The sequence below is a fragment of the Chiroxiphia lanceolata genome, chromosome 1, assembly GCF_009829145.1.
Source record: "Chiroxiphia lanceolata isolate bChiLan1 chromosome 1, bChiLan1.pri, whole genome shotgun sequence".
In the NCBI taxonomy this organism is placed as follows: domain Eukaryota; kingdom Metazoa; phylum Chordata; class Aves; order Passeriformes; family Pipridae; genus Chiroxiphia; species Chiroxiphia lanceolata.
In genome coordinates, this window is record NC_045637.1 from 130,124,825 (window position 1) to 130,196,913 (window position 72,089).

Here is a 72,089-nt window from a genome sequence, read left to right on the forward strand (position 1 = left end):
TCCTTGCGCGGTATTTTCGCTGCGGCGAGGAGACGCGCAGCGCATTTTTCCCCACTGAACGCAGCACCAGCAGCAGCTCCCGTAATGGCTTTCAAATATATGCAAATGGCTACGTGCGGTTGGCGGTTTTGGCAAAAAGCTTGATTAGGATATAAACGACCCAAGGAAAAAAAAAAAAAGTGCCTGCGCCCTAAATTTGTCTTTAGATTACAATTCCAGTTGATTTTATTTTATTGTCAACATTGTTAATGATAAAAATAGAGTCGTTTTACAGTTATTTTTACTTTCTGGAAGGAGGCAATTAGACTTCTAATCAGGAATACACAAAAATCTCCCATGATTAACTGCAGTACTTTGTTCAAATTGCTGCTATAAAATTCAGAACAATTTGCCTGTAATGATTATGGACTGGGTTTATTTTGGGAGGTGGAATAAAAGTGGATATAGCATAAATTATCCTCTAATTATACACCAGTGTCGCCTCAATTATCCTCTTATCAAAATGGTTGTCTAACTGCCGCATTTAGTTTCAATTCTCTCCTTTTTTCTATAAAAAGAACTTCATACCTTGTTATTATTAATCCATTTATTATTTGCAAGGGGATTTATATCTGAACATCCAGGTGGTATCACCACTTCTCTTTCAAAGATGGACTAGGGAAAGACATTAAGTTTGATCCAGCTCGGCGAAGGATCTCTCTCTCTCCTCTCTTCTCTCTCCCCCCTCTCTCTCTCTCAACCCCTCTCTTTTTTACCCCTTTGCCTCGCTTAAATCTCCTTGCGTCCAGCTAAGCATGAACTCCAGAGACAGACCCCACCGGAGAGGACTGAGGTAGGAAGGACCCTGCGGAACTCGCTAGGCATAGAGAAATCCGAAAGTTGCTCTAGATGGGGAAAGAGGCTGGAGGTTTCGGGCTTTAAAAACCAACACCGGCACCAGCAGCCGCCGCTTCCAAAACCACGCACAGCCCAGAGACTTCCCCAGACCGATCCCAGGTCCTGACACTGCCTCTCACTGGGACATTCCCCGAGGACTGGTTTTCAGATCTTGCATATATATATATATTAACGCGTCGCTTGTGGAAATATTTAGAGCGTTTTAATTTTTCTTTCTGGGATTTTTTTTCTCTTTTCCATTCCTTCATTTATTTTGAAGTTTTGTTTCTCCACAGCCTGGTCATTAGCTCTGGGAAGCCGAAGGTTGGGAGTACCCTGCTCGGTGGGGGGAAGTGTGGAGGGGGAAGGGGGATGCGAAGCGATGCTCGATCTTTGGCAGGGCATAACCCATAGTCTCTCAGCGCTTGTTGTTCATATGGCTTGTTTCAGGGGTGTATGGGGGAGGGATGTCTTTTTTTTTTCTGTGTGGCTGGGATGTTCTGAGCCCCCTTACCCACCCTCTCATCGTTGTTTCGCTTCTTGAGCCCTTGGAGTCGGTTCAGTAACTCTGAATGCAGTTTTAAGTGTCTTGCCTTGTTCTCCGGCTTTTAACAAGAGTTCCACTTTAACACGCGAAAGGGTAACCCGATCCAGGCGTTTACAAAACTACAATGAATAAAAATATAGAGAAAGGGGAAGAGAAGGGAAAGAATTCCTACTGAGACTCTTTATTCATAGGTGTAGGTAATGTACTCAATAGGAACAGGTACATTTGGCAGTTTTATTGCTTTATACCCTCCAGCTTGCTGTTAACATCATGAAGGCGGTTTTTTTTCGCAGGTGCACATACTAGCATTTTCTCCAGCAGCAAGAGCACGCATAACAAAAGATGTCAGAAAATAGGCTGGGGAGTGTTTGCAACACGTTGCTTTCTTGTTTCGAAATAATTCCTGCCACATAATGGATGCTAACCCCGGAATGGGAAAAAGTTGAGCAGGAGAGGGGACCACTTTGAAATAATACCTATGTACCTCCTTGAGTCAGACGAAAAGAAGAAGAAAAAGCAGGGAGAGTCTGCAGGAACTGCTTCCTGCGATAGGCGGCAAATGGAGTTACATGTGCATCACTCGCTCAGCGTAGTTGACAGAAGAGCTGCGGTGGGGCGAGCAGGACAAGCAGGGATTTCGGATGCGGGACGGGGGGAATGGCGGTGCGTGGAGGTGCGGAGCCCCCGCCGAGTCATCGGTGGGCGCCAGTCGGAGGGAAGAGCCGGAAACCTGGCGCTCTTTCTCCGCGGTGCTCAGACATCCTTGTCTGTCGTCAAGACAGTTGACTCCGTCCAGCCTGACACCGATAATTTGCCCCAATTTAATTAAACCCACCGGCAGTCGCGGGGTGGGGGGCAATAAGCGCCCGAGCCGCGTCCTTGTAGAGGCGGCAGCTGCAGGGATATTCTCCGAGGGTAGGACAGGCTCTGGGCCCGCGCTCTGGCGGGGGATGCCGGGTCGCCCGGGAGGTCCCCGCCCGCCGGAAAACCGCGCTGCCGGGCACCGGTCCTCCCTGGCTCTGACTTGCGTGCAGACGAGCTCCGTCACCGGCCTCTTTCTGAAGAAATTAGACCTGAATAATTAGCTCTGGACGCACTGGAGCAGTGGGGTGCTCATTTCCCAGGGTGGGTAACTCGTGAAAAAGGGGTGAGGACGGGCACCCCACACCTTCTAGTCCCCGCGCCTTGAAGTGCCTTCGAAAGCGAGCAGGCAGCAGCCACGAGTGAGGGGGGCTCCCCACGAGAGGAGCCACCTTGCCTCAACGAGCTTCCCGAGAGTTGCGCGGGACCGGGAGGGTCAGGAGTCCCGCAGGATGGGGCAAGGTGCGAATTAGGGGGCGGCTGAGGACTGCCCCGAGGCGGGAGCCCCTGCACCGCCTCTTGTGAGCACCCGTTCCTCCCTGGGAAAAGACAGCAGGAATTCACCGCATGTGACCCCCTTCCTGGCTTCTCCGCTCTTTCCGCGGCCAAGCCCGAGCTCCCGGAGGACTAGGCTGCAGCCCTGGCCGATGGCGATGGGGACGTGCCCTGTGCGTGGCTCCGTGCCCTGTCCGCTCTGGTCCGTGGGTACCATCGCACTCTGCCTGCACATCCCTGGCCGGGCTTCCCTCCTCGGTTTAAATATTAATATTTCCTGAGAATATTAAACTCCTCGATTTAACATTCCCAGGAAATGCACTCCGCAAGTCACCCTCGCTCGCCTGGAGAGCAACGAGGCCTTTGCATCCCTAGCGGGCTTGGGGCCAGTCCCTCTCCGCGCCCGGGCTGGCTGAGAGCCGCGGGGGCAACGCTGCTTCCCCTCCCCGCCTCCCCCGCGATCCTCCCCTGCTCCCCTGACTGCCGAAGAGCGTGGCACCGCGCATCGGGCTCCTTGTGCCCCAGGACTGGGTGACTTCGTGAGATCGGTCTTCAGTGTCATCCTAAACCGCGCCGCTTTAATTATGTTTGCGGGTAACACTTTCAAAGGGCCAAAGCGTGTATGTGTGGTTTGAAGGCACAGCTGTGAGTCGAAAGATGTCACACAACAGACACAACAGTTAGAAGGAGCTGATGAACAACAGGAAACGGGGTTCTATTTTTAGGGTGTAATAGGAAGTTAATGTAAGCGGTCAGAGGCTTCCTATATGCCTCCGAGCACCTTCTGTTCCATTCATTCATTCATTCATTCATGCGTTCAACAATAACAACAGGGGAAAACAAACATTCTCGTTCTGTTTCTCATCCCCTCCCTTCCCGGGAAGTCCTGCTGTGGTGTTTGCAAGGGTGGGCTCTGCAAGTGCAGTCCCTCTCTCGGGTTGTTTAGCGTGTTTTTTGGTTTGTGGGGAGGGGTGCGATAGCTGACGCTGTTCCTCAGGCGAGGCTCCTCCAAGATGCTCTCGCAGAAGGAGCTGAAGGCTGCGCTCTGGGATTATGTATCCCCTCTCCCCATTTCGCACCAGAGCCCGGGAGAGTGCTTTCTGTCTCACACTGGACAGAGTAGCTGTGAAGATCCGAGAGAAACTTATTTCAGGAATTATGTTTTTGTGTGTTTTCCCTCGAGAAGCCCATGCATGTGCATGAAGCGGATCTTGAAACACGATTTTTTTTGGTGTGTCAGAGAAATGTGGGGGGCGGAAGGCAAAGATAAGTGCGGGATCTCCTGAGTTTTTTAGCAACAGTGTAGAATCCACAAAGCAATCGAAAGGTGCTCGGGAGAGAACGGGATTCTCCGGCAGAGGTGTGTGCGGAAAGTCTTGAGAGAAGCGGAAAGCCAGAAAATATTCCTGCTGGCGGCGATCCGCTCCAGACGCGTTTTTGCGGAGACGCTCGCTTCGCAGACACACGGCACTTTCCCCGCTGGACCTCGGTTGTGGCGGCTGACAAAGCTGCACCCCCGCCCCGCGCGTCGTCGCTCCGCGGGTGTCCGCGGCCGCACCACGCGGGTGTGCGGGGCAGTGCCCGGCACGGCTCGGCTCGGCAACCGCCGTCCTCCCCTAGCAGCCCGCTCTATGTACAGCTCCCAGAAGCTATAGCAAAATATCCCTCCTTGCATCTGCCGATGACATTTTTTTCACCGGTCTCTCAAGCCTATTTACCCCAAAACACGTCCTCCTCTCCTTCTGCCAGCATGTCCTAATGCCATCTTCTAAATGGCAGCAAAATGGCGAGGAAAGGCACCCGCTAAAGGAGGTCACCTCCTCAAACTGGATGCGAGCCATTTTGAGGAGAGACTGCGGAATTTGAGCGCTGCCAATGCGAGAGCAAGAGCGGAGCGGAGGCTTCTCTGGATTTCAACCCACTAACATTGTAACAGACAGGCAGGCGTCAATGGCTCTCCATATCGCGAGTGTGAAGGAAGTGGCAGGGAAGCGGGCGGGGGGGGGGAGGGTAAACCCCAGCCCAGCCTTGCAGATGGATCACACACGCCGCTCTCTATATTGTAGCCTGGGTCAAAATAATAGGAGTCAGAAGGGAAAAGATCCAGAGGGAACCAGCCACTGTCTCTTGTACAGATTTGTAGCGAAGCCTTTGGCTGTAATTAAAACCTTACAGGCAGATTCATTCAATGTGTGGCTCTGCAGAGGGTCGGACATTGGGGTTTTTTTGTTTGGTTAATGTTTTGTCGTGATGTTGTCGTTAGTTGTTTTCCCTGTTGGGGGATATGTGGGGGGAGGATGGATACCTGCTTTAAAATGCAATCAGGTTTCAGGCGAGTGGCTGCCCGGCTGGAAGACGGAACTCCCTCGGAGGCCCTGGCCACCCGCCTCTCCTCGCACCTGGTCAGGTGTGCACCCACACCGCCTTAACTGAACCACCGGGGACAGGTCTCTCCCGCTCTGCCCGTAAGGCGAACGTGATCCCCGTAAAGAGTCTGAGCGAGAGTCTTTGCCTCCTTCGCCTCTCCGCTGGGAGCCTTACGTGGCAGCGGTGTGGGGAGACCTTCCCCTCTGAGGTTCAGGGGACCTCCCCGAATGCAGTCGCAGGTTTGCAGACCGCCGCCTGTGAGGCTTTCACTTGGCAGGCGTCCCCGTCTGCCCGAGTGCTGCTGAAGCAGATGTTGGTTTTAGCGGGGACTTATGTTGTTTTGTTTTCTTTTCAAATGAAAGAAAACAACAACAACAATTAAATAAAAACCTTATTCTGGCAGAGGAAGAAGATGCAGCCTAATTTAAAAAAAGAAAAAGAAAAGAAAACAAAAAACCCAACCCACCACCTCTCTTAAGTACCCGTCTTGGAAGGGCTCAGAGGCGAATGGAAACCCGAGGCTCTTTAAGTCAGCAGAGAGGCTGCAATTTGTCCTGCAGTAGTGGCCAGTCTCAGTCCCCAGCCAAGCGCCGCGCCGAGACCTCCCGAGCCCAGCCGCGACTCCCCACGGCCACTCGTGTGCTGTGCCGGTGACACCCGCGGGAAACGTGTCACCCCGGCTGCGGTCGGGAAGTCTCGGAATCCAGAGAGCGAAAGCAGAGGCTTTAATTACGGCAAACAAGCGCGGTGTCCTCTCTCTTCAGTCTCTTTCGCCTTCGTTTATTTTTAGTACACTTCAAATGTCTACACATTTCCCTTGTTGAGATCAGTGCAATTATTTACTCTGCCTTTAGGGATGCATTTACCCAAGCAATGAATGGAAATGTAGTAAACATCGTGGAAAGTCAATGCAGTTATTGAGGTTTATTTATTAGGAAAAGAAATAAATATCTCGGCTTTACTTGTTTCTTCGGGCAGACTCGTTATCTAGAGTAGATTGCAAGGAGAGTTCTTCACTCATTCCGGTGTAATGAGCTTGCTTTATACGTTTATCTCGTATCCGTATCTAGCAAGAGCCTCTTTTGTCAGGGTCTCAACGGACTATAAAAACAAATCTAAAAGTTAATTTAGAAAGATAATCCGAAGGGATGCATTATCTGATCTCTCTATAGAAACTTAACTAGGTGAGGTCCCGTATCTGAAGGCGTAAAGAGATACATACAAACTGGGCATCGCCTCCAGCAACCTGAATTCCTCCCGCATCCAGCATACGGAGTGGTAAAGCTCTTGACACCGAGAGCGGTTTCACTGGCGGAGTGAAACTGCTTTGCCCGACTGACTGGTTCTACTGTGACCACGACGTTATCCTCCATCCCGCCAAGAATTATTTTTATTTTTCGCTATTGGAAATCGTCACCTTTCTCCATCTTTTTGCCCTGACTCCTCTCCTCTGAGCATCCCTCGCACAGAATAAACGCAGGAGGAGGGGATGGTGGGGGACGGGGCCGGTAGAAGCACGTTAGGTATCTGCGGCGTGAGGCGCGGGAGATATTTCGGGGTTCTGACAGCTGGATCTGAAACAAATCAGATCTGAATTAACTTGCCTGTTTTTCGAATTGTCTGCATTTCAGCAAGCAGCCCTCACTCACTCCGCTTCTGGCAGGTTTTGTTACACGTGCCTCCATAAATATATTATCCCAACCTTCTTTCCTCGTTGGAGCTCTTGTTCAACAAAACAGAAAGCAGAACGAGAAGAAGCGATTTTCTTTTTTTAAATGAAGACATTTATAAGTAACCTAATTTCGTATTGTGGAAGTAAATTTCATGCTAGGATATATTTTGCACAACATGTAATCTTTTAGAGCCGGAAGACATTTAATTAAAGCCATATTCGGAGAAGTACGGCTTCAAAGCAGTCATACGACCACATACCTCATTCATATTCAAGATCCGTCCTCGAATTCATATTGTTTTAACGTGGGACGTCGCCTTTACGGCATAACTCTGCAAGGCCTGGGCAGCGTGAGAGATAACACAAAGGAGAGCAGGCACGGAACGGCACGGAGTGTTTTACCAGGCAGAGGTGTCTGTTTAACCCAAAGACTACTGCTTTCTGCTCCCCAGCTACCGGCGTTCGGTCAGAGGGACTTCCAGCAATTCACATGCACTAGTTGGGGGTTGGGGGAAGAGGGAAAAGCCCACCGAGGATGGGCCGGGGTTAAGCATCCCGAGTTGGGTGCTCCCGCTTCATTTCCATACGCTGCTGCCCACTTCACGCCGCACTGTGAAACATGTGCATGGGGGCAAGGTTTGATCACGCCCTTTGCAATCCGCCCAGGATAAGGCCGGGGGTCTCGTGGCAGCCTCATTTCCAAGCACTTTGGGCTGATCGGGGAGCGGTCAGCCAGACTCACACACCCTATGGCTAAAGGGGTATCTCTGGAGAGAGGGAGGATGGCGCCCTGCCGGCACCGTTCATGGGCACCTGTGAACTTTTAATCGCAATCATGCCATTTGAACGGCAAACACACTTTCTGTTCAAGTTTTTGCCCCATCTCCTCCTCGACTGTTGGATTATTCAGATGAAGATCAGGGATACCCGAGGAAATGGGGGTACAGGAAGAGAATAGCCCAGGTCCGAGGTGAGAGCGGGGCTCCCGCCCGGCGCTCAACCCGCCGTCCCACGGTCTGCGGGGCTCAGGTGCCGTCTGCCCCTGTTCCTTCCTTCTCCTCAGAGGGGATGCTCGCTCTTTAGTTGAAATGACTGGTAAAAACTACCATGAATTCGGTGAGAGCCAGATCGGCCCCCTCTCGCACTATTTCTCTATGGTAACTTTTGCCTAAGCGGTGCTTGGTGCCTCCAGCCTTTCCCTTGCCGTCCCCGGGGCCGCCAGTGCGAAAGGCTGGTTCTCTGGGAGCCGGAGGACTTGTGCGCTCTGGGGTCCCGTCAGCAAGCACTTTTGTTTTCTTCTCGAAAGGGATGGTTAAATACTTCAAATGAAGAGGGGAAAAGAGAAGCGAAATAAACCCAAACCAAATCATACCCCCATCCAGCCCGAGGCAAAATAAGCCTGCAGCAAAAAGAGTTCCCCCCCCCCCCCCCGTGGCCTCAGTGCCTGCAGTTGGGGCTGCTTCAAAGGGCATAAAATTCAGCGGCGAAATCAAATCAGAAAGGTTCTGGTTAGTTTCCTTGTAGTGGTAATTAAAAGTATTAATTGGTTGTGTCGACAGCTCAAAAAGACAGGTGTTGCTAAAAAAGCCTCATAAATCTTCCAGTCATTACTAAGTGGAGGTGGGAACCGGGCTGGGAGAAGGAGTCGATTGTTTACAAGGGTGTTTCAAGGTTTAAGAATGGAGATTATAATAATACCACTTCTAATCGGACGACTTTCTCCATTCCTTTGAAAAATGAAAATAAATCAAATGGCCTGCCCGCATTTAGAGCAGGGCAAGAAGTCTTTCATGGACTTCGCTGCATTTAAGACAAACTTTACACGTACCCTTAATTTTCTGTACATATACATATGGTTAAAAGTGAGGAAATTATTCATTCTGTGTGGTTTTGGATTTTTTTTCGTCGGCCTGTGGCCCGTGAATTAAGTAAGTTTCATACAAGTTTTCAGGACACCGATCTAAACTTCAAAAACTCTTGCTAGCTGGGTAGGGGCTGGCTGTGCTACTTCGTCCACCGGGCTAAGCAAGACCCAGTGACGTTGCAGCCTCGGGGTGTGAGAGGAAAGGAGGAAAGGAGGAAAAGGAGGAAAGGAGGAAAAGGAGGAAAGGAGGAAAACCAGGCCCCCGGCGTGAGACTCGACCCCAGCTTTTTAAATGGACGATTTGGGGGTGTTTGTTTGTCGGTTTTTTTGCGGAGGGCTCTTGGCCGCGCCTGGCGAGCAGGCAGCCGCGGGTGGCCGAGCAAAGTTCCCGAGGGAAGCGGAGCTGCGGGTGCGGCGGCGGAGCGGTGCGCCCGTCTCCCGTTGCGCACGTCGAGGGAGCCCAGAGCTCTGAAGGCGATGCCCGGGGCTCCGGCCGGAACACCGTCCCCTGCCGTCCGCCGGCGCCTCGGGGCACGGTCCCCCCTTTGGCTGGGGCGCGGTGGCCGCGCCAGGGTCGGACTCCCGGACGGGCTCCCGGAGGGGCCCCGCGGCCTCCCCGCGCACGTGACGCGGCGCGGAGCATGCGCGGCACCGGCCCCGACGGGCCCGCGCCCGAGGGCGGCTGAGGTGGCACCGGGGCCCGTCCGACCCCGCCGGGCCGCCGGCCCGCAGCCCGCCCGCCCGGCCGGTACGGCCCCACGCTGAGGGAAGCCCCGGGGCGGTGAGGCGGCCTGTGAACCATCCCGCCCGACGGGTTGTTTTTAGCTCTCCCGACGGGACTGTCTCCACCCGCGGCCTCGCTCCTGCCTTCCTCCCCAGCCTGGTGCTGCCTCGTCGCCGGCCGGGCCGGATTCTGTTCCGCTGTCCCCTGCCTGTCCCCGGCCTGGGGCAGCTCACGGTGCGTCGGTGTGTTCCTGCCCTGCCTCCCCTGGGCAGGGCCGGACGGGGATTCTGACCACAGGGTAACCCCCCCCCGCCCCCGAATAATCCCTGAACGCCGAAGTTCCGCTCAAACGAACTATTCCTGCAGCTGTGTTTATTGTCGAGGGTCCTTTCACAGCCAGGGAGCGGCGGCTCCCGGCGCTGGCATCCAGTGGGAACGCGCCAACGCCGGGAGCGCGTTTGCACGGAGTTGCGGGGGGCGAGGAGCGGGGGCTGAGCGGCGGCTCCAGCTCCGGGAGAGCCCCGCTACCCCAGCGAGGCACCCCGCTCCTGAAGCAGCCTTCCTGACGGCTTCGTACGGGTCCCTGGGCTGAACCCCCCCGTGGAACTGCAAAGACAGCACAGCCTCTGCCTCCTTCGTATCAGTAATGACTTCCACCCCCCACCCCCCTCCGTGCTCTAAAACAACAAAACACAGACTTACCTGAAGTGGTTTTTATTTTCACAACAAGGGATATTCCCTGCATTGCACACATACACACAACGCATGCACACGCACACACACACACACACATTAACCAATAGAAAAGCCAGATATGAGAGTTTGATGCTCTGCTGTGACATGAATAATTGTTGCATCGTGTAACTTCCTACATCTTGGTTTTAATTTGCAGCGAACCAAACAAAGATATTTGCAATTTTTAAATAAGCACTCTATGTAATAAATGGGAACATTGTGCATGAATGCTGTTTCTTCCCCTTTTCTTTAGAAGACATTATTAGCTCTGACAGCATGCAGCTCAGGTTTGGAGGAGAGGATTTTGTAAAGGGATGATAGACAGGAAGGGCAGCAATCATGGGCTTCTTGGGCTAAAGCTTTTTTTTCTTTTTTATCAGAATGTTCTGTTCGATGCCATTTATCCTTGATGATAGAAAATTGCTCTGTTGCCAGGACGCTGCTGCTGAAATAGAGGGCAGGAGCCACATTTCCATTTTGCAGCTTGAAAGCTATTCAAATGAATTTGCAGAAAGGGGGGAAAATCTAGAGATAAACAAATGAGAATAAATCGAGTTCCCCTTTCCTCTCCTTTCTTTATCTTTTTCTTCCTTTCTCCTTTTTTCATCCCGAGGTGTGTATGTGTGTACGTGTGAGGGAACTATTCTTTTTCTACATGAGGATTTTAGTTCATCAGTGTTTGCAGCATCTGGGAAGTGCTCTAAATCAGGAAACACTTATTTTGCTGCTGTTCGAGCCACAGAACACGTAAACATATTAGAGAAATTTACGTGTGTGTGCAGATATACAGACATCCATGATTTCCTTACGTGTGTGTTTGTATACAGCCAGACTCTGGAATGCAGCAGTGTGTGTTCCTCTGCGGGGATACCAAGGACATGCACCATCACCTTAGACCAAATGTGATTTCTCCCAACATTTATGTGTTGATTCTAGTGAAATACCTTGTCGTTTTAGAACAATTAAAATCTACGCTTGTCATAGCACTGTCCTTCCATCATAACTAATTGTGTGGGAAATCTTCATTTTCCCTCCCAGTCCATTTAGATATTTCCGGAGTCCCAAGGAGAAGTAATAATACATCTGGCTATAATCCAGCACATAGCCCAAGGGCTAATATTTAATCATTATTTTTAAATTAAGTATTGAATAAAATAAAGCCCAGAAACATTATTTATAAATCGGGATGAATATAATGACAAGTAATTATGCTCTTCCTTCTTTGGTGATTCAAGGCTCAGCTCGGCTTCTCAGTTCAAATCCAAATAAATGAAACGTGTGAAGCCTGTTAAACACTTCCATTTCATTTACTTGTTCCGTCTATAGGCTGCTGCTGTGTCAGGCTGGAAATATTGGACATACCTTGACTGGGGCTGTATAAACTCTCAAAAGTCTGAGACCCTGGTTACCACAAAGTAACTTTAAGCAAATTCTAACTTCTCTGAGTAAAAGCTGGTGCCAGTGAGTCATGGGGGTTGAGAAGATTGTGCAGCATCCTCTTAAACATAGGATTTTTAAGCAACCATAATATGTTTGATGACATACTATATTTGATCAGCTTGGATTTTTTTCACTATGTCATTTCAACAGAATTTCACCTCCTATTAATCTATAATTAGCACATTGGCTTCAAGCATTATGTACTGCAAAGTGACACCTTATTAGATGTGGGTTCCCTTCTGCAAGGAAGAAAATTCTGGAGGTAGAAAAAGAAACAAACAGGACAGAGAAAGAAAAAGGAGGATTGATTTATTGGCCTTGGCCAACAGTTTTTCCATAAGTGTCCGAGCAGTCAGGCATGCGACTTTACTATTGATTTTTAAATCTCCTTTCAGCCGAAAAGATCAGCGCGCAAATAATAATAAACTCTAATCACTGCTGCTATTAGATTAGGCTAAACACGGGGATCCGAGGATCCAGCTGTGTCCAGCTCTTCCACTCGCTCGGGGAAGCGGCCCCACCAGCCGTCCCCGCACCCTCCATGCCCGCGACCTGCCCGCGGGACCCTCGGAGCTGGAGGGACTTCTCGGGCTGGATCCCCCGGTCCGCTCCCTGCCGGAGCCCGCTCCGAAGGGCCAGAGCAGCGCGGGGCCCCGGGGTGCTGCACCCCGGGGAGGGGGCGGCGAACGGCCCTCGGGGGACCCGCGGCCTCCCTTCCCCGCGTCCCCTGCCAGGCTCCGGCCAAGCTGCCGGGGAGCGGGTGGGAGCGGCCGCGGGGCCTCCGGGAGCAGCGCACCTGGGGGGATTCTCGGGCCCCGCGGGGCTGGCGCCGGGCGGGCGGCTGGAACGCGCCACGCCGGGGCAAGAGCCGCCTCCCGCGCCCGCTGCGGGGCCGGACTGCGCCACCCCGGCCCAGCGCGGCACCGGACCGGCCCGGCCTGCAGCGGCTGCCGCCTGTGGCTGGAGCCTCCTCTGGCCTCAGCAGCCCGCCCGGCTACCACGGGCACTTCGAGTCCTGTCATGCTGGGCAATGGCACAAGTCCCGCCGTGATGCCTGACGGGCGACCCCGGTAGAAACCGGGTCGCCCTGCCAGCGAAACGAGTGTCTTGCAGGGGAGCTCCCTCGGAGGAGGCCAGGCTCCCCTTGCCAGGTGTCTCACTGCAGTAAAAAGGGATAAATTATAATTGGAGGGATGAGATTAAAGCCACTGCAGCCCAGTCTCCTGCTATTATGTGGGAGATGGGAGCCTCTGTCTGGGCTTCCACTCCCCTGCGCCCCCCTTCCACCCATCCTTAATGTGGGGACTCGGGCTCAAGGAAGTCATTGCCTCCACATTGAAGTGATTGTGGAAGTCAACCCCAATATCTGTAATACCCGGTGCGGTTCAGAGGGTGCCAGCACATTTTCAGGCAGCAGATGATTAGTTGTAACAATTATTTGGATGTCTTTTGTTTGGGAAAACTTCAGGCCCGAGTAAGTCCACTCTTGCTTTCAAGATAGTGACCACTTTTGGAGGACTAGAAAAACAAATATCATTAGACCTGGGTTTCAAAGCCACAAGGTTGAACAAAGAAATATTTAGAGAAGAGGTGACAAATGCCACAGAACTGCCAGCAAATGCCAGAACCAGCAAAACAAAACCCCAAAAAACCAAAACCAACAAAACCCCAATAAAACCCACTACAACTTTGTCAGTACTTAGTACTTAGTACTGTACTTGTAATGTGAACAAGATTGCCACAGGAAAAAACCCCGGATCATAGGCAAGGGAACAATCTTGGCTGCAGTCTGTCCCTTTTTGTCAGCTGTTTCCTTAGTGCTGTGTAACATGCCACGCTGCTGCAGGCCCAGCCTGCTACCTCCTTTGCCCCATTTCTCCTCACATGTCTGTGCGGAAGGTTACTGGCACGGTGGAGGAATGGAACCATTTGACGTGGCAGCAGGGCATTTCACAGCCTCCACCTTCACCTCTCAGGGCGGAGCTGGGTCTCTCAAGCTGTTTCTTGCCATGCAGACCTGGCAATTCTGTCTTTCGTCACGACTGTCCAACACAGAGCGTAATATTATGCTTTGCTTCTCTAAGCCATCAAGGTCACAGTCTTTGTCTTGTGGAAAAAATGTATGTGGCCATGTGATTAAAGCATGTCTAATCATGAGTTCACATAAGGAACAGAATTTGGGTTGCATATGTAACCTCATGTCTGGCACTTTTGAGTGACTAGCTTCACAACCTTATTGTTCTTTCAGCTTCAAGATATATGCATGTGAAAAAGATCTCTATGAAAACCAAAGCAAAATCATTAAGCCTGATATTTTTATAAAGGTGGGGTTTTTTTGTTTGTTTGTTTGTTTTTTTAATGAAGGTTGTCTGTAGTTCGGTTTTGAGCACCAAGAGCAGACGTGTGCCTTCTATTTGAATTCTGGCAGACACAGGACCTAAAAACCCTCTCCAATTTGGGCTCCAACACAGCCAAAGTCTCATGAGAATGGCTTTAACTCACAGCCCAGTTATCACTTGATCTCTGGCGCCTTTGCTTCCCCACAAGAGAATTAGAATGCCTCTTTTCTGATTAGGCTCATTTAAGAGATTAGGTCTTGGAACATTAAAGAGATAAACATTTGAATATGCATCTGTCTCCTTATTACCACTTTCAAATGGCTACATCTTAATGGTACATTCCATCAGTAAACCGTTGACTTCAGTTTAAAACTGTAAGGTTTTTGCTGTATAAGAATCTTTTTAACAGACTTACGTTGGTCTGTAAGGGCTTAGGAATCCATGAAATCTTTAGTTTACAGATCCACAAACTATGTGCGAGGCTTCTGCCATTGAGAAAACCAAAGACCTGGTTAATTCTCCAAAGTAACACTGGTTTGAGCAAGCTGGGTTTTAATTTCTCAAGAAGTTCTCTTGCATTTTCAAGTCCCAAATAATTCTAGATTCAAGCTGGTCAGATTCAATAGTAGTATACAAATTTATTCCAGCTCTTTTCTGGACCTCTTTGCAGCTTCCCTGAGGCATCTTCTTCAAGAAGCAGAAGTGCTTAGGGGATCACTTAGTATAGAGTAACAGCAGGGCATATGCATGCAGACTTCTGAGATTGAAGAACATTCCAGATCCATCAAATGTATAGTTTTTATTCTCCTTGAAGTAGGATCAGAAGGTCATCTTTGCAGGAGGCCTGTTTTATGGATTTGCTGGTTACACAAATGCTAAATCTTCTAAGCAGTAAATGTATCTGTTCTGAACTGGGTGATTCCAGAGAGCTCTCTCAGGTGCTTTTATGGCCTGCCACCATATAACTTCCCAAACACAGCTCTGTGGTAATCAGCTGCACATAAAGACTGATTTTTTACCATCAAGTCAGGTGTGCCTCAGATGGACCTTAAGCAAGGTCAGACAACAAAGAAAATGGCATAACAGTTTTATTTGAAACCATCCATGGCAGAAAGTAGTCAGATTGGCTGTTTCCAGACAGTTTGAGATCACAGACATGTTTCTTAAGTATTTAAAAACTATGGAGCTAAGGAAAATTAACCTAAAGTTCATAATGAAAACGTTTTTTCTGAGTTAGCCAGTAAACTACATAATTTTTCCTAGGTTAGTAAAGAACTCCCCCCAACTACGATGTGAAAATAAATTGACCAATTCTAATAACATTTCTTAAAAAAAGCCTACAGTTATGTTTTGCAATGGTTGGTTGCAGCACTGAACAGAGTTACGGTGCCTACTACACAAAAGTAAGAGGTCCTCACGAGGTTAAAAACCTGTAGGAAACTCTCTTGTTGTCTGTACAGGTATTTTCACAGTCTTCCAGATAACTGAGCAGTTCCTACCCCACAGCCGAATATTCCCATCCCTTGGGGAAAGCACATTTGCTCACCATCCACAGAGTCCTTTTTGTGTTGCAAATGTGAAGGGAATTGGGAGCTGGCTTTGCTTAAGCCAAGCACTGTTGACTACTGGAGGATAAATTACATCTGTTCATTCTACCGATATTATAAATTAGATACAAATTGTAATAATTATGCTTAATTGCTACTTAATTACTGATTAAAAGAAACGTTTTTATGATTCTTTATTACAATCCCATGCATTTTTTTCAAAGGATGTTTAATCAGGCAGACGTTCTGAAGAACAGCCACAAATCATATTTCAGTAGTAGGATTAGAAAGACAGTATTCCGTACACCATTTTGAATAAGAGCATTTGCATATGACATAAACTTCAATACAGTTGGATCTTTTTTGTCCAGTTGTTGCCAAACTAATTTGCAGCTTTTCAGAACAAAGATATTTCAGATATTCAGAGCATGCTAGAACACTAAATTAGCAATGGATTCCCTCTCCTCTCCCCTGCCCAGTATCATAGCCCTTTGTTAAGCAAACTCACAGGCAGTGATGAGGGAAAAGAAAATAACTTTTTAAATACACCTGGGATTTCTGCTCTTACAAGTAAAGTCCTCAGTTCAGTGAATCAAGAGGAAGAGATGGAGAATTTTTTTCGTGCTTGGTTGTAGAGTATAGAAGATAGATGGAGATTTGTCTGCTTGCATTCAAAGAAGAGCCAGGTGAGTCATTAATCAAGGTCATGTCTAGATAATTGGCTGAAGGGCAACAGCAGGGTTGACCCTATATTTATGGCTTTGAAAGAGCAGCTCATGTATAACAAAATTATTTTGACTGTTCTGCAATTGCTGGTTTGGGCCAGTTCTTCTATGTGTATGAATTGACTACACTTTTTGGAGTCAGTGTAGATATGCTGCTAACAACTGCTGCTATCTGACCCCAGGTATTTACAACCTAAAAAAGTCCTATTTTGTGGAGGCGAAGTCTATTTAAAATAATTTTCCAAGCATTAGAGACCAACTGCTGCTAGTGGTTTAGCGGGTTTGATTAATTATGCCTATTGCACTGCATATATAAAGCACTTATGGCAACTATATGGATTGTTTTACTGGAGAGGGGGAAGGGGACTTGCCATTTGAAAAGGAAAAAATAATCACCTATTTTCTTCTGTCTTTGCTTGTTACAAAGCCCATTGAAGTCAATGGGAGTGTTGCCATTTATTTGTTTGAGCTTTTGTCAGGCCCTGTATATGCTACTGCAAACTGGAGGGGGAAAAGGAGTACAGTTAAAGGGAAGAGAAGCAAGAGGGGAGGAGTTAAACACAGGCAAAGAATAGAGTCTTTGTCTATTAATTAGGGTTTACATGCCTTGTGGAAAGCAGCATTCCTCCGAAACTGGGTCCCTCTGCCCCACTATTTTATTTTACATCTCCCGTGTTAGTTGTTCTTCAGGTCAATATAGTGCTAATAAATTATGCACTGTAACACTCCACCGCTCTGGTGCATAGGAAAGGCATTGAATTAAACAAGCTTCTCTAGGGTCAAAAATGTTTTTTATTTCTGCAGTTATTGCCCACTTTCCCTGAAACATGTTGTCTGGCAGCAACACCTACATGTATTACAAGAACTTTTCTCGGAGTTACTCAACAATATCTTATCATTTGTTGCATATGGAGAAACAGGACCTTGCAAAACCATGGAGTTCTTCTGACGAAGTCTTGCCAATATACCTCAGCCAAAACTGGAAGGGCTCACTGGACAGTCCCAGTTCATTCCCATGTCCATTTTCTCCTGGTTACACCCACCAGAAGACAGTGACAATTAGTTGCAATTAGAGAGGAAAAGTGCCGTTGTATTTGACACTAGGCTGGACTCCGGAGATGTTGTTCTGTCTCTGGGTGTGTCTCAAACTGCTGGGTGACCTCGGGTAAGACATTTGGGACTCAGACTTATGATCAGTTTATGACAATTTAACAAGCTATTGTGTCTCAGTTGAACAGCAGTGACTGTCCTTGTGTGCACTCTTACCCAGGGCAAACAGGCTGATGTGACCCAAAGTGTAGTTATATGAGCAAATTAAGCCAGTGCAACCAGACTGCATCCCTGAGAAGGCAGCTAATCTGGTTTAATATATGTGAGGGTTTTGGTTTGTTTTGCTTTGGTTTTTTTCTGGACTGCTTTTAATCTTCACCAGTTCCCCAGTGCAGGTCATTGCAGGTTTTTTGGTAGCATTGTTGGGCATACAGTGGCGGTGCTGATTTAAACTGTAGTGAAACAGGTCTGGTTACTTTGCCCTTATTCTGAAGTAAGAGGATGTGCATGGAGAGAGTAGAGCAACTGGTGCTTGAAGATATTTTAATGTCATTGTGAGTCTGACCTACTAGATCCAAATCAGCAAAGCACCTAAATGTATCTGTGGATCAGAGTATTTGTTCCCCATGTAAGAAGGGGGAAACCTTTACCTCCCTCTTCTCCTTTCTCTGTCCAGATTGCAAACTGTGTAGTGGAAATGCTCTCACTACATGTTGGTGCGGAGTCCAACATGATGACAGACTGATCTTATTGGAGGTCTGCATACAAGTAAAAATAAATCACAAGAGTAACAGAGGGAGAGGTGTGCTCACCTGTCAGTGGAGAAAAGCAGACAGAACAGCACCAATCAACCTCTGAATTCGTAAGCTTTGTTGTCTGCCAATTAGCTCTAACCTCCAAGAAGTGATAAAGGTGTATCCTGAGCCTTCTTTCACTGGGCAATTTCCCTCAGTAAGTTTTTTATTTATTATCTGAAGTGCTTTATTTATAACCTAATTATTTTGATAGAGAGACATTATCTTAATAGTACAGTAACATGTGAATTACCATTTCACACCACACACACACACTTCCTATTCTTAGAGCAATATTTCAGAGCACTTTTCTATCTCTTTTGGTAATCAGGCAAAATAACACATGTCTTTGTGTGAGTTAAGGATGACATAGGACCTACTTCAGAGCACTGAAGAAGGATGAAGTCAAAAAAGAGCTCATGGGGCAGGACAGGTATCTGCTGTGATAAAGAGGTGCTTACCCCTCAGGGACTACAAGGTTATGTCTCAGAGAATGAGAAACATGAAATCCAGCCCCTGGGTTCTGAAAAGAAACCATTTCTTGCAGAAGAAGCTGTACATAAATTTTACTGTATCAAGTTAATTTCATGTCTGTAAGTCTGTTGAGTTGATATGTATTAGCTCTAAAGAAGTTGTTCTTTGCTTGGCTTGTTTGCACTCAAAGGCAGAGTATTTACAGTTTGTTCTTAGGTGCTGAGTAATGATGATGATGTGTTGCTTCTTATAATTATGCTCACATTTTACCATGACAGTAAATACTGAAGTTAAAAAGAATTTGCAAAGAGAGGGATCTGGGTGGGTTACAGTCAGACTGCCTCCCAATTCCTCTAACAAGGGTTCACACCACCATGTTCCAGGTCTCTGAAATGATTTCTTTCTAATGTAGTAGCTGCTAGCTAGCAATTAAATTTTTGTCTGTAGAAAATGAGTCCAGCTGGCTTTGCTTCCTCTCCCTTGAGAAATTCTTCAAAGTTCTAGGTTCCCACAGCAAGGCTTCCATGGCTTCAAAGGCATAATTTGGCAAATGCCCACTGGGCATGCGTTTGTCAAAGTACACATAGAAAATTTCAGTGTTGAAGATTTGTGCCCCAGGGAAGCTTCCACTCTGAGGTGAAATTACTTCTTTCCAAATGCCATACTTGAACTATGAAAGGATACACCCTTTATCGTAATAATAGTGACTTCCAAATGCAAAGACATAGCCTCTGATTTACAGCAAACATACCCACCGCAGATTACTTCTTAAGATATCTGAAGGCAAAGTATTACAGCAAGAGATATTTATCCTAGATTCTGCCTCATTACAAATCATCCTTGTACATTACGCTGGAGGAACAATAAAACAACTGCCTATTACCACTTACGGAGTGTCCGACAGATCAAAATGCTCTCATTTCTTACTGGTCCTCATTCAGACAACCCTGGCACTCAAATCTAACCTAAACAAGCCACACCTTTTTGAGACAACATAAGTGCTCTTGTTTTTTCCCACCACACAAAACTTTTTGTGAGGGAGGAATACTGAATGACAAGCAGTGCTCCTTCATGGAAATAAGTTATGTGAGGTTTGTTCATCAGGTGAGACACCCATGCAAGCAGCCTGTCTAGTGGCTCTCTTCTCTGAGAGCACTTGTCAGATCTCCTATGCTCATAAACTCACTCCATTTGCCAGTCTTTTTTTTTGTCACACACAACAAAGGTTACATGAGTAACCATAGAGAAAAATTTGGCAGTGTATCATGGCCCAGTACAGAAGAACTAGTGATTGTGTCACTTGTCTGCTACTGTCCCAAAGTAGTGTATCCAGAGCGACTAAGTGTCTAAGCTCCCACTTCAGTCAATAGAGAAAGACAGGCTGAACTATTTTTATAGATATCAAACTTTGATTATTCTGTTAGAGTATGGCGACATGTTTCTGGGAGTGAACATTTGCCTCCATAATTATAAAGGAAGCATAGACAACTGAGTTATTCTAGATGCCAATTTCTTAGACAGCTAAATCTAAGGAGGTGAGTATCATCCAAGTGGACAAAACAATGCCCAGAGAACAGCAACAGAGAAAGTAAAGTTGTGTATAAAAAAACAACTGTGACTGGATGTTTGTTGTCCTACAGACTTTCTTCTGTACATAGGCAGAATGGCCTCCAGTCAGAAAAATTTTGTTTTCAGTTACAGCTATGGAAGTGCAGTATGGTTTTAGCACTAGAGATCCAAGTTACCTGCTCTTCAGGAGGGTGATGTGTACTTCTTGGTGCTACGGGAAGAGTAGAACAGGTACCCTTCAGGTACTGCAGAGTTCCTTTCTGTGCTCATCTCTCCAACTGGTTTTCATCTCATTTGGTGGCTTCAGCAGAAAAGCTTGTGCAAACAAGGCTGAAAACAGTAAAATAGGTAGACCCCTTTCTACCATTTTATGTACCATTTGCTACATAACATCTAGTCTCACCGATTATTTCAGGGGAAGGAGCAAATGGAACCTTAAGCACCTAATTAGGGCTTAGCTGTCTAAGTCAGCTTGGAGAATGAGGCCTAAGCACCTACATAGTGAGCCTGGAGGGACTTTGTTCTCACAGAAGAATATTGCTCTGGAACTCACCTCCTTACACTTTCATCTCATTGAACCTGAACCTCTTGTCCTGCAGAGCAATAGTGTGTTCTCAGGCTAGTTTTTGAGGGCTGGTTTAAGCTTCAGGGGAGTTTCTTTTAGTTAAAAATAGATAGTGTCAGTGTTTCTATCTGCTACAGCATTTTGCATTTGCAATGATTTCTGTATATGTGGCTTTTGAGTCATTACAATGTAATGAATTTAATTCATTACAGGAAGATTTAATTCATTATAACATCCGTAGCTTTCTCAGGACAGGATATATTTGTCTGTAGTCTTCCCTTTAGTCTGCTTTGTTATCTATAATATGCCTTCCTTTGACACAGATGGCCACACATCATAGCTTGTTCTGGTTAGGAAGCTAAACCACTGATGGAGTCAGGCTCTTTCTTGGTTTCAGTTCCACCTATTTGCAAAGAACATGCCAACTCCCTTTTCTCTGCCTGCAGATGCAATCAAACCACAAAGACAGTATCTTTTTTTACAGCATGACTTTTTCTTTTGGTTCAGTACCCCCAGTAAGTTCTCCCTTTAGGCATTTATGCCCAGATTGCTTCCTTTTACTGCTGTGTTTAGAGCTTATTTCTCTTTCTGTTTCAGCTACCTTGTTTTCTTATACACACATACACACAAATACACCCTTACCCAAAGCAATAACCATCAGTACCACTTGCCTACATTATTCAAGATTTAGGGTGTACTTTTGCCTTGTCTCAGAAACCTGTATTACCTCATCAAAGAACTACTTGGCTCTGTTATCTCAGATGAAGGGTGGTGGTTACTTCCACCAGCCTCAATGCTTCTTCTTCCAGTCTTCAAAAATAGTACATCATATTCACCCTGTGTTTGCCCTTACAGGATTTTCTACTTGCTTATCTTTCATTTATCTCTGTATTGCTTCTTTTGGCATTAAAATACAGAATGGAGGTGCTGGATCTGGCTGCCATGGCCCTCTCACTGACACTGTTCTATTATCTTCTATCTTCACAGATAATAGATAGTGGAAATACTTTTGAAGTATATCTATAAATGAAAGATGAAATATAAATTTGCATGAGTTGTTGTCAAGTCCTGCTAGGGTTTTTCTTTGTTTGTTCTGTTTTTTATTTCTCTGATTCCTCAGCTTTTTTTAGTTGACTTTTAAAGAGAGCCTGTAACTTCAAGCACCACTAGGGAGGAAGGCTATCTGAGGACCTCAATGAAATTGCATCTAAATTAAGAGAATAAAGGTTAAAGACAGGTTTTTTCTATCAAACAACCATCTCTGGAATTAGGCAAATAATGCTCTTACAGTTATGAAGCTATTAGCTGCTAAAGCTTTTTGATTTTTCCCTCATCAAACAACTTCTGATGGCCAAAAGCCATATTGATAGGGATTCACTTATGTCATAGACTTTCTTTTGGGAGAAATACAAAGAAATATATGGGTCATTATGACCCACCCCCTCATTACAACTGTGGAAATGCAGGGGGTTTTATAAAAGAATAACATTTCTGTGATACCTTGGTTGTCAAAAACCACAATCATAGTCATTGTTTATGCATTAGGGAAACCTCATCCTAAATCTGGCACCATATGGGGGTGAAAAAAGCAGCTGCTGACATTTCAGGATAAAAATTATGATCTAGCTGCAGATATGACTCAGCATGATGAGCCTGACAACAGGAAAAAAAGCAAAGCAGCATGGGCAGGCTTCAAATGTCCCTTCAAGGCAGCAGCCCAAATGCATTTCCAAGGGGAGAGGCTTTCAACATGCATCAAGTGGGACAGCTCCTTAGGAACTCCCCGTGGAAAGCCTGAACAGGGCTCTAGACCAACATAGCCAAAAGGGTTGTTGATGCTGATGTTTGTTGTAATCCAAGGGAGAAAACTAATCAATAACTGCCCGGAAAGAGTTTTGGAATATTGTTTTTTCTGCTAATTTTTGTGAACAATGAAACCATGCCGAGCAAAACTATGCCAGCAGCCCCACCTCCCTGTTTTCAACCCCTCTCTGAAGCACTAGCTCATCACTTTTCAGTCATTTTGGAGTTCAGTTGATTCCTTTTGATCAGAAAATAACAGAGATACTTGGCTTCTTCCATGCAGCCCCACTGGTATTCAGCATCCCTGAATTCTTTCACCAGGCCACTACCTTCTCCACATTCAATCTACCCATTCTCTTGCTATCATGTCTGCAGAAAATCTTACTGCTGCTGACCTCCTGAATGTTTTACTCTCTGGGTCTTTTTTAGCTCCTCTGTTCTTGGAGTGTTATTTCCTGGGGCAGGGATGCTCTTTTTCTAAATGCATCTGAAATATGGACGTTGTGGATGAACTACTGTGACAGAAAGGCACTACATACAACTTCAGGAAAATGCTAGACTGTTGACATGTATGTCCAAAGCCAAGTTCTACATTATATCTGGCAACGAATACAAGTTTTGTTTACTCCATAAATATGAACTTTGCAATCCTTGTGTCAATCTCAGCCTTTTGGTTTGGGAGAAGCACATGCTTTAACCTCTGACTTGATGAGAGGTATATCCATTTGAAAACTAAAATGCAATTGCTTTCTTCAGAAAATGCTTATTTTGGCAATGGATGGGGAGTTTCAAGTAGTGTCTGTGTCAAGGCTGAAATTCATTCATACTTTTATCACAGGGCTTTTCACATCACCCATTCACTCTGTGGTGGGGACATGCCTGAGTTGGGACAGGTGGAATTCCTAGTGTAGAGGCTACAGGGCCTTGGGCAAAAGCAGTGCTAAGACCAAGATTCTGGCTACCTTTTTGCCAATTTAGCAGCTTGCAATTCATCTTTTCCCTGTGATTGAGGGCCTCAGAGAAGAATAGGACAGCAAAGTGTGGCTATTGGTTGGATAAGATATTCTGGCCTTTGGAAACTGGTCCAGAGGCCATAGGTTGGTCATTTATCCTTTAATCTAGAAAAGCCACAAACACCAACCAACGAATCAAACCACCCAGAAAAAACAAACAAACAAACAAACAAACCCCCAACCAAAAAAACCCCCACAGAAACCCAAAAAGTCATATATAGAATCAATAGAATAATAATTTAATAACTTGAGACTCCAAGTTGATTTGTAGGTAGATGTTAACTTTTTCAAAACACTGCAGGGAATTTGGATTTTTCACAACCTGTCCTGTACTGCTTTGAAAGAAAGTGTTTGCCGTTTTTGGCTATTTCTGTAGATTATTTCACAGCCTAAATATTCTGTTTGGTTCTAGTATTGCATTATTTGTTAGGAACGTATTAGCAGCCTGATTTCCTAAATGTCTGCCACATCAATTTGAAAAGATACTACTTACCAACTAATAAATAGATTTCAATATTTTTTCTGCCTACTTTTGGATGTGTGGGAGAGAAACGAAGCTAAAGAGTCTATGACCTGTGCTCTTATAGTAGACAACTGAATATTTATGTATTTATAATGGATACATGTTCAAGGTTCAGCATTGCTATCTGTACCTATTATTATTGTTGTGTTATCATCATCATTATTTTGCACTGTGGTAGAGATCCCCCTAAAGATCAAAGTCCTTTTGTATTAGGCTCTGCATGAAGAAAATGAGAGGCCCTGCTCCCATGCTAATCACCTCCACTCATGCTTCAGCTGCACAAATGTTGTACTTGTGAAGCAGCTTCTGAATGTATAGTGTAGGGCATCACAGAAAACATGTATCGGATGCATTAGCTCTGTCATACTATTCACCCAGTTCTTCAGAGAATTTGACTACTGCTGCATCTCTACAGATGCATTGCTACATAGGTTTTTGTATAATTTGACTTCTTTACATACTCTATTGATCACTCTGCTACTAGTTCTTTTTACGGCTTGGTCATTTTGTCTGATGTGTTCTTGCATAACATTGAGATCTTGTCTCTGTAAGGTCTAAGTATCACATGACTTATTTTTTTGAGAGTTGTCTGCAGTTCAGGACAAGGAATGTGATTGTCTGATTAGTGTTGAGAGTTTAGAGCTGTATGGATATGGAGAGTTTTCATATGTGTGGTGTGTTTCAACAAGTTGCTGCTTTGCTGTTCTGGGGAACCTGTTCTCCCATGGTGCTAACAGTTTTGGTGCATAAATACAACAAATGTAATTTTTCTTGCAGAGTGCAATATGTCATTCAATTTAACATGGAACATCTAGATAATTCTTCTTATTGTTTGAAATCCAGTATATTTCCTTCAAAGTAAGGTGACATCCATCGTGCAGTCAAATGACTATAGCTCACTGGAAAGGCCATTTAGGGAAAGCTGTGGCATACATTGTGGAACTGTTAACTCAGGACGGAAACATTTATGGCTGAGGTGTCAAGAATAACTGCATTGTCTGTTCATGAGTTTTGTTGCTTCATAGTTTTCTTCATCCCTAATGTGATCTGTTATAAAGAATGGGGAAGTTACAATGATTTAGTTAAAAAACCCACATATTTATAACACAGGTAGGATCTTTCATTGTGGCTGGACACCATGCTTTGTCAGACCAGTGAAACTGATGTGAATAATATGTAAGTTTTTTTGCTCACCTTCAACACCACCATCTAAACCGTTGCAAAATCTTAACTGAGCCTTCGTTCTCAATGAGCTGTTGACTCCATAGCCTACAGCGGGAGAGCTGTGTTTGTGGAAGCCCCAGTTAAAAAAGACAAATGCTTTTCCAGCTGTGATGTTGAAATTCTGATTTAGATGCCAAAGTAGAAAATGTTGTTTTTTTAAAACAACAATGGTAGCAAAAACTGTCCTTCTAACAAATGTATGGTATTATTCCTCAATTCATTTTTAAGACATTATGTTTCACTTCCTACTTAACAGTATACAGAAGGAAACAATAAAACTTGCATCACAGATCTGAAGAGTAGCTTTCAGGCTGTGCCCTCATGTTGGTCTAGAGGAAAATAAGGAGCAGGAGGCTAAGCCGAGAACATGTGTGGAGACTGGCACCACGAAAATACTGCAAATTCCTGCTCCGATCCCCTCTGCTTTTTGTATGCCCATTCTAGGCAATGTGACAATGTGTTTTCTTACTGGGTATATCACCCCTGGAGACAGAATGTCCTCTGGGCCTCCTCCAATAGGAGGATGATTTGTTGGTTTAGCAATCATTGACTCATCCTTATTTTTTTTAACGCAAATTAAAGTTGGCAGCAAAGCAACCTCATGTTGTTCAGTGGCAGCTCCTTGGCATCTCCTTGTTCTCCCTGGTTAGGTCCCCTGTGCCAACCAACACATGGACTTCAGCAGTTGTTTAGAGTGCTTCATCTGGCTTGTAATCTGTCATATGTTTCCAGAGATGTACTGGCAGGTAGCTGAACGATGACTCAGAAAACATCTAGGGTTTTCATTAAAACCACAAATGCATGTATTAGCTAAGTTATTTACAACTGGAAGTAAGCAGCCAGACACCATGTATACAAGTATCTAATCACCTAGTAAAGAAAGAATTTTAGGTTACCAAGCAGTTAGAGCTAGGGTATTTAGGTACAAGCAAATAATTTCAGTTTAGGATGAGGTCAGTTGTCTCCACTGATTTCTCTGGCATTGACTAGAAGGTATCTGTAATGTTCAAAAGGCTGCTGACAACATCAATCAAAACCTATTATGTGACACGTTATTTGCTTGGAGATCTGCTGTATTAAGATGCCATGTGGTTGGAATCAGATAATTTTAATTGTTATCACATGTAATTGTCAGCCACATAATTGTGTCTTACCGATCTTTAACAGTGTTTGTTTTTCAGACTTCTTTCCTGAGGCCCAAGCTCTTTGTAGATTACTTCAGTGGTCTTTTTAATATCAAAAGGAAAACTAAAGTTTTCAGAGACCGGACATCGCAGTGATCCTACATCTAAACAATGGTGTGTCTGATGTTAAACCAACATTGTAATCCAACTTCCCCAGAAGTTTCAGAGCTCGTTGTAAAATGCTATTTAGCTGTAAAAGCAGCAATGGAGCTTTTTGTTCTAACCATGCAAAGACAAACCGTTTCTAGTCACATTGTTTTGAATGGATTTACTCTCTGTTTTTGCTAATGTAACTGGCCTAGCAAGCTTCTGGAAGATATAACATGCTACAAAATGGAAGAGGGGAGGATGCTAACAATTACTAACTGTTATTTGATAGAAGCAGAAAGTATCTGACGATATATTATGGTCCTAATTATTTAAAAAAACCCACTGAGGCACATATGGATTTCCAAGCATATATGGTGGCAGTATTTTCATGATTATTCTATTAATATTTGCTAAACTGAGATAAATTCCATTTCTTCACTCTATTCTACCTTATGTTTATATCTAACAAGTAAGGGCTTCTCTCTGTTTAGCAACTTGCAGTTTTGCAAGATAAGTTGTATTTTAGACACTTTCTAAATGTTTGATAAAATTTTTATTTCATAATATCCCTTAAGGTAAGATTAAACAGTGACGATCCACCTCCTCAGAACACAGTTCTTAACAAGCAATTTTCTTAATGAGACATACCACAGGCAGATGAGAAAATGTTGCCTCTGGTAAATTTGCATACATTCATACTCATAGAATATGATCAATTTGTCTGCTTACATATTTTTACACTGTCTCCAATTATTCTTATATAAAAAAAAAAATCTGGTTTTAGCTAAAGTGTATCTTCCTCTTGGACTTAAGAGATCATAAAATATATCTGGTACATCCCTGGAAAGATTTTTCCAACTCATAAATATGTTTACTGTTAGAAAGACAATTTACTTTCAGTCTGTGTGGCTTAGGTTTCCAGCCCTTGGTTCTCCTGCTAGATGGAAGAGTCCTTTCTTACCTGATATTTCTCTGCTGTGAATCTCTTATGTGTACAGTTCACCTCTTCCCATCTTCCTCCTGACAAAATCAACATGGAACTCTCTATACTTTTGTTGGATTTTCGTTCACTGCAAGGAATTCTTCTTTGAATAACTTTATGGTTCTTTCCTGTACCATTCCTGGTTTCTGTTTGATTGTCCAGTTTTCATCACTGTATGCCATCCTGCCAAACTCATGTCATTCAGAGATTGTATTTAGGGACATGTTTACAAGACCATTGGTGAAGGTGCTAAGGAATATGAAGTCTCGTACGGAAGTCAAGGAAACATTAGGAACATTCATTCAAGTACAAATCCTAGCTGATGCCTATTTTTTTGAGATCTGTCAGCCAGTTTTTAATTGATTTGATATGTGTTTTATTGCTATTACAAAATGCTAAAATCATAATAGTATGTCAGTTCATGTGAATATTAATTTAAGCCTTCCAAGGAATCCTTGTTCCTTCTGTATTACTGTAGTACCAGAGTGCCTTCCACATAGAACAAATACCATTAAAGAAGTCCCATTGCAGGGACTTGATAGTATATGTGGCATTTTCTCTACGTCAGGATTTAACAGCAAATAGTTTATTTGACTATCGTGCACATTATGTTACTGGTTGAATAACTACTCGATTAAGGTCATATCAATAAAGAATCTGCTGGTGTAAATGCTTAACTGCATATATCCATTGTGAGTTACCTTCCAGTCTTCACTTTGATTTGTACTAAATATTATAGTATACATCCAGAAAGCATAAAAAGAAAAGCCATTAATGACACACACACAAAGACAGTATTACATTTGAAATTGGGACTCCAGAATTCAAAGCATGATGAGTTTAGTGTCTCATGCTAAAAGCTGATCCATTGTAAGTGCTAAAAACAGCATATATACTGTTGAAATCAGGAACCTATGTTGTTGGTATTCTCCAAGTTGCATAATTGAATGAGACGTGCGTAACCAATTTAACTATAATGCAATGACAGGGAAATTAGCTTCTACAAGCGTTGACTATTCAGTATGTTTAATGTACCTAAAGCCCTGAAATACATGTATTTATTACCAAATCCTGTGGATAAACAGAAGTAAATAGGCCTTGAGAAAACCTGGTGCTAACAATATTCTGTGGTTGGCATTCAAGTTAAGTTGTTTTCAGTGCAACTACTGTGAAGTATTTATACCTAAAGTCTGAAAGACATTAAATATAAGGCTAAGCAATGTCCTATAGCTAATATATATGAATACTAGCAACATGTATAGCATAAATATGCCTAAGCAATTAGTATAACAGTGTTAGGTAAGTGCAAAAGGAACTGAGAGGAGTTAGATGTTCACAAGGTAAAGGTCTGTGTGTGTCCATGAGCTTGTCGAGGCTGTTGCAAGTTTTCTGTCCTTCAGATTCAGCAGAGGAGGTGAGGAATCATTATGGTATCTCTGAGTGCAAGACTTCTTCATTTGTGTCAGATGTGGTTGTTTTGGTTTGAGTTTTTTTCCACGTCTCTGGCAGCTCCTCTCTAGTTACTCACCCGAAGAAGATGTGACTTCATCAAAAATAACAGGGTAAATTAGGACAAAGTCTATGAAAAATGATGTTTTAGCTTAAAAGGAATTTCGGTTGTGGACTAAAATCTTCATTCTGGTCAAAAAGAAATTATTTTTCACTGCAGCAGCCTTAAAATTGAACATCAGGCAGATCAAATGATCTGGAGAGAATCTCCTGAACTCTGGAGAGAATTAATACTCTTCAGCTTTAAAAATACGTAGAGATTTGTTACAACAACTTGGGATATTGACTACACATCAGAGAATGGCTCTTGATAATTCTCGTCCAGATCACTAGTATGAAAGGGGATTCCTAAAACAGAAATATCTCCAACTCCCACAAGCAGTAATTAAAAATCCCAAATAAGCAGTTGGCTAAATTTAGTGTTCACATACATGTGTCATTTCCCATTTGTAATCAATGAGAAACTTCTGTATACACCCCAGGGCAATGTTTGGCTCATCATATGTAACATTTTAGCAACAATTTAGGATGACTAATGATCAAGTCAGTAGCCGTGTAATATTTGTTAATTCTTTTCTACCACTGCTTAACTTTATATTATTTTTAAATTTACAGCTGCCATGGAAAATGACCAGAAATCTACTATCTGAGAAAACCCATCCATCATCTTCAGGCAATCTTCCAATTTGTTAACTTTAGCTGCTACTAATAAGTGTCTCAGTCCAGGAAAAGCAATTATTACGATGTTTCACAGAATAGCTTCCAGACAGCACATGATGTAAACTGCTCTTGGGCAGCATTTTTTCAAAGGAAACGGGTTTTTTATTTTTTTCTTCAGTAAGCAACTTTACCAATGCAAATGTGACAGAAGCAGAGGTAAAGAGGAAGAGCTGTTGGAAATGGGAGTTGGCCATAGCTACTGTGCCCATTTACACCATCCAAAGACTTGGATCATGGTGCTTTGTAAAGCCTTTGATCAGCTTGCAGACTCAGTAAGGAGTGATTGAGATACAGTCACTAATGTGTTACATATCATAGAGCCAAATCAGGCAACCTGGTTTGACTGCAGGTTCACATCCAGAGAGTGATAATCTCACCTACTATCTAGCATACATAACCAGGAATGAAAAACAAGCCAAGCTCAGTGTGTTAGCATCTCTATTTTGATTCTTGCTATTTTGAGGCCCTTAATGAAAATGCAACATCATTGCAGGCTGCTGCTTGCAGTCAGTACCCTGATCAGTATGCTTGCACGTGGCAGTCATTTGCATTTTTCTCAGTACTGTCTCCAGAGCACAGGGACAAGCTGCCACGCCAGGGGAAGGTGCCACTGGTAAGCATCACTGTGAAGGTGTTCACTGGCCTGGAGAGACGAGGCTTCTCCAAGGTAATCATGGACCATGATTAGGTGGCTTAGGTGGGTATCCTGCCGGAGGATGAACTCAGCTGAACTCCCAGTACGGAGAGCTTCCTATTAGAAAAGGGGAAACCAAAGCAGGAGAGGGTCAAAGGAGCAGCGCATGGTTTATCTATGACTACCTTCACTGTAGCCTGATTTCTGTAACACGGGACCTCTGTCAAGGGATTGGGGAGGGAAATTTGACAACTCCTCTATGATGACAAACATACACTGGCAAAATTCTGCTTTATGATCTTATAGTTAATGCATTTGGGATCAGTCAGATAATCATATGGTGGCATCTCACTAAGCCTCTCTGATTAGTTTGAGGGACTGGTTTGAAAGTTTCTCATGGCTCATTCCTGGCTGTTCTTCACATGACCTTTTAAACAGATGTTAGCTTGTGACTAGTTTTCAGTCTGCCTCTGCTAGTCTCCTGGATCTTGAAGGCTGTTGATAGCTGATGACATTCAGCACTTTTCCAGATACCCATCCACCTCATCAGACTGAATGACTTGTCTTTTCAATTCTACTTCTGTAGTGTATTATAAATTGTTTTGGTGTGTTTGGATTTCTGGTTGAGGACTTGCTTTCTAATCCTTGAAGAATTGGATGCTAAGAGGAAAGCATGATCTAGATTACTTCTGAAAATTTCAGATTAATGCACTAGATCATTCTGCACAATAGCTAATCCAAACCCATTTACTTTGTAAGCAAAAGTTTGGTCTGGAGTACCATCATTACGTTGTTTGCTAGGAGAAACGAGTCCAATGGGACCATGGTACATGTAGAATCTTTGTTTTGCAATTGGTTCTTTTCATGACTAAATTAATCAGACACATATACTAGAAGGTTAGAAACCATAATTTGCCTGGCTTAAAAGGAGCTGTTCAGCACATCAAGATGTTTATTTAATTCATCAAAGCTGTTTTGGCCTGCAGAAATGCATACATACAAACATATATATATTCTTAAAATATGTTTAAGCATTCAGTCATGTATATATATATATGTATGTATGTATGTATATATATACATTTCTCCTGTGTAGTTTTTATTGAATTTGAAAATGAATTTTCCTTATAAATATGTAAAATTCCTTCTTATATATGCAACCACATACATGTGCACGTGCTCATCATCAATATGTTGTCCTGCTTTTAATTGTTGAAGACTGAGAGATGTCAGCAAACAATTTGGTTTCGACATCTAAGGAAAGGGTAAGAGTATATTACTGAAAGATCAGCAGTTGATTGGCCCCTTGGACGTTCTTGGCCCCTTGAACACCCTGCAAATAAATGCCTGAAAGGCTGATTTTGCCATAAGCCGTGGGAGCTGATCAGAGTTCAGTTATAGCAAAGTCTATATTCTTCATACAATTCCTAGGTGGTTTAAAATATTCACCAACTTAGTTAAGTGTCTTTTGTTCTCCTGGGCAGTAGTTCTACTGTGAGATGGAAAGTGTTAAAATTACTTTCCCTGGGATAGGGATAATGAGAGCTTCTGCCTTGTCTTTTTTTTTTTTTTTTTGCTTCATGGGAAATGTTTTTGGGCATTAGTGATGTAACAGGAAATATTTAATGGTACCTTCTTGATTCCTGACAGCATTATGCTATCTGTAATGATGAGAAAGGTGAAAATAAAAATGACATTTCCTATTTGGTAGGTGTTCTGTAGCACTAACAGAAAATCCAACAGTCAGACAATTTCAAGAATAAAAATTATTATAGGCCCAGTGAACTGAAAAAATGCTACTTCTCTCTGTATGTTTTAGCAGAAGATTCTTTTTAATTAAATAGGTAAACTAAGATATCAAATTTAAAGTCATCCTTTGCCATCAATTCGAAACTAGAAATGATCACTTCTTTCCTAGAAACATCCATTTTCACTGAGAGTGACTCTGGCCTTTCTGGTGTCACTCTGGTATGTTATTTCACAGCAATGTGCTCAGCCTCTAAAGCACAAACCATTAATGCGTATATTTCCTTTTCATCCAGATATTCATTTTCTTGTATAAGACAGTCTTGTTCCCTAAATCTTTCCAGACCTATCACTTAGTTTATGTGCACAACAGGTTTTTGACGGTTCTGTGTTTCTTCCTGAAGCAAAAAGTCAGAGGAAATAAAAAGGAATTCTTATGTCTAAGTATTTGAAAATTACTCTGGTCTAGATGCCACTAAAGCACAAATGTAACAGCACATATTTTAAAAAAAAATTGCTAGATTCAGAATATAACATTCCAGACACACCATATTGTATTCAAATCCATACAACCCTTTTGTCTGAGTAATTTACTCTCCTGAGAGGTAAGGGAAAATGGGTGACATTTTTTCAGCTCTGTACTTTGCAACTTATTGAGGTCCTCAAATTCATGTTTCCTTACATTCTTTCTTTGTACTCACTGTGTTTGTCAGAAGAGATGTGTGAATGAGAATATATTTGAAATCTGCATTGCTTTTGGGGCTTGGTTCAAACAGGATTAGCAGCCATAGAAGGATCTCACCAAAGGTTTTCATGACTTCTAGTCACATCATTAATGAAGAAGACCTTTTGAACATTTTGGTCTTCTTCCTTCCATATGAAAAGAAATAGCGATTCTGCCTTTCAAAAACATTTTGAAATTGCCAGAGATGCAGATATTAATCACTGTTATACCTGTTTACAAGCAGTGAGAAAGACTATGTTTAACAGAAAGACCATATTTTATTATATTTACAACAATAGAACTGGAATATAACCTTTTTATTTAAAAATCAAGCCACAGATTAAGTTTTGATTGCAGTATTTTGTACTGAATATAAGAATAATGAAAGCAATTAAGTATTCATAGTCCTGCTCTCACACAAACACCTTCCATGGTGAGCCTGTTTATGCAACCAAGTGTGCCATACAATTGCTTTTATTACCTCCTTATAAAACAGCCTGTATAAAACACTTTTTTTTGATTGTTTCTTTGTGTATTGTTGAGTATGTTTGCATTCTAAAGGGCTTTGCCTCATTAAAGTAATTACCATAAACTTGCTGTAGCTTGTTTTTTTTCCCCTTCTCCCTCTGAGCACTAGAAATATCCATAAAGAGTTCTTGCCTAGCCAGGATGTTCTGTGTCTCCCAAGGCTAGCAGTGGGAAGCTTCATTCTGAGTACAAAAAAAAAATCTGCAGAGATTTTCTTTAGCTGGACCATCAAAAGCAGTGAGCATGAGCAGTGAAGGGGTGAATGTGGTTGAATTCTGCTGGCTCTAGCAGGACTTCTGCTCCCCCTCTTTTTGACACAAGCACAAGAAGAGCGGAGGCTTCCAGATACCAGTTATTCCATGTGAGGGGAAGGATGGAAAAGTCTGTTATGGGAAAAGATTTTGATTGATCCTTTTATGGCTTTTGTGGTTTTCAAGGGGCCAGGGCTATTCTTCACCTCTACCCATGATAGTCTCTGCCCTCCCACAGTTAATCCCACGGAAGGGACCTCCAGTTTCTCCCCATAATACCTTAGGTACACCTGTTCAGCTGGGGAGATGTAACACATGTATAACTTCTGTCAAGGATTTTAGCAATTTGTTTCCTACCAGTGCTGGGGGATGAAGAGAGAGAACTCTCCAGAGTTGCACCTGGGTGAGCACAGCTTCAAGCTGACCAAAAGCATGGTGAAAACAAAGGCAGAGCCTATGCTGTAGGATGGCTGATGAAGTAGTCTCCAATAATTTTCCATGAATGAGCTTAATGAAAACTTCTTAGAAAAATGAAGGCTTGCAGGTAGAGAAGTCTGAAGATCTACAGGTAAAGGGGACAGGGAACATAGATGGCTGGACGTTCTCTGAAATAAAGTCCTCAAATCAGAAAATGCTGATTTGTCAAACTCAGAACTTTCAATGGTAAGATGGTCATGGGTTCAATGAGTTTCTGGTCAGAGACCTTCATTTGCTGCTTTAGGGCAGCCAGAACTCCCTGGGTAGGATATTCAGATCCAAAACAGCAGACAACATGTAGGATTATAATCTCCTTAAACAGACCCAGGAGCATGGAAATCAGCACCCCACAGCTGGGGTGGGTTCTGGGCTTCTGGCTCCTTCAAAATGACAGCTTTTCCTGTTGGAGATACTCCAATTTGCACAGATTCCAAGACAATCATTAGGCAAGAGAATCAAAGAACCTGAGCTGGTAATCCAGGAATTACATCACCATGCTGGGAGGAGCCGATGGAAGCACAGGTCTCTTCCCAGACTGACATGTCATTACCTGTATATAGTGAAACTTCTTCAGCCAGGAAAATGAGCAAAAGCACCCCACTCTCTTCCAGCACACTGAGCTGATCCTGGACTACTATTCTTTTTTTTTTTAGAAATGTTTTTTACACAGTTCTTCAACAGAGCCTGTGAGTACTAAGAGAGGGCCCTATTTAAAAGGCCTTAATAGCATACTGAAGTAGAATAGCAACAGGGACCATCTTGAAATTGTGAGATCTTTCGCCCTTCAGGGAAACCATTTTTCCTACCCAGCCCCAAAAAGAAATAAGTCAATGAAAAATAAAAAAAATATTTTAAGGCCAGGAAAGTATATAGCGCTACAGCACTCAGTAAAGGGGCCCTTTATTTTCAGGAGTACACAGAAGTCACTAGCAAGAGTCTCTTGATAACCACAGAAATCCTAAACAGAGCTGTAGGGAGAAGAATCAGGCATTCCTGCAGTGTGCTAAGGGACAGACCCAGGTGAGGAAAGCCATAATTATGACTGCTGTCAATAAACATGCAGTGCCATACCCACAGAGGTTCCGCCCTTCAGATTGCCAACTGAGACAGCTGGAGATGCTAGGGCTTATTTCTCACCTTAAAAGTTCAGTAGTGCAAGTGGTTGCCTGACCCCTGGCTCTGCTGTCCGCCAAGGTGCTGTGATGAAATACATGAGGGACAGGGTTGCATCAAAACCTGAAAGGCCTTGTTAGGAAGCCAGTAGAAACCTTCTGTATATGAATGTAGGAAAATGAACTTAATCTTGCTTTCCTGTTTGACACAAACTCACATTTAACTGGAATCTTACCATATTACATTCTCTTGTATCACCAGTAGGCTAACTTTGCTTGCAAATCAGATATTCCAGTGGTAACTGCAAATGGTTACTCTGGAAATCTATAATCTCCCTCCTTTCCTGGTTAGCTGTTGCTCGTGCTGCTGGCTGTAATCCCTGGGAGGTGCTGAACACCTACCTGAAAGGTATCAACTCCAAATCTCTATTCTTTAAATAATCCTAAACCATAAAATCATGCATAATTCTTTTCTTTATGATCATATAACTTCTTGTAGAACAGAATTCCCTCCAAATACCCACGCCTGGTCTTAGTTTTCCTTAGCATTATTATTTATTGCAGAATCTTTCAAAATATCTGCTTTGCTATCAGAACTGCTGTGATTTACATGTGGGCAACAGTAAGTCCGTCCTACAGCTTTAAAGGTCAGCCTGGCCTCTTCTTATCTCAACACCACTGCACTGCTTCACTACATCTAAGTCTAAAGAAGTGGCTTGTGTTTATTTGTTGGTTGTCTCAATGATTTTGGAAGCTGCCAGTGACTTTCCTAATTCAATAATGCTGCTACTACAGCATTAATTATTCATCATATCCTGAAAGCAAAAGTGGAGTGATTTAAGAACAAAAGGATTTAAAGAAAAATAAACACATGACCCACTGTGGCTGCTTTGGGGAAAGTAGTAATATATGCATGGCAAATGCAGTAATGAATAGCATCTGCTTTATCTGTGGAAGAGCAAACAGTTGTAGACATTGATCATTTCTCAAAAAGAGTGGCTTTGACCAAAAACATGGAGGAAAGCCATCCAGAAGCTATTTTGTGCAAATGAAGTACAGATTTGTGTATATGAGTCGATACACCATTTGCTGTTTCCTTTCATTAAAACCACAACATTAGCACTGGAAAATGATTATAATGGTTACAGTCAAAGCCACTGTAATGCTCAATTCACAGACAACCCAGTGAGTGCAGGGGAGGAAAAGAAATCTTTCTGATCTCAAAGAAGTGTGCATTCATGTAATGACGCTCTAGTGGAAGAAGCTCAGATATCTTTTCACAGTCTTACTAGCCTATTGAGTAAGTTGTTCATTGCATCCTCAGGACCATGCAATGGCACAATGTGATTTCTCAAAGCACCCTATTACCACTTCAGCATTCTTGCTGTATTGAAGCCAAATCCTGCTCTTTGCAGGAGAAGATACAGTGGGTCAAAGTAATTCATGATGTGTCTTGGCTAGCTTTATCTTGAGGGCTATTTTGCAGAGCTTTGCAACCCTCCCAGCAGCCACACAGCCTTGGAGTCTGCCCAGTCTTCACTCTGACCTTGTCTCATGCCCCTATCCATGCGCAAGCAGATGAATGCACGTGAGTTGTGCAAACTGGTACTAGAGGCAATGGCTTTGCTTTACATCCTGATATGTGTCCATGTGTGAAGGGCTTCTGCTCAGGCATAATCATTTGAAACTACTGTTCAGTGTTCAGTGCCTGAGAGGGGGTCGCTTGGGTGAGTTGCTCACAGGAGGAGGGATGTAGGGTTATGCCCCATGATAGTGATGCTCAGCCTCGGAGCAGGTGACTGAGGAGCTCTTCTTTTTTCTTTGTTTAATGTTGTCTTGTTGTTCACTTTCCTTGCTATGAAACAGCTCCTTCCAAGATTGGACAAGCTTTCTGTGTTGAGTCAGAGCTTTTGTCTCAAAAAAAACAGAAGCAAAACCTTCACTTGCCTCCATGGCAATGGACAGGGAGTCCAGGCTCCACCATGCCTACAGCTGTCCAGTGAAATCCTCCTCAAATTACCCTTCCAAACCATTCCTTTTCCTGGAGGTGCTCAAGGCCAGATCCTGCTTACCGCTTAAAATCAAGAGAACCCCCCTACCCAAACCAGCATAATCCTTGCTGTCCTGAGCAGCAACTGCAGTACCATACCCCCTTGCTAACAGGGGATCTTTCAGACACACAGACCTTGATTATACTTTCAAAGCTGCAATGTGAGAAGATTATTAGCCCATTTGTTACCCAGGTTGTCCACCTCTTCCCTCGTAAGATGACTGTGAAGGGAAAAGGGCAAGTGAGATTTCTTGGCATCGCTTAAAGACCTGAGTTAAGTTGGGCAAATGGCTGGTCCCATGAGCAGACTCCTCTCTTGCCTCCTGCAAATCTGCAGCCCCACGCCTGAGCATAGCTGGGGTTTGGCACACTAACACTCTACCTCTGCACTGCTGGGAGAGGCCACTGAAAATATACAATCCCCAGACGGGAGCGATTTAGTGAAATTAAAAACAGACAAGGGGCATTGAAACAAGGAGGTGTCAAATGTTCCCCCTGCTCCACCAAGATTTTGATGTGGCTGCTATGTATACCTGTCTGTCTCCTCTTCACCGCCATTTGAAAGTTTGAAAGTTAAAATGCACAGAAGGAGTGGAATTAGAGCAAAGTCACACACGCCTTCACAGACACACACATGCGCTTTTAATTGTGTGTTATTATCAGTTAATTTCAGCTTGTCCAAAGGCAGGAAGAAAACAGCCTACAGTGGGGCTTGGGCCTCCAGAGATATTGTAAAACATAACATCCAAAGGCCTTCCTTGACTCCATTGCTTCCTTCAGCCCACAAAGAATGTATTAATTCACATTGTTTGATTTTTCCAGATGCTGCTGCTTTACCACTGTAGTCCTTCTATTTTTTTTTTTTTGTTAGAAAATATATTCTAATGCACCAGTGAATGATAACGGTGCTGCCTTTTGGCAGTGAACAACCCAGAGGAAAATTAAGAAGTCAATATAGCTTTTTACAGTCCCAAGTAGTTGCATGTCTCAAACAGAATAAGAATGCTTTATTTGAATATATCACAAGGATGAAGGCTTCAAGGGAATTGCAGCATTGCTTAGGCTCACAGGAATTAAAGGGGGAACTAAGGAAGATTTTTATTATATAAGGTTTTGGAAAGTTAGCTATTCTCCATGTCCTTTTCTAGTACTAGTAATGGTACAGAATGTGAAACAAAGGTGTCACTGAAGTAAAGTGGTAAATTAAAAGCAAATGAACTATCAAACAGCATAAATCTATCACTTCAACTAGATTTGCATTTCCTTATTACTGGTGGGAATAGGAAAAATTCTAGGAGATAGAAGACATAATATTTAAAGCATTAGTATTGTGCTTAGACTACCAGGATTTAAAAATACAGGGATAATTTGGAATTTGTGGACCAGTGGGAATCTTACCTGCACCCATTAAATTCATCAAATGGCAAGAAAAAATAAAATAGTAACAGGAATATGCAAGCAGGAATATATGAGTGGATAAGGTTTGGTGCGGATTTTGTCGAATCATACCTCCCTGATCTCCCTGAATCTTTGCTCATGTCCACAGAAGGGTGGACAGAGGTGAACCAGGCATCCATTTCTCTAGATTTCCACTAAATCTCTAACAAAATACATACATGAAACTAAGGAAAAAAACCCCAAGGCTCAGGCATAGGAAGCATAGGAAGTAAGTGGTCTTTGAAGCTATTGAATAAACAGTTACTCACATAGGTATTAAATGGCCAGCTTTTGCCAAAGTAGAAGGTTTACCATTGAGATACTCCATTTATTAGGATCAGTGTCATTACTTACTATACCGCTATTACTATATTGGTATTACTACTGTGTTTACTATACAGTTGGACAGAGTGATGAAAAATATGAGGCCAGCATGATTTTTGTTTTGTTGTGTGAAAAGAACATTTTGAAGATGTTCATGTAGTTTCAAACAGATCAATAATTTCATAAATTAAATAAACAGTAATAAAATGATAGCTGAAATTCAGTGTTGATAAAATATTTTTATATATGTATTTTTTGATAGGAAAAAACCCAACCACCTTTATTCAAAGACTTCTAAATTTAAGCACTGATTTAGAGGGGAATCCTAGTTGGCAATTCATTGAGATGCTCTGTTAATGTGAAACTGCAGGTTAAAACCCTTGATGGGATTTAATGGGATGAATAAGGAGCAGGACAGCAGAATGCTCTTACATAAATCACTACCACCATTTACCCCAGCACTGCACACGTGTGTCTGGCTGTTTTGTCAGCAGAAAGAGAGTGTGTTTGGAAATGAGCTCAGAAATTACTCTGACTCATTGGTGGAGAAATTGGAAAGCTGGGATTTGTTTCTCTTTGAAACAGAGAGAAAAAGAAAGGGACATGATAAAAGCAGAGAAAATAACCAGTGTACCCTGTCATACACAGCAAAAAGTGGGCACTTGATGAAAATGAAAGGCAGCTAAGTCCAGACCACTAGCAGGCAAGTTTCCTGCTTCCAGAGGGCTCACACTGACTCTGGATTGCTTTGCCACGCAGGCCAGGCATTCAACTAAGTCTGAAGAAGCACTGAGCTTTCTTTTGGACAATAATGCTATCTGCAGTTACAATAATTAATGCCAAGAAAAAGAACACTAGAGAAAAATATAGGAACTCGTACTTCAAGCCAGCACTCACTGTCCTAGGGATTATTTTGCAATGAGACTGTTGTCAGGGCAAATAATACATCAGGTTATTCTGAGCTTTATCAGATAAAGGACAGTGAGCAGATGCATCAGAATGGTCTACAAAGGTGATTCCCATCCTATTGTCCTGCCTGAGCTATACATATACATTTTTGTGAGGCCATCTGATAGCAATTGAGTGTCAGTTTTGACAGAAATGGCTTTCTTCCTGTATTTTGTAGCTCATTTTCATAAAGAAGTAAATAACTAGGATTTTCCAGATGGAATTTTGAGCATGATTTCTATCTGGAGGGCTGCTGACAAATACATATGCATATTTTTAATTACCATCCTCATTTTAAAATCAGATTGGTTCATTAAATGATGGAGAATGGCTCAGGAAAGACAGGCAGTGCTTTAAGCCCTCTGCATCTGGAAAATGGTTCAGGAAAGCCAGGCAGGGCTGTAAGTCCTCTGCTTATGTTCCCTAACTTTTTACAACACACAGGATCCAGACAGATAGGACTCTTGGTATCTTTTATTTTCTTCAAATATTCCGTATTTAAAATACTACTCCAGTGGTTTCTGACAACTGCTTAGGGCAATTTTGCTTAGCCTAGCGGAATGTCCTGGAAACTACTGGCAATGATTTAGCTCCCAAAATTGGAACACATTTAGCAGAGACAGAAAGCCTATGAACAAATAATGGACAAACGCCAGAGTAAATAAATGTGGTTCATGAGCTGTGGTCAGAAATGTCTCTCTTTCAGTATGCAGTGCAAATCTTTTGCCAACATTTACCATAAAGTTATTACACAAAGCAGTTTTTCCTCTCACTAAGACAAACTCAATGAAAGACTGCTTCTAGTCTAGCAGCCTACCATTAAGTCTGCGATAGCCTGTCATGCCACGAGGAAACCTGTGTGCAGTTGGTTCATTTCAAGCTGTGCTTTTGATTTTGTTAGTCAGGCTTCTGTGCAAAAAAAAGAGAGCAAGCAAGGGAGAGCCTCCTCACAGTTCAACACTTCTTCAGGAGACCATGGTGAACCACAGTGTAAATTCTAGCCATCTTGTCTCCCAAGCCCACCTCTTGGCCTGGCTCCACAAGTCCTTTGAAAGCACTTTCGGAGGCTGTCATTATGGAGAGAGGCACTGCAGGCATCACCACCACTCAGCAGCATCACCTTCCTTTTCAAATGCCATGTCAGTGGCTCCAAGAGAGGAAAGGGCAGGTATAAATCTGTGGCAAGCTATAGCTGATGCTTCTTCCTGAAGCTCCTTCACCATGTAATGCAGGATGAGTTTAAGTATTTGCATTATGAACTCCAGTTTTCTGGTGGTTGTGGGCCATGGGTCTGAGTGTGTGGGACCTCTGCTCTTCTCTGCTTCTTTGGAGGAACTGACTGATGTCATCTTCACAATTCTGCAGAAGAAACCAAAGAATTTGCAGAGCCTCTCTGTACCCTTAGGAATCTTGACTCCAAAGCTAAACAGCCAGAGATGGCTGGGTTTGACTGTTCTCCGACTGAAAAGGCCCTTCCCAGCTACTAACCTCCACGCAAGAACAGAAGGAAAAGTTTGGTGGAAGGGCTTGGTCACACTCAGGCAGTTTGGGGTCGAACCAAGACCAGGGTGAAATAGATGAAGGAACCAAAACTACTTTTATGCTCTGCGTAGTTTTCCTTGTACTAATAGCTGAAATGCAGACACAGAGACTAAATTAGCCTCTGTGTGTTACCTATCAGTGTCAAGGCTCAGTTGAGTGTATCAGCCTAGGCACGGTGCCACACAGAGCAACTGTCAGCTCCATTCCTTGGCACGTGAATAAGAAAGCATCTGGTTGAAGAAGTGAAGTCTGAATTTTTGCTTCAAATCTTGCCCCACCTCCCTTTCACACATGCAGATATAGATCCACACGCTGCACCCCAATATTTAGAGAAGCATGTGAGTTAAAGCAGAAGAGGAATCATAATTGAAATAGTTAATGGAAATCTTGTAGTTTGTAACTTTATGAAATCCTTGATAAATGCTGTTCTAGCAGTTTTCTGTATTTTCACCACTGATAGGATTCAGGCAAACAAAGCTAAATGATTTCTGTAATGCCAGCCAGAAGCCAAACTGAAAATAAAGGGGTAGAAACTGTCCTGCTTTTAAATTTTGGAATATTTCTGTATATAAAAATATCTAAGCCCACTCAAGTATTCTCTAACAGGGACAGAACGAATTTGCTCTACTATAACCCCATTCCTTTAATGAACATGCATCATTCTGTGCTGTGCCCGGCAGATGTAATAATAGCAATGTCTGGCAAGCTTCTGCAAGGAGCCCTGCAATGAAAGCACCTTCCCCTCCCGCCAAGTTAAAAGAGAACAGGCTGACATGTATTGGAAATGCACGGGCAATATAATGATAGCAAATTGCTTTGAAAAAAAAAGGTTCCACAGCGCATATTGTCATTTCAATCCCCGGCTCTGAGGTAGTGCTTCAGCTCCATCCTCTGTACCTCCCTCCAGATCTACCCTCTCCCTCACCCCTGCCTTTGGGGAGAGCACTCCCTGCACTGTAGATCAAAAGCAGCATCTTCACTACAAGGGAGAAGAGAGTTCACGAGTCTGTACTGCTCCCCCAACTCAGAAAGGGGCAGCCTTTCTACCCCCTTCATCACTCTTTTAAGAGCACATTGGAAAAATTCATTCCTTTTGGTCCCTCCTGATGAATTCCTCTGACTGGGACATTCCTGCTAGTGCCTGTTTCCCTGTTCAGCCCCGTCCGGGCTGTGCCATGAGGCTTTTGTCACAACAATGGTTCTTCTGAGATGATGACAGAACATCATCTAACACCCAGGAAAATGGGGCTTAGCCATTATTTCTAGAATATATTTGAGCCCTTTGGGAGATTGCTATTGAAAAGGCCAGGGATGCTGATTATAATTTTTTATTCTGATGTCTAACAAATATAAAGATTGTCTGCTATGCTGAGGAGCAGCTTAGTTTTCAATACGCTGAGTGGGCTGCCACCGTGGGTCTGGAGCTGTCAGGCATGAAGGGGAGATATCATGTTATCTCCTCATTTATCCCTCTGGACACTTTTCTCATCCACCCTCTACTTCCTTGACCCCTGGGTTGTGTTTGTGCAATTCCAAATGCATTTTACAAAGTGCTGTTTTTATTTCTGCTCAAAACTTCTCGGCTTTTTCAGCTGTGTGAAAGAAACCCAATTGCGAAACGGTGTAAATCACACTCATCCACCTTTCTGATGTGCAATGTGGTCAGAGTATCTGGACATTGTCAGGGCATTGTAGTGCATATCCCAGGGTGACTTTGTTATAAGAAAGGAGTTTAATTTTTTCCTCTTTTGTAACCTTGTGAAATTTCCACATTAAAAAGCAATCACATCTTTCAAACCAGCAATGATTGTGTTTGGCATCATGGCTGCAAACCCCCAGTGTGCAGGGCTGAGCTTGTTTTCACTAAAATGAAATCAGCTTTCAAAATAAATGATCTGCAACAACATTATATTCCCCAAATCTTATAATCCTATTAACAGAGTTGATTTTTTTCCTTTTTTTTCTTCTTTTTTTTCTCATTGCCACCAGACTGACGAGAATGGCCCTGTTTCAAGGGGTAGAAACAGAAAGTCAGTTGAGGATGTAGCCAAGACATGCACTGCAAGCCGAGGTTCGGTCCTGCCAGGGCCTGTGGTTAGAAGCTCTTAACAACTATTGTAAGCCCTTAAATACAATCATCTGTATTTCACCTCTACCTAATGTACTTCATGTGTAGCATGTTTATCTGTTCGCGCAGTCTTTCAAGAGACTCAACAAACAGCCCTGTTTGCAGAAGCGAGAGGGGAATGGGTTGCCTCAACTCTCCCAATGAATGAAGCTTCTATCAAAAATGACACAGCGGTGCCAATGTGGTGAAGGGAAATGTCTCCAAATTAGCCTGGGCAAAAATCTCTTTGCCAGAAGTGGAAATTACGTAGTAATATCAAAAGGTAACTTTACTTATATATAATTCCAGGTTTCTCTGCAAGTATTTTTTTTGGAAGAAAGTCAGGGGGACTCAATATTGTGCAGCTTTTGCCTGTCTTGCCCTCCATGCCCTTCCAGTGGAGGGATCCAGGGCCCACTCCTCTTGCAGGCACTGTGCACCTTGGAGTCACTTTACTGTCTTAAACCCTGACTAAAAAGGTGCAATAATTGGCCTAGGAGGGAGAAACCCTCATGATCATGGCAGAAATTTTTTCATTTCCTTTTGGAGGCAGGAGGAAACACCCAGAAAGTGCTGAGACCATACAGAAGGAGCATGGGAGGGTCACTATTCCGTTGCAATGCTTCTGTGATGATGTCTTTTCAGGGGTTGCACCTGCTGAAAAACTGGGTGCATGCTGCAAACCCCACATTTCTGAGGGGTCACAGCTCCCAGGGGCATGGTGGGCCAGCAGCCTCTGTCGGCTGCCAAGCTTTAGGGTGCAGCATTTGCAATGAAAATGTGTCAGGCTCCTCCAGCTGCTCTTTGGATGCCCAGCAAAGCCTGGAGAGCAACCTGGGGTGTGTACGCAAGCATGCATGGGACCACCAAAGTTCAGACACCCCCTAGACACCTTTTGCTGCAATAAAACACTGACTGGGGAATGTAAACCTGGCCTTTATTTTTTACATTTTCCTTTTATTAGTTCAGTAGGACAACAGTGGTCTCCTGATGCTGGCAGGGCCCTGCAGCTGCAGGAGAGCAGGTCTCGGCACAGTAGCCTCCAGTCAGAAGCTGCGGTTGCGATTTCAGCTGCCGCCGGCCCGAGCACTGCTGCTCCCTCCCTTGTTTACTAAATGGCTTTGTGACAGCTTTATGTGAAATTCAAAACTATAAAGTAAAAACATTAGATTATAAAGTCAAGAGGCACAGTCCTCTCTCTTAAAATGTAACACCTGCTTCTCATCTCCTTGCCTCTTGCTAATGCTGCCAGCTGAAAAGTATTTTTGACAAACTGTGATTAATAAATCACATCAGGTCAAATCTGCTGCCACTGAAAGCCGGGAGAGCTGTGCTGCTGATGATGTTGGGAGACCTTCAATCAGGATTGCAGACCTAGCTTTTTAAAAACCAGTGCTGAGATCCCTGGAGTAATAAGCTTGGCTTAAAAATCAGATTTTTAAGTCTAGGAAACAGGGACTTTATTTTATCTGACTTCTGATTTTTAAGCCTCTAGAAGATTATATGGGTGAGTTTTGCTGTGTAACCAGGAAGATCTGAGGCTTCAAAAAGTAAACAAAGGAAAGCTGATATTCTGTCAAATCACTTCTGCCAGGAGCTGGCATTTCTGAGGGGCAAAATATCCCAAGATTTGTGGCAAAATCTTCAGGATTACAGCCTAAGCCCATAGTCCAGTCAAAACATTCACATCTAGCTGCAATTTGGAAAATATATGAGCTCCTTAGGAATTGTGTGCAACTTTCCGGCCCTGCGGATGTAAATGGGATCTGGTATGTAAAATTGCTGTTTGGGCAAGTAATTTCAGGACTAGACTCAAAAAGTATTACAGTATTACACTATTATGGTTTTAATAACTGTGTGTTCCATGTGAATGGTTGTTGGGATGTTGTTAGCCTTCCAGTTACAAATAAACATACATGTTGAAGACAGAGCCAAACTGCATCTGTTCACTGTATTCATTAAATGCTCCTCAGGTGTAAGACTAGATACTGAAATTAATTACATGAATAAGGTACAGGTTTGCCTACAGTTTCTCCAGTGCACTCTGCTTAGGCATGGATTCTTCTCTGACTTAATCTTTTATTAAAATATGAAGGTAGAATTGACAAGCATTCATAGGCATCTCAATAAATGTGCTGTGGAGTTGGTGGCATTCTGTGGACTTGTCTGCATTCCACTTACAGATCTCCTGGTGAGATCACAGTACAGAATGTTCAGAAATTACATCTAGACAGTGCCCGTTGCACAGTTACTTTTGTTTTTACAAAAGAAATTATTTAAAAGGCTATCTAGTTTAAAGTACTGAAAGAGTTCTTAATTCCAGTAATATCATTACAAACACCTAACTGTGTATAAAATAGAGCAGATCCATCCTCTGGCTTTGCCCTCCTTTTCAGGGGGTTCAGACCACTTGAAATCTGAATCTGCTAAACACCGCCTCACTTCCCAAGCACTCTCCTCATCTTAATGCTGGAGAGGGCAGAGTGAGCGCAGACTGCTACGTGCGGAATTAAGTATTTGGATAAATATCTTGCTGAACTGGAATCTTTCTGGGAAGGGCTGGATGTGAGCACTGAAGTGTGATGCTGATGGGGGGGTTGTATAATCCTTTTCTTTTCAGAGCTCTTCACCATCCAAGACAAATGTTGTAATAACAAACAAATATAGGCAGGCAATGATTTGGGAAGAAATCTACGTGAGATTTGCACAGGAGCAAGGGAGATTGAGGTGCATGAGTCTCACTTTTTGTTTGGGATTGGGTAAACTCAGATTCTTAAGCAGGTATGATAATGCCAGTGTATATGCTAATTCCTACCTATCAAGATTTTACCATAAACAGTAGTAGAAAAAAGTACTGGAATAATTATGAAAAATATACTGACATTTTCCTCTTAAGAAATTTCAGCTTTTTTTTTTTTCCTGAAGAAACAGTTTTCTAAGGCAATTTACTCAGACAATAATAGAAGTGTATTTATGTAGCTGAAAAGATTAGTAACTCTCTTGAGAGAAAACAACAGATTCCATCTACCCATCGGGGAACTACCGCAACTCACAGCTGCAGAGCAAAAGAATAAGATCCACCAGAGCTTGTGCCAAGAGGAGCCGTCCTGCACCCCCACCTCACTGGACTGTCCTTTGCTGGCAGCCCCTCTGCAAACCTTGACTGCTGTGCATATGAGCCTTAAAGTCTAACTGCTGGTGTTTGCACTGCAGAAGTGTTCAGTCAGCACAGCATAAACTTATAAAGTGCTCTCCAAACAGGCAGAGGGCTTGATGAAGTTTCCTCTCCAGTTGTTCCAAAGCCCCAGCCAAAAATCTCAGTGGGATTTCCCGGAGGAATTGCAGATCAAGCACAGCAGAGCTGCAGCCAAACACCAAGGCTGGAGGTTTGTATATTTGCTGTTTTCTTCCCTAGACTCCTGTGGCAGACCCCACTTGCTGTGGGTTAGCTGAGACTGTCACTAGCCCTGCTTGGCCACTCTCATCTTAGCCTTTGCAGTATCTCATCACCCCACTTTCCTCTGTCAGCTCTCTCACTACAGCCTTACCATCTTTCCTTGTTTGAAAAGGATCTGCTAAAGGGTATTTTTTTAAAGGCTCAGAGCCTAGAGCCATTTAATTACATGATAATCTCAGCTTTTGTTTAAAAAGAAATGCCCTAAGCTCTCATGATTGTGTGGAGAAGATGGTACATGTGAATCTGGGGTTTGCAGAAGGCAAATAAAAATACCTAGCAATATATATATATATATATTTAATTTCATGGTTTGGAGGTGGAAGACTAGTGTTTTACAGTATTGCAAGATTGGCAATAGTGTACTTGGCTTCCAACAGGACTGACTTTTCTTCTTTTGGCCCTTGTTTATTTCTGCAGCCTGATGTGCTTGTGGCTTGGCAAATAAGTCTCTCTGGACCATTGTAATACTTTATTGGTGCATATACAACTGTTGGGACAACAGCTGTAAACCAGAAGTGAATTCTTATTTTCTTTTTGTTTCATACTTTGGCATAGTAGATGTTATAGCCTTGGTATTTTCTGAAAAGGCCACAAAAAGTCTTACATTTCCTGGTATGAAAAATATGGGTAGAGAAAACAAATACCTCCAATCAATGGCCTTTTAACCTAATGGCCCTTTCTAGGATGGATGACTTTAATACCTTTTTGTGCTTGCAAGGCCGCATATTTCTTTCTGAATCTTACTCTAAATGCAGGGGTCATATTAGGCCAAATATGATTGTCCTCAGCTAGATTTTATCTGCTTTCTGTGGTAGGAGAACAGGCTTCCAAGAGCTCTGCCTGGAGAGCTCACTATCTTTCTTCAGCTTTCTCAGCTTACCAGGCTGTGGTTTTCTTTTCTCCTGTTTACAACACGTGATATGCTTTTAGATGATAATAAAAGTCAGTTTTTCATTACCAGCACATGCAAAATACCAAAGAGCATGCAAAGGTGCCAAGGAGGGAGAGAGACTAGTGCTGTGTGCCTCACATGGGCTTCACACTCAAGAATGACATTGGGACTCCTTCAGAGGGTTTTACATGTCACATTTCTGCCCTACATCTTTAGTGAGAGGGTTACCCATGACTCTTTCCCTGTTCATTGTTGTTGTTTCTGGCTTTGTAGATGTCAAGGTATCAGTACAGAGCAGCTTGCTGGAATACAAGGTCTTTCTTATGCTTTTGTCCCACTGCATAAATTGTTGCACTTCAAATAAATCCTTTGGTGTCCAGGTACACTATGATGGGATCATGAACTGTTTAAATAGCCAAGGCAGGTGCCTGTTGTAATTTGTCATAAATATTTGAGGTGAGGTCAGCAGTGACCAAACTTCATCAGCTACAGGCACATAAACATGAAAAAAACCCCAAACAACCAAAAGTAACACTGCATAAAATGGTGGGTATCTTCTGATGAAAACATGATAGACTCAGCTGCAGAGAAGACAGCTTAGCTAGAGATGTAGATTAGAACTCCTTGTTTTGTTTTGCATGCATGTGTAGTTTTTGCTTTACCTATTAAACTATCTTTATATCAGACCACGAGTTTCCTCACTTTTACCCTTCTGATCCTGTTCCCCATCCCATTGAGGGGGAGTGAGTGAGCAGCTGTGTGGGGCTTAGTTGCTGTTAAACCACAACACACTCCTTCACTATATTGGCAGTCTTGTTCTGTACATTTCTCCTGCTACTGATTTTTTCCTGAGCATGGAGTGCTGGAGAGACACAGCTCTGGTCGTGAAGCAACAGTCCTGGAGGGAATGGAGGATATCTGTGAGGGTGACACTTGCCTCTAAGGGAGTTGTGATTTATGGAGACACACTCCTTTTCTGCCGGAGTGGTGGGAGGAAAGCAGACCCCAGAGCTGCTGGAAAACATTCTGAGAATCTCAGTAAGTGGTTTCTTGGCCTCCATGTGGGCTTTTTTTTTTCCTCTTTAAAGGTACAATTTAACACTTTAACTATGAATTGCTTGGTTCAGGAATTTCTGCCTTATGCCTTAAACATTGATGGCACTTAATAAATAAAATGCTGCCTCTCTTCTCCTCTGCTCCCCACTTTTTTTTTTTCCCTCTCTTCTTGTTGACTGCTCTCAGTTCAGCTGCAGAACTCATATACCTTCACTCCAGGTAACTTCTGATCACCTCTCAATCTTCCTCTGTAATAACTTCTCCCTTTGAGTTCTTTGTTTTCAGTGCAAGAATCTGTTTTATGTGGAAAGCAACAGGACAAAAGCAGGACAACTGGAAGGAAGGTAAAACTGAAAAGGCAATGGGATCAGCTGTCTTGGCTTTTGTTCAGTACTTATTTATTAAAAGCCTTCGTATTTAAAATGTAGAAGAACACACCACCTCCTGCACCAGATAACGCAAGACTGCTGAAATGGTAGTTGATAAAGCTGGTTTAAATTTTGTACGAAGTATGCATAATTTTGAATATGTTCATTAATTTTAGATGGAACTTCTTTTCATTTAACATTTAACTGTTTGTCTGTTGTTACTACTTCATTAAGAAATTAACTGAGATCTGACACTGAGTACATAAGGAGGTCTCTGCCCCAAAGAGCTTCACCTCTAGATACACGAGACAGCACCAGACAGCAAAGGAAACAGAGAAATAAATAGATGCAGGAATTTGTCCTAGGACAAATGGCAGGACAGTAGCAGTGATGTGATGAGGAACCGAGTCTCTTAGCACCTAAGTCGACACTCGTTTCACTGGGCTACAGTAATAACAGCAGTGAGTCTAACAAGGAGGTAATTTTGGTATTCATAGCAAGACTAACCAACACACCATGTCCAGCAGAGACAACTCAGAATTCATATACATAAAGGGCACGTTTGTAACAAATTCACTGAATCCTTTTAACCTTTTTTCCATTTATGTCTGAATAATAACACTTGGAAATATGCAAAACTAGGGCTTAACAAGCTAGAAGATTTAGATTATGGATGTTACTGTGCTCTTTCAATTTCACTAAATAGCATGCAAGGTAATTATCAGTCATGGAGTTTCCCCTCCTCAGAGACAAACCAAAGGGGAACAATTATGCCTGCAAAATCCAAGAGGAAAAAAGAAACAGTTTTTTAAAAATGTAACAAAAGCACAGCACCGGTGGACTGTTCCAAAAGGATCACCAGGCCATGCAGCTCTGCAGAAGATAAGCAGCGACTCCATGGGGACATGAATGAGTCTTAATGTTCAGAGACAAGAGAGAGCAAAACTTAACTCTTGAATGTGACAGAGGGGAAAATGACTACTTCCACACCATCCCCCTCTTTTGTAGATGAGGCAGAGAAGGACAGCAGATTGCTCACTTGCCTGGATTGCAGAAGAGCTGGAGTTCATTTTCAGCTTGGACAAATCTAGTAGCTGTATCCTCTGTCAAGACTTTGAATGCTTTATGTGGGAAAGTTGTACCAGGTGTACAGACTCCTGTTTGTAAGATCTGGTTTTGTCCAGGAAAAACTTGCAGCAAAACTTCATTTTCAAACAGCTAGCATCGACTGAATTGCTTCTCTCTTAGTGGTAAGGGTTGCTTTCTGGATCAAAAGATGCCTTTCAAAATAAAGCCTGGGTTATTTTCTTTTTTGGGGGGGGCACAACTAAAACTTTAGAACATTTCCAGATGACCACTGTATGAACAATACTGTAAGGAAACCAGCAGATTTTGTATGTGAAGTTTCGAAGAGCCTCTTCACAAAGGAGAGCCATCACAGTTTACCTGTGAGAAAATTGGAGGAGCAGGGCATAACCACCTACCCTTGAATGTGGCTCCATTTTGTATGTCTTTTGCCTTTTCTTCTGGCAGGTGATTGGTTATGCTGACAAAAGTATTCAGTGTGGAGGAATCCAACAAGATTTCCAAATCATATGTCTTTTCTCTGACTCCTTCATTTGCCCAGAGCACCTGCTCAGAGCTGCCTGCTCTACAGGAACAATGTTAGGGGAAAAACTCCTGCATTGGCAGAGGGTGACCTAGATGACCCTCCAGGTCTTCTTCCCTGGTGTGTTTGGTCATTCTGAAGCACATACCTGAGCATGCTGTAGCACTGCTAAAAGCTCAAGCACAGACAGAGCAATATGGGATCCACGTTTGGATGGAGCAGAGATATGGGACAAAAATGCATCCAAAATATGGCTTTTCCTCTAGAAGGAGCTGACTCTCTTGCAAGACCCCCAAGGCATACCAAAGCATTTTGTCAGAACTTCAGAGGATAAACTTATGTCCTGACAAGATAGAGAGATGGATAGAAGGTTGCTATGGCCATCTGAGTAATGAAAACAAACACAAGTAGGAGTAAACCGAAGAAAATTTTTCTTCTTTCGTGTCCTGTGTGTGCATGTTTGCTCTGAAACCACTTGTTGATGTGCTATGAATTAGAATGTAGATATCTGGCCTTGAAACTCTGGCTTGAGGGCATGAAACCACTTGAGGCATAGGTTCCTGATGTCCTTGCAGGTAGAATTTCCAAAGATGTGTCCTGCTGAAGTTAGACACTGCACATTTTCCATGTGAAATTAGCTGAACCCATTCTAACAGTGATCACTGTATGTAACATATTTAGTGTGGAAAAATTACTAGACCACTAAGAAGAAGGGATACAGCTCAAAGGCTCAGCTGGTATATACTCAGATTTCATTGTCTAAGTATGAATAGACTTGAAATAAATGCTTAAATCAAAATTGTGAATCTTAGCTGAGGGCAGCTTCAGGATCCAAACCTAGAACTGCCTAGCAATTTCATGGCTGGTCACTGTTGTGGGTTGCCCTGCCCACAGAAAAAAATCAAGAGAAAAAGGCAGATTTCCAGCTTTGATGCCTGTGTCAGCCCTTATCAGGAAGAGCAGGCTTGTGGCTGTCACAGCACACTGGAGGTCCAAAGACCTTGGTTACCTTCCTAACATTTGGACCTTCGGAAGTAGCTCTCTCCTTGAGACAAACTAATTTTTCTCTCTGCAAGTGGGAGACAATACTTCTGTAAACAATAAGAATAAAATCTGTATGACACTTAGTCACTTTAATAATGACTCTATATTAAAGACAAATAGAGAAACAAAATCTCCAGTACAAACCTATATAGCCTTTTCAGTTTAAACATAACTTTCTGTATCCATATGACCTCCTTGAAGTTGGAACTCCACAGAGAAGCCAGCCAGGATGGTCCTAATGTGATAATTTTGGGTTTCTGGTGGCAAAAGGTTCCTTTTCTTTAAAGAAAAAAAAAATATTTATTTCTTAGTGTGTTGAAAACCAGCCACAAACCCTGGTGTTTGCATTAGAAAAAAGAGATGTGCTCATAAAATGCAGATGATGAGTAGGTTTCTCATAGTCACAAGTCAGTGTACGCAAAGCACTAGCATATGTTATTTGCTAAAAGCTAATACCTAAATTCGGATCTGTTCTGGCTCAAGAGTACTTTTATTAGTGATTAAAACACAGCAACTTCTTCATCAACTCTCAGATCTAATTTTAAATAGATTCAAAGTTAATCTGAATGCCATAAGAGCTCTCAATTTTTTTAAAGTTGATTTTTTTCCTACATTCAAATTCTTCTATAATTAAGATTCGCTGTTATTATATCCTTTATTTATGTCTATATTTTGTGACTGTCAGTGATCAAGAGGATCTATCAGGTCAGCAGTCCCATCATAATTGCTTGGTTTATGTCAAAAGTATTCGTGACCCTAAGTGGGCTTCCATTCCAGCACTGTTCAGGCCCACAGCATTTAAATGTCTAACATCAGGCAAGGATGGAGCCATTATAGCCAGTAATGCTAAGGCACAAACAAGATTAAGGTAATAAATATCAAATATCAAAGCAGCTTCAACACAGCATATATCAGAGCCATGGAAAGAAAGAATTTTTCTGATTCATCATCAATTCCAAAGAATAAAAAGCCTTTCTGACCACTTAAATGAAATATTCTGTTTGATCCCCAAATGAACTGTTTTATTTTGAAATTGAGATTTTAAAAAATGTTTTCAATTTTATTTCAAAGTAAGATGAAAAGCATATCAAAACAAAAAGAAGTACCAAATCTTTATTTTTGAAAATGTTACAACAAAGGAGTTTAATTTTCAGAGAATTTCTCCTCAGTTTTTTGTGTGAAAATAAGTTGGTGAAATGGGACATTCCTGGAAAACTTTAGGATTTCTTTTTTTTTTTTTATTTTGGCATGACACCGATTACCTTCTTTGAAATGAAACTCATTTTGAGATAGAATCAGTTCTGTATTTTCCAGAGATTTGGCATCTGGTGGAAAATTATTTTTCTCCACTGTCTCAAAGAACAGAAAGATGGAGTGTTAGAAGGAGTGTTAGCCAAGCTGAAGGAATTAAAAAAAAAAAAAAAAAAGGAAAAAGGTAATTACATAGTAAAATCACAGAATCACAATTCTACGGTTGGTATATAGCGTTTTTCTTTTGAGACTTTGAAAGAGAAAATCATATCTACCCCTGTTCCTCTACAGAGGCAATCCTTTCACAGCAGTGTTTCATACCATGCATGTGTGTAGGTGTGGATGTTCTACTGGAAGGTTTAGAGGAGAAATTCTGTAGCAACCACACTGATCTTGCAGAGCAACAGGCAATAGCTGCCTTTCAGATCTGTTTCTTTCTCCGGTTCCAGTAAGAAATATGTTATCTTGTAATAACTGTAACTTACTTGTATCAGAAATGCCAGTGTGAAGAAGAATTACAGAAAAATATTTTTATCAGCTTCTTGAATGAACGAAATGCACCCTGTGCCATTCTATCCTTTGCCCCATTACAACTCCATCTCTCATCATCCCTCCCGAAGAGATTTGGTTTGATGCTGGGCAGTCTGAGAACCACAGCCTTGATCTGTAATTTCTGAATGTGGGCAGAATGAATGACTAAGTACTTAAAGGTCACAAACTGGACGCTAGGGATAATATCCACATTAGCACATTAGTGTGTAATTAGTGTTCAGGTCATACTCTCCTGAGATGTGCTAGATGCCCTGTAGAGCTTACAGCAGGTTGAAGTTCTGAATCTTCTCAGACTGAGGAAGCTCTGATGCTTAGGTCTTTCTGTTCCTGAGTGAATGCTAGGTTGATGTTATCAGCACTTCCTCCTCTTTTCTTGTCATCAAAAAGAGACATATACACCAGCCAAGTCACTCTGCCTCATATCTGAATCCTGCACCAATACAGGAGGGTGAGCTACTGCCTGGGAGATGAACTGGCTGCCTTGGAGAAAGACACTGTTTTACCTGTGCCTTACCTGTCTTTGACAGCTTCAGCTGACCACGCTGAAACTTCTCACAGTTGTGAATTTAATCATTCGAGTCTGATTGCAGTCACGCCTGCAGCTGACTGCTTGGTTTTTCAGTAGAGCAGGAGCAGGTTTCATGATGTCATTGTTGTTCTTTAGATTAAGCCTCAAGAAACTATTTTCAAGATTGAAGCAGCAGTCTGTCGTTCATGCCCAGCTTCTAGTTGCATAAAAAGCGAGAAGGAAGGACACGCTGAGCCTCCCCAAATCCTCATGTTGGTGTGTTCCTTTTCATCACTGAATATCAAAGTATTCAAAGTTAATCCTGCAACTATTTCTGCAGGACAAACAAGTCTGAGTCAATTGAACACACAGAAAAGAACCTCTTCCCCTCAAAACAGGGAGGTGCTTTATAGCAGAAACTCTGCTAGACACACACACACATCCAGTAACCCACTAAAATCAGAGAACAACGACGGGCTATATATATATATATTTTTTTTCCCTCTTACCTCTTTGGAAAAAGGAGTGTGGGTGGAGACAGACACTTTGGCTCCATATTCACCTAAAAGCCCTTTAAAATACCTGGTGCATTGAGCAACATGGAGAGGCAGCAGTTTCTATCTTCGTTTCTGCATGTTGACAGAGAGAGAGGAGAATTTTAACTGGGTCAGCTTGTTTTCTGTGATGAGGCACAGTTTGCATGGGTGCAGCAGAAGCGAGGTGGATACACAGCCATGAATGATGGCTGCCATGACACAGGGCAACAGCAGCTAACTCAGTCATGTTTTCATGTAGATGAACTGCTAGCTAATGTTCCAAATCCCAAACTGAATCCAAACCTGAGCTGTCACACTCAAGTAGTGTGAAGCTTCATGTCTGGCTCACATTATCCCATGATGCACAAGAGATCGCCTGCGTGAGTGGAAAGGTGTTGGATCTCCAAAGATGTTCCAAGGAAGGGAAAGGATTGTTTGGTGAGGTGCCAGGCAAAACCACTTCCATGCAGGGCCTGTCAATGGGGTCTGTATCACGATGTCCTGCCCATCTCTGATTTTCGCACCATTTCTCCACTGAAGGGAGATTTGTGTTATTTTTGTTGTTTGAACTACACACAGTTGACCTTGTAGTGTCCTGTCTGTGTGAAGAAAAGGACCAAGCCCAGGAAGCGGATCTGGTCTAGGGGAAATAGAAGAAAAACTGGCCCTGAGTGGAAAGCTGCAGCATAATGGTTGCTTGTAACATCAATTTGCCAAGATGAAATGTTTTAGAGGCAAAGGGATTACACCAGACATGAACCTGTCTTGCTGTGTTTTGTAAAAAATTGGGTGTGTAGAGTACAGTTGCCTTCAGGCATGTTCAGCTTGCAAAACCTGTTATTCTTGGTAGAAAATAGGATTTACTGCCCTCATATGCACCATGAGAGCTCTGGTCCCATACAGGGTAGTATTTGTGTTCTTAAAAATAATTTTTAGCAATATTTTGAAAAGTGTACAAATGAAAATAAATGCTTTTCCTGCCTCAGAAAACGTTGAAGAAAATCCTGGCCAATTTAAATACATTTGCATGCATCATATGCTCACTGAAATATTATTGGTACTTATGACAATTTGATTTTTCCTTCAGGACTGAGTTTCTCTTTCCATTCTAATGGCTCACAAATGGCAACAATACCAAAAGTTCATGCTCCTGCTCTATGATCATATTAAAGTTCTCTGTTCCAATTGACGCTAGATACATCTGTAGACTAAAAGCAACTTTAAGCATTAAATAACCTTTCCATATCTCCTATGACAATTCAGTTATTTGCATTTTTTTCACTCAGACACATCACATCTCAGATGTAAATTTTTATGTATCTCTTTGAAGTCTAAATATCTGTCAAACTCCTACAGCAAAGAGCTACTATTGCTTGGAAAACACTGTGGAAGGGGATAAAACACCAGATATGTACATCAGTTAGGCTTCAGCTAGCTTAGTCCCCAGCTCCCACATGAGATTGCTTTTTGATGCTTCAGGTTTGGTTCTATGGCTCTGAGTTCATCAGATGCACTTCTCTCAGTGACTCATGGGTGCATTTGGACCCGAGAGGAGGAGGTGAAAGGGGAGAAGGGATGTTTGTGTGTGCGTGGGTGCGTACACAGTGCAATCTGAGGCATGCAGTGCAGGTGATGAAGCAAGGCACCCAGGCTCTCCTGCACAGTCACTGAGAAGGGAGGGCTCCTTGGTTGCAGTAGCCTGGTGTAGGGGCACTGGAGGAGACATTGTCTAAATGACCAAGACAGCTGGCACTCTACATTGGTCACTAGGTGAGATGCTTAGGGTTATATGCTACAAACACCCCCACTCTCAAGAGCCCTTGATAGAGTAAAACCAGCAAGGCCAGACACCAGCAGAAGCAACTTCAGGTGGTTACTCTGGGGCCTATGCTTCTGGCGTCCTTGGGAGCCTGTGTCTTCCATGCCTTGCAATCCTCCTGGAAAGCTGCCTCTCAATATCTGCTTTGTAAAAGCTGCTACTTCTCTCAGCACACTGACAGGAACTGGTGCCTTTGATATGCAGGGATGGAGGGTTATTACGGACCTGACAGCACAAGGCAACTTGCTCCACCCTGGGTCACTCCATGCACTCCATCCTGAATAGGAGTAGGCCTTTCAGGAGAGGATCTGGGGCAGCAGGCTTGGAGGTGCAGTGCTCACTGGGAGAACTGGGACACTAAACAGACAAGTTGGTGTTACTGAAGGGCCTGGAGATGAGAGTTTCACAAACTTTTAGAAGAATTTAAGATTCTGCTTCCAAATCTGTTAGTTCACCAAGAAAGAAAACAAAGGCCAGATTCTGATCTTAGTGATGTCGTTGTAAATATGGATGATAGCACTGATTTCAACTAATTCTAAAGGTGATGATCTTTCATCATTAAAACTAGTGGTAAAACACCATGTGATTCAGTGGAGGTGGGAAATCACCTCACCAAGACACAACTGCAATGCATTTTCAAATGCCAGTGTATTAGACAGTACTGCTGTGTACTTGTGTGCATCCCAGTCAGTAATTTTAACCCTAATGAGATATCCACTAGTTGCAGCTAAATCTAATGTATGCTTTATAGTGAGGTTGTGCTTTTGCAATCATCAGAGTAGTGTGAAAAATAAATCAATTCACCTCATTCTCATATGCCTGTTGGCACACAGGACAATAGAACTGGAAAGGAAATTCCAGGGCCACAGATTTTAACTCTGCTTGGTTGTGGGCACCAGTTCAAGTGCCTTCATGAAAGGGGAACATCAAAGTAGTATGCAGCATTTGAGATAAATTCTCACCAGGGACTTGTAAAATGTTATTAATTAATCCTTGTCTCCTTTAGCCTCTAGTTCATATGACTTCTACAAACACTGGTAGAAAACAAATCAGATCATTGATCTGGAGTCAGCTTGCAGTTGACTGTGAAATTAAATGTAAACTGTACACAGATATTTTGGGTAAATTTGTGGCATATGAGAATAATTAGCTTTCTGTCAATATTTCTACTTCAAAAGTACTTAAAAGATGGGTAGATGAAGCCTTGTTACTTAAATTACAATTCACTGAAAATAACATATCTCTATCATCATCACAACATTAAGCCTTGATCATATCTTGCATTTAAAATTATCAAATAACAATTATTCAGATCATCATGGCTAGGCTTTGTGAATGAAGATTTGGGAAGGGCTCTTTCCACATTTGTTACAAGCACGCTGGTGGCTAATAAGGCCAATACGAGATAGACATGTCCGATTGCAAAAGGCACAGCAGAAAGACTCCTTAGTGTATATTCTGCAAGGCACGATTCTTTCCGTGTTGTCTTTTCTCCTCAAGGGTGATCCTGTGTGCGTTCTCAAAGGAAGCAGCAGCGTTACAGATGGTGTGTCTCCAGGCCTCCTGATTTGAGGCCGGAGTAGACCAGTTATGTTGATCAATATGGCCAAGGCTGAGATGTTGTTTCAGGGAGTCCTTGTATCTTTTCCTCGGGGCTCCTCTCATGCAACAGCCAGTGGCAAGTTCACCATAAAGCAGGATCTTAGGGAGGTGGTGGTCCTTCATCCTTGAGATGTGCTCTGCCCAGCGCAGCTGTGTTCTCAGCAACATGGCCTCAATACTTGTGACTGCTGCTTGTTCTAAAACAGATGTATTGGTCATATAATCTGACCAGTGGATGTTTAGGATTGTTCAGAGGCAACGCTGATGGAAGCGTTCTAAGAGACGCAAGTGGTAGTGGTAGATAACCCATGATTCGGAACCATATAAAAGAGTAGACAGCACTATGGCTCTGTAAACACTGATCTTTGTACTTTTCTTCAGGTGTTTATTTTGCCAAACTCTTTTATGAAGCTTTCCGAAGGCACTATATGCCTTTGCTAACCTGTTGTCTATCTCTCTGTCAATCTTACCGTCCGAGGAGATGAGGCTACCTAGGTAATTAAACTGCTGGACTGATTTGAGCTCTGATTCACCAACGGTGATATGGGGATGATGGAAGACTTCCTGAGGTGCAGGGGAACTTCTGTCTTCTTTAAGCTGACTTCCAGCCCAAAGAGCTCAGCAGCATCTGCAAAGCAGGATATTAAACGCTGCAGAGCTGCTTCTGTGTGGGCGACAAGGGCGGCGTCATCAGCATAAAGCAGCTCCCGGACAAGATGGTTTGAGGTCTTGGTGTGGGCCTTCAGTCGCCTTAGGTTGAAAAGGCTTCCATCAGTATGGTGTCGAATAAGTGATCAGAAGTACTGCTCCAGCACAGCCTGGCAGTGCTGGTCATATTGGGAATCAAATTATTCAATTCCCTGCTCAACTGAATTAGTGGAAGTGGATGGTAAGTGGTAAGTACACATGGAGACCTCCAACACATTTGCATTAGGATACAACTGAGTGCAAACCTAAAGAACCACTGGACAGACTCAGTATCATTGCAGTGGAAAATCATTGATTAAATAGATTGTGTTTCAAAGCCCAGAACTGAAAGTCTTTCAAAATTCTGAGTTGTTTTTGACTAGTCCCATCAATTTATTCTTGTCCTACAGGAAAGTGATATGCAGCCAGGCTGCTACAGGCCAAATGATGCCAAAGGATTTCAGCACTGTTCCCATCACACTCTCTAGGGCTGAAGAAACCCTTGAATAGCCCATAGGCCACGCATAATCTCATCCTCCCACAAGACCTGCTGGGCTCGTTGTGTACCCAGTCACCAGTTGTGACATGGGGCTGTGACTCACATCGTGCAGGGAGGTAATGGAGAGTTTTGACTTAGAAAGACTAGACCAGTCTCTCTGCTCTTGGGACTTTCTCCAGTCAGCAGGAAAGGGCTGCTCTGCCATGACTTCTCTGGTATTCCTGATGCCAGGAATCAGTCTGCTGCAGAAACACAGGATAACTGGAAAACCAGGTTGGTCAGGGATTTACCCAGCTGGTCAGGGCCTCAGCCTCTCTTCCCATGAGAGATGAATGAACCTCTACCGTGAGTTGGGCAGTGTCAAAGTGCATGGGAATATAGAGCTGCACAGTCTCACCAGCCTAACTCATCATCATGGGCTCCCCATCATCCTATAAGGCATCTGGCTTTAAAACTCCCTGTCACCTTACCTCTTAGTGTATTAACAGTTATCTATTTTGAAAGTGTTTGTGTCTTTCTTCTTGAGATTCAAAAAGTGTCACCTCCTTGTGCAAAACAAGGCGAAGGGGATAAAAATAGTGGAGTGAGAAGCAGCTAGGGAAGGTACAGTGTGTCCCTTCTCTAGTGGGCTCCAGACTACTCTTTGGAGAAAAGACAGGGCTAGGAACAGTAAAAAGAGATGTTCGGAATTTCTATGATGTTTATCCTTAGTAATAAAACTTAGCAAGGGTTTACAACAATTGTCCTCAGAAAGATTTACAGTTTCCACACATTTCTCTTTTATTTTGTGACTGGTGGTGAGTGTTGTCAGCTTCACAACTTGCACTAATAAATATTCCAGCCACAGGTCTCTCTGATAGTATCATGTTTCTGTGTGTTTCCATTCCCTTGCATCTCCCTGCAGCATGTGACATTACCCAGGTGTACCAGCTGGCTGCCTACAGCTCCTCTGACCTCAACCTGAGAAAGCATCTGTAGAAAGTATCTCGGGAGATGGCCCTCCAGACTTTGCTCTTGAATTTTTCCATCATTACTAATGCCAGTACAACTCCAGTGACAGCAGCAGGGGCTACTGCTGGCAGTGGGAGTCTGGACTGCCACAGTGTGTCCTGGTTCATGTGAGGTGACACAAGAACAGGATGGCTGAAGATCTATTTACAGCAGCTTTCCCCCAGCACTGCAGAGGCACCTGTGGCCACAACCAGGCTGCCTTGCAGGGAAGGAAAAAAATGTAGGGTGGAGGTTCTGGAAGGCTGCTCTGCATGCTCAGGACTGACCGGCTTCAGGAAGGAATGTCTATGTATTGCATGCACTAGCTGTGGTGCAAGCCTTGAAGCCTGGCCCATAGGGAAAAGCTGTCCCCAAAGTGCTTGGGAGAGGAAGCCAAATGCCTGAGTATGGCCCCAGAGTCTCATCTGTGCAGTCTGGTGGGATATAAAATTTTTCTCTATCAGCAGATGACCTGAACTTGGCTTTCCTGAGCTCTTGGGTGGTGTGAACAGTCACATACCCTGCTAGGTCCCCCATGGCAGCAAGCTGCTTTCAAACCAGAAACCTCTGCAAACCATGGCCACCCTTCTCAACATCTACCTAGTCTCTGTCACTGGTTTTATTGTCCTATGCACTTCTTCACGCATGGAAATTGCTCCAGCTTTTCCGGGTTTTTTTCCCTTTTTATACAGGTACCAAAGTGAGAGAGTACCTATGTTCCCCACAGCTCATCCCAGGGATTGAAATGAAAGTCGAGATTTCTCTAACTTTTTACAGTCCTTGTGTTTTCTCAGTGCATGGGAATCATGTTTTGAAAGTGATGTGTATCATGGCCCTGGCTATTTACATTCATTGCCTAGTTATTTTTATCTGTGTCTGAATTTGTGGGCTAATTACACAGGCGCACACACACAGAGAGAAACCACTTTGGCCCATTCCCAGAGATAAAGTAACCTGCATTACCAGCAAACACTCAAAGGTTTGTTCTACTATTTATCTGATAGATCTTTAAAATAAAATGGTTTAATACGCTTTCAAATGAAAAGACAGAACCACCATAACTAAGATTTCCGTGCTGAAGGCAAGCAAATTACAACACATCAAAGTCCTTCCTAGCATAAGTCATACTACCTCTAGGTGCCCACCTGAAGCTTCAGAAACCACAGCCATACTCTGCATGGACATGGACACACCATGTGGCATTTCTTACCCCAAAGTAGGTGTCAATCCTCTCCCCTTGCCACGGTCCTGCCACTCTCGCCCACTGGTTACATTTAAATTTTGCTGCTTTTTTGATTGCAGCATTGATAGAGCACCTGGGCAGTCCCAGGAGGAAGGTACATCCATATGGGAGACTCATTGCACTGGGAACATACTAAGAGCTTCCCTGTCTCCAGTGGTCTGAGCCATGGAAATTGAAATGATGAAAATGGTGAAAAATATGCCAAGAAGAAGACGGTGTGAATTTTTTAAAGTCAAAACTTAGATAAGAATAAGTCATGGTGATTAAGCCTCATAGAAACAACTAGTGATTTTGAGTGTCTGTGATTCTACGAGGGCATTTGTACCCTGGAATGAAAAGACATCAATAGTTAAGCAAGTAACTCCCTTCTGGAGTGTAATATCATATATACACTGATACATTCAGATTTATATGTTAGCTATGGTAGGATTAGATATTCCAGCCATAGACTAGCCTATTTTGATCATAATGCAGTAAGTGTATGCACGTATAAAATATTAATATAGCAATATTTTTATCTTTCTGTGCCAAAAAGCTTACCATTGCTCTATCCCTGGATGCTATCTTCTTCAATTTCAAAGGGTATACCCTCCATGATTTTATCTGGCATCAGCCAAGCAACAGAGTCCATTTGCTTGTCTCATCTGCCCTTTCCCCAGGGTCAGAGCAGGCCTGCTGTGATGGCAGCAAGGGCTCACACATCCCCCTCTGCCTGGTTTTGCCTTCAGCTTTCTTTTTACGGGAAGTAAAAAGAATCTTTGCCTCATAGAATCAAACAGCTCCTGGTTGCATCCAGCCCTCCAGCTTGTTCTGGCACAACCAAAATGCTCCTGTAAGTCACTGCTGCAAGAGGAGCACAGCAGAAGGGAGAGGGTACCGGGAAAACACCACCCTAACTGCAATGGCTGTGGTGGTCAGGTAATCCCTTGGGAAACGGATATAGGATATAGTGATAAAACCATCTCCATGGTGTCTATGCTGTAACACCACGAATGCAAAGCCATAGTCATGATGAATGCAAGTTCAGAGGCACCCTTGGAGGATTTGGGTGTAGGAATGTTGAGAACAGCAAAGGAAAGATTTCTCCCAAAGTTTAATTTGTAGAATATAATTTTTAACCCATAAAACCTGATTCCCAATATTAGGAAATTTCAGGACGACTCAATTTCCTGACAGTTCTGTGACCCTTTGAAAACATTTTTGTGGTCAGGGTTTGCTTTCACATCTAAAATTAACTTCAAAGTAACTTTTCCCCTTTTCTAAAGAACTCAGGCTTTGGGTTCATAAATAAATAAAAGATGGCAAAGTAAAGGAGACCAGATCTTAGCACTTCCCAAAGAAAATGAGATTAAGAAGTATTTATGAGCCACGGACTTGAAGCCTTCCCTTGATCTGTGTGTGCACAAAAATGAAAAATGGCATATTTAGCCACGAAGATCCTTTTTAGTTGGATTCTTTTAAAAGATTCTTTTAAAATGGTAAGCCCTTCTGAGAAGGCAGACTCCACCTTTCCCATCCCAAGTCAGACTTAATGTACTGTTGGCATTTAGTGCACACTGCGAGGGACTAGGGACTCATGTTTTCATCTTTTAGTGATAGTTATCTGTATAAATGATGGTTATCTGTATAAGTGATACTTATCTGTATAAATTCTGTACTTCCCAGCTATGACATCTGAGATTTGAAAAAATAATGATGGAGACACGACAAACTATGCCCCTCCCATTTTCCCTGGCATGCAGTGATACACACAAGCATGATTGCTATCACACCATTTTGAGTCACAAAATAATGAAAATTTTCATGTAAAGATGGCACTGAAATACACAATGTAATTTTAGCCACTGGACTGTGGTACCGGGATGTATGAATTACAGTGTTCAAAAATAAAAGGAAAGAAAATTTTTTTCTTATTTGTGATACCACAGAAGTCCTTTAAAAAGCTGGACTTTAATTCCAGTGATGAGCTGGACCTGAATAATGAACCAAACCAGGACACCATCTAAACGACAAGGCTCTTGTCCTTCAGAGGTGCTTTTTGACCCTGTCAGATATATTAGAAATAATTCTGTGGCCTATTTGTTGGAGCTGCTTTCTCAGGATAGTCTGAGAAACTGTCTTGCCTCTAGACAAGAAAGTCCCCATGGACAAGATGCACATGCAAGCTAATGAAAAGAAAAGGCTGGAAGGGACTTGGAAGGCCCACTCAACATATCCATGTTGTCCTTGAGAAACATTTATTCAATTGGTCCATAAGATATGTAGCAACAGGGTTGATTAACTCAGCCTATTATCCACTAATTATAGTGTTTCCTTTTCTGAACTGCTCCCAACCAATTTTTATCCATTTTGTGCTTGTGCTTGACTATGGCTACCTAAATCTAACACTTTGCATGTGTTCCCATTTAATTTTATCTTTTTTTTTTTTTTTAAGCCTATTTCTTCAGCTTTTCCAGAGCAATTTGAATTTGAACCTATCCTCCAATTTGACAGCAATCTCTGCTGTATCATAGAATTTGTAGCTGTAGTAAGATACTTTCTATTTCATCACCCAGCTCACTAAGAGGGAAAAAAAAACCCCATCATGTTTGAACCTGTCAGGAGTGAGTTTTGTATTTAGATATCTTTTAAATTTAGTGTTGAAACACTAAACTCTTCTCTGGGTATGGTACCCAGTCAGTTAGGCATCTATCTTATGGTATTTCTCTGTAGGTTGCTTATGTAAACCAGGTGCTAAAAACCAAACACCCAGTGAAGTCTGAAGCATCCTGACTTCATGCACTGACATTTCGCTGTCCCTTCTTTAAAGGCCCCAGAACACTTACATAATGCTTAATGCTATGTGAGAGTTGGTACGTCTCAGTATGAAAAGGTGAAATCTTGATTTCTATTATGTTTAAGTGGATTTTCTTTTTTTCTGCAAAACTGTAACCCAGAAACATTATTGAAAGGCCAGAGTAAGGTAACAAATGTTAATTTTGTGGTATGGTATGTTATATGTTGGAAGTGAAAGCCATAAATCACAAGCTTTTCAATGTGACACATAATGATTGCTCTTAGATACTGGCCTGCTTTATTTACAAGACTCTAAAAATTACATTGTGAATACTCATATGATCATAACAAAATGATTGCCTGAAGAAGTGTGAATTCCATTTAGCCTTTTCAAAGAAGCGCTCAGTGGGCTTTGTACTGCGTGGGCACGACCTTGGAAAAGGCCTATCATTTGACTATGAAAACATGGCTTAGTTCCAGTGTTAACAATATAGCTCTGTTAAAATAACTGGTGGGGGCAACAACCTATAATTTTTGTAACATCATTGAAAAAACTGTTTTCCTTAAGCAGTGTTAATTGTGTACAGCACAATTTTTTTGTACACATTAATAATATTGGTTTGATTAGCTATTTTTAACAAAAACCATGAAAAAGCATCTCTGGATGCTTCTTTCAGTGAAGGGTGAAATCACTCAGGTCCCACGTTAGCCGTGTTCTGTTCTTGATTCTATCTTAATTTTGGTTTTTTTTATGTGAATCTCAACAGAGCAATTTGAGCCATATCAGTCATATATTATCAGATGGTAAAAAAAAAGGTTGATGCAGAGGAAAATATGACACCATGCACTCCGAATTATAACCTGGTGGAATAGAAATTGTTCCTCTGACCCTCTTCTAACTCAGCCCGATTACAGAGCAGTCTAACTCTGAACACCTTAATAGTAATTTCTTATTGTCACCAGAGTGAAAATGGCCCAGGGAATAATGTATTTGCCATCAATTCACACCGTCTAATACCTTTTCTTCATTTCGAAAGCTGATGTGTATGGTGAGACTGACTATCTTCCTAGGCTATATCCTCTACCTTATGTCATCACTGACGTCAATAAAAAGAAGAATGTAAAATGCAACCATTTCAGCTGAATTGTGAGCTCTATGACTGCATGAGGTGGAGGGCTCTTGACACGTATGCATGCTTTCTGCAAACACCACAGAAGAGGTGTTTTTGTATCAACTCCAAAGGATTTGGGTGAGGGCAAGTGCCTTTTTCATTTTTTCATTCTGTTAGCCCTGATACAATCCTGCTACCCGAAACCCCAACAGGAAATATTTCAACACAGAGACAGTCTTCAGTGATTAAACTGTCATGAAATACAGATGAAGTTGGTGGGGTTGATTGGCTCTCACTGTGCCTTGACGCAGCTGTGGCTTGGATGAGCAGAACTGGTTATGAGTCAATCTGACAAGGATGGGATCACGCCAGAGGTCAGGGGAACCAGCGAGTTAGGAGAGCACAGACAGTTATTTTCTCTTTCAGGTTTTATTTTTTTAAACTGGCGATTTGTGACACTGAGTGAGGAAGGTGACTCCACCACAGTCTCCTTCATCACACATTGTTGTTACATGGCGTAGTGCTGCTGAGGCCCAGCACCTTCAACCCTCAGCAGGGCCAATGCAGGCACCCGAAGGAGCTTTTTGCAAGAGACAGTCAAGCCTGGGGAGTCACCCTGGTTTCCCAGGTTACTTGTGCAGACAGGTCAGGACCTAATTTTAAGGGTTCCTACAGGGCTACATTACTGGAGCAACTGCAAATCAGAGAAAATGTTGGTAAAGGTGATGAGTGTCGTTCCATATGTTGGCTCTGACCTATTTTCTTCTTTGCACTTTATTTTATCCATCCTGAAGGAACTGTGTCTCAGCCACATCCCATAGTTTCCTTCCCTCTGTAATAGCAAAGAGGCTTCAACTGCTGACTCTGAGATATGACATGCTGTTGAAAAGTGAGGGAACTGTACTATAGAACTAAATTTTTGACCCAGTTCACTAAAATGCTTGATTTGTTGACCAGCAAATGATGTCATGAAATGTGGTTTTTTTCCATATGGGGCCCAATGTGCAAGAAGGTACTGGTAGCTTCTTCTTTTATAAGGGTTTGAAAGGATCTGGAAAGACTGTTGGATACTGTGAAGAGACTGAACACAAACACATGCATTACAGCAAAGGTTAAAGAAACTTCAAAATTCTGAACTAATAAAGTAAAACTAGAATGGTATGCATATCAATAAAGGCAAGGAAACTATGCCCGTGTGGCTTGGCTTAATGGTCTTTCTGTGCTTTGGGAGGATCCTTAAACTGGAATGGATTCACTCTCTGATTGGGCTTTGCTAGAGTTTAGACAGAAACTCATCTAACTGAGATATGCTGACCCAGACTGATGCCACTTAAACTGAATATAAGGTGTAACTTTCATAAATCACGTTAACAGATTAAACAGTTACAATTGAAAGGTCTTGATTCGTAGGTACTAGGCCGTAAATTAGCTACTGAAGAAGAAGGCTGTGAGTTTAGAAACCTGACTGGGAACACCCATCCTGTAGTACATGTATTTGGCAATAAGCCCCTATTAAGGGACCAAAGAAAACAACACAGCTGTGACTGATCAAGTGGAAGAGAAGTAATACAAAACACCCATCGGTTTTGTTGTTTCTAGAATATCCTGGAGGGATTAAAGACATAAAAAGTAGCCAAGAGAGTCTGAATCTTGGCCTTTCAGTAAATAGTCACCTTCCTGTTGGTGCATTTCCTAGGTTTTGCAGTATTCCTGCAAACATTTTCTCAAGTTTCTTGGTCTGATTCAGTCTCATACACATCTTTTTCAGCATGTTCCCAAAATAGGCACCCTATTTTTAAAGGTTAATTGTGGATGCCATGTTGTGATCATCCATATCTATAGCAATTATGTTTTATGGTTGCCTGTGCTTAAGACATGAAGTTCAGCTTTGCATTTAACACACTCCTAAACTATCTGTAATTCCTCTCTAAGCTTCCTCTCTTCCCTCAATTAGTTGGTTTCCTTCAGTGTACCTTCACCCTAACATTCATTCCATGCTCGTTGCTTTTTTATCACACAGTCCAGTAGGCTCACGGTACACTCTCTGTTTAAGTAAAGCCTGTTTCTTGTGCTTGGAAAAGGTGAAAATAAATAAATATTGGGAGGAATGCATGTGGAATATCACATTAACCTCTAAATACAGAGATTCTTAAGCTTTCCGATTCTCACTGGAAATATATGTGGCATGAAAATTTGAGAGAGGCTGAAGATTGTTTGAGGATGGTTATCTTACAGAATATAAATAGCTGGGAGAAAATTATGTCATGACAACATCTTGTGATGCACTTTGTGCAGAAGTGACTGGCTGTTAAATGGTCACACTGCAATGCTGGCTAAAGTTACCAGGGACTTTCTTCTGGAAAAGGAAGTTTCTAATAAAAACACCCAAGCACTTTGAGTAATTGCTAACAATAACCTGGACTATAGTACTTCAGTTGTACAGTTCAGGAACATTAAACCTCTTAACCTTTGAGTTGCCTACTTGATTTTCAGTGAATATGATTCTCAAGATGATAACAACTGTGCTCCTTCGTTCTTTATTAAGGACACACATGATTTCTCCCTTGCATATTAACACTCATTATAATAATAAAGAATGGCAAAAATACAGGTATCAAAAGATTATTAGTACCTTCTAGACACAGTCATTTCACAGTTCCTTTTTCTAGAACTACACCACTCTAATTAGCGTAACAACTATTGCTACATTCAGAGTGTCAACAGTAACATTTGATGACACAGAACCTTGAAGACGCTCATTTCATCCATTGTTCTGTCTGGAGCTTGTTTGAAAAATCTGGTTTATGTCTACTCTTTTCCTGTGTTTCTTTTACAGTGTGAAGAGAAAAGCAACAACAATAGCACCCATTTTTGGGGTTAAGGTGAATCCATCTATACAGCAGGGGGAAAATCTGCTCTTTTCCAGAATACCAAAGCACAAACACATAGCATTCAACATGAACCATTCTGCTGAGGTTAGATGCATTTGCATGCTAAAAGATCTCCACATCAAAATGTAGATGCCACACAAAAGAAAATACAGACGAAGAAGAAAAACATGTTTTGCTAACAACAACTAAGAGAGCTTAGCTTCTACTAATGGATAAGATAAAGTATTTTGTCCAAATTCAGCTATAAAGTGTTACATTCTTACTATAGGATTTATAACAGATGCTGGCTGCATCAACCAAAACTCGAAGGACCTTGGAGAAGGGTGTCCAGCTGGACTGGCCTGAGCCTCAGCAAGGGCAATGGAGAGAAGACAGGTTGCAGGCACAAAAAGTGGTCTCAGGGCAAACAAGCTGCAGTAGCCTGTAAGGTGTTGCCAGGACAGCATCAATGCAGCCATGAGAGAGATGAAAAGGGCTGAGCTCCCATGAGGTTCTGTGGTTGCATCCGTCCACATGACTGGTGCCAAATGAGCAGGGAAGGCACTGTTTCTGGCCCTGAAGTGGGCAGCATGCAGCAGGATGCCTTTGTATTATCCTGTTGGATAACCCCAAATCTGAAACACAAGGCAATTCTCTCCAAAATGAAATAATTTTCACTTAAAACAGCTAGAGATGTTCTTACCACAAGAAAGCTTTGATGAGCAGGCACAGACCAGATTAATTAGTCTGTTTGCAACTCATAGCAATTCTATACATCAAGGTTGGAGGGAGGAAAAAAAGCACTTGTGTTTTTACATAAACACAGCATAGAGTTCAGCTTACCCTCAGGATAGGATCGACTCTGACAGTCACATTGAAACCACCCTTCTTAGTAACTAAAGGTAAACTACAAGTTCAGAAGGTCTGATTTTTCACAGAGGATTACATGTTGCTACATAATTCTCACTGGACGAGCTCACTAAATAGATTTTTTCTCTTCCATTAGATCTCTCCTGGTTTTATCTACCTCCTTCTTTTCAACTCCACACCTCCTTCAGATCACCGTTCCAGCATTTCATATATTATCCTTATTTACATGCAGTGAGTGGATTTGGACTAGATTCACAAAAAGGTTTACTCACCTAGCACCACTTACCTGCCACTGTACTTCTCAGCACCACCATTTGTATTCCCATTGAGCTGCTGCATATGCCTGGAGGTGCTTATTTCCCTGCCAGGAAAATTCCTAAATATTGCCCCTGAACTTGCCAAGGTCTTAACCGTGTGAGCCTCCAAGCACCTAAATCACATCTAAGCTCTTTTGGGATTTGCAAACAAAATGTTACCCCCTGCTTCCAGGCCTGACCTGACATGCATTTTCAGAGCACACCTTCCATATCAGGCATCACACAAAGCACAAAGTTCAGTAAGAAAAATGTTGGTGAATCTCTGTGGTTCAGTGGTCACTGCATCCATGCAGCACATGTGAAATGAGGGGAGCCTGTCTGTTTCACAGGTTCTAGTTTCAAGTAATTTCTGTGGTTGAAGGTACTCCTGCTCTTGAAGATGCCCCTGTGGAAGAGTCAGTTAGGTGGTAATCATGAGGTCAAGTGGGGAGAAAAGTAGGAGAGAAATCAAGTGCAATCAGCATGGATGAAAACTCTAGCAGTGGATTTACTGAAGTGAGAGCTACCCTCTTTCTCTGGCTGTTTTGCTCTGAGGGTAGAGGCAAGAGAGACAATGCTTAGCAACTGCAGAAGTCTGGCAAAGGAGATGGTTGGCCTCCAATCTCTTGGGAACAGTGAAAGGGGAACTAAAATGTTGCCTCTGTCACTTCAGGCCAGCTATGTAGGTTGCTGGGTACTGTCTGAAAGCATCCTCAGTGTCTGAAGGATAACTCAAATTGTATTCTAAGTGGAATGAAGCAAGTTTTCAGAAGCTTAAAAAATCACAGGACAGATGAAAGGGCCTTGAATGAGTGTTGTGACTTTCCCACTATTTTTACTGGCTAACTGTCTCACAGATTCTCTGCTTTATTGGTTTTGTTGTGCTGTAAAAGATGCAAAGACCAACTTATACAAGAGTAGATCTCCTGAATCCAAGCCATAATTATTTTAATATTTATTGAAAAACATTTTGAGTCACTTCAGATCAACTATGGAACCAGTCTTAGCGTAAAATGAATTTGCACAATCACGGTGGATTTCATAATGCCCTCTGGACACAACTAACTGGGAATAGAAATGCTTGAAAAGTATTTCCAGCCACATTAAAGATAGTGACATTTGCATCTGATATGCTTGGGAAAGATGTCCATTGGTGTATCTCATCTCAGGATGTCAGACCCAATCCAGAGGGAGCACTCCACAGCTGCAGATGGAGAAGAGTAAGAGGGCAGCCACAGCAGAGGTTCCTGCTCCTGAGCACCTTAACCAAGAGCTTTCCCAAACCCATCCTCTACCACCATCAGTAGCACCTCTACTGAGGTAGAGACCTCCTCTATTTTGTTTCTGATTCTACTTACACTGAAGTGAATGGAAAAAATGTTATTCTCCTTGGATCACTAAAAACATATATGGGATCTCTGGACATACCACAATCCAGGGTAAAATGTGCTGCTACTGTCATCCAGTCCTGACTGACCTCTTAAAGACCTCCACAGCCTTTTCAGGACACCTACTCTCCTGCTTTGCTGTCCTTACTCTTCATGAATTCTTCCCACTGAAGCTCAAGTCTTGCTTTATCCCCTACCAACATGCAAGACAAATTTTTCCTTTTCTGTTTGGATCAGCCTTCAAAATAGACTCATTTTTATTACTTCTTAGCATTGTTTTTGAGGATAAGAAACCTCCATGCTTTTTCCCTTCCTTCAGAGGTGCCATTTCCTCCCGCCCTCCTCAGCTGCTCCATAAAACCTTCCTGATTGTCCCATGTCATTCTGGGAATGCAGCACACAATCATTCTTTCCACACATCTGGAAAGAACATTTGCAGCACCATGAAATCCAGCAGACTGAACGATGAGACCTTGACGCATGCCCAGACTTAATAGCACCACTTTCTCAACTGCAGAAGAGGGATAACTTGAAAAAAGAGAAATTAAAAGAATCTTCATGTGCAGGCATCCCATCATTCAAAAAACTGCTTAGGTCATCTGAAAGCCACATCTCAGAGCATGCTTTGCTGGATGCAACAAAGAGGGATTCAGACACAGTTGGCATCCTCTCTCTCACCTGATAAAGCCCTAACGTGGGTGAAGGGGATGACGAGAGAGCAGCATGTGGGTCCTGACCAGTGTAATAAGCCAGGTGCATATACAGTCACATTTGGTTGCTATTTGCTTGGCTCTGAGACAGCAAGTGGCATGTCAGCAACAGCAGGAGGCAGTTGGAAAGAGGCAGGGCATTTTGGGTTGCTCTTGGATGCATCCCCTTCATATCTTCCTATATTCAAATTTGAAATAAAGGAGTACATAAATTCAACACCCAACACGCAACAGCTGGGATGATATCAAGAGCAGACTGAGTCAAACCACAGTAAGGGCCTTGCATTTCAGAAGTACCCATACACAGCCCATTATTAAAAATAACTACTCAAAAATAGCTCTTCTGACTCCAGTCAGAGACAAAGCAACAAGTCATGTGGTAA

General features: G+C 42.7%; 1 long non-coding RNA gene across 1 annotated transcript; it reads left to right on the forward strand.

Moving 5' to 3' along the window:
- The first annotated feature begins 25,512 nt into the window (after window positions 1–25,512).
- LOC116796655 lies at window positions 25,513–33,388 on the forward strand. Its single transcript, XR_004360458.1, has 2 exons — window positions 25,513–26,505; window positions 29,588–33,388. It is a non-coding gene; the product is annotated as an uncharacterized LOC116796655 (long non-coding RNA).
- Window positions 33,389–72,089: the final 38,701 nt, after the last annotated feature.